Raw genomic sequence first — 53,059 nt, 5'->3', positions numbered from 1 at the left:
ATAGGTAAAATACCTTTTTTTTTCTTGTGGGCTGGCCTTTTCTTTTGGCTTTGAAGATTTTAAGGAAATACATGTGGGTTTTTTCTGATTACTAAAGCAATCCATACTCGTAAAAATTTCAAACATTCCGCAATATTTAATTTATGAAGTAAAAGTCTTGCACAAGCCTACCTGCCAGAGGTAACAGCTGTTACTAGGGGAATACCTTTTCTCACAGTGGGAAAGCCTGCTCTTACCAAACAAAGGACTTGAAATGCCTCACAACCAGACCTCAGAAGGCTCAGATCCCCTGGAGAGTAAATGATGAAAGATTAATCAGTGGAGGAAAGGTGTACAGAAATAACTGTGGGTGAAAATATCAAATGCTGAAGGAGCTGACTATTCCCAATCATTTTCTGCTCAGGAGTTCTTTTGCCTGAAGCTATCTAGGCGGCTTCACTAAGTGGGTGCCTAGTGTTTACTTCAGCGGAAGAAAGGAGCTCTAGAAATTCACCTTCCTTCTTGGTTAAGTGTTCGTGTGTTGCAGTTTTAATTGAAAACAAAGTGTCCTGAGGCTAAAAAGGTTTTCTGTTCCAGGCAGGCCTCCTGACATGATAGGTAGCAACAGAAAATAATTCAGGATGTTTGTGCCCAATTCAATTGTATGTATCAGATCTGGGTAATAATCCCTGTTTGCCTCCCCAGGAAGATGATGAGGCAATTGAGTGATTTCTTCTTGGTTTCCTGCTTTTGAAATCATAGAAAAAATCTAGACTCGAGATCTTTTACAAGAAAGAATTGTCCTTTCTAGACAATTCTTGGAGAATCTCTTTAGAAAGAAAGTCTTTCTTGGAACCGATTCTGGAGTTTACCAATTTTTACCATCAGAAATTCTCAACTCTTTCAATTGCACATAACATAAACCCAATTCAAGCAGCCTTAGGTGAAAAAGGGGAAGTTATTGTTTCATTCCTCTAAAGCCCGGCCGAGGTGGAGCTGGCTTCAGGGATACAAACTCCATCAGGAACTATAAGTGATTTTGAGAAATTCTCCTTCAGTATCTGCTTGATGCTTGCGTGGAGGAGGTGCACTCTCAGAAGCTGTGGAGTGACCAGGTGTGGCCATGTGCATGTCAAAACACTGAAAGTTAATCTTCAAAGACAGAGGCTATCAAAACAGCTGTGCAGAGAAATAGAGCAAGAGATGGTAAGAGGACTGCCAGGATCACAGTTCCTGATGGTTTTCCAGATCCTGGCTTTTTTTCCCTTTGTATCCTGGCTACCTTGGGGCTTTGCTGAAATACCTTCTCTTTGCAGTAGTTTGAAGTGAATTCCTGTTACTTGCAACCCAAAGAATCACGACTGCTATGGACTGAACGTTTGTGTCCCTCAGATTCATATGTAGAAGCCCCTAACCCCGAATGTGGTAGTATCTGGAGATGGGCCTTTGAGAGGTGGTTAGGTTTAAATGAAGTGATGAGAGTAGAGGCCCGGTGATGGGATTAGTGCTCTTCTAAGAGGAGGAAGAGACACCAGAACTCTCTTTCTCTGCCATGTGAGGACACAGCAAGTAGGTGGCTGTCTGCAAGCTAGGAAGAGAGGTCTCACCAAAAACGGAATCAGCAGGCACCTTGATCTTGGACTTAGCCTCCAAAACTGTGAGAAATAAATGTCTGTGGTTTAAGCCACCCAGTCTATGGTGTTTTGTTACAGCGTCTGGAGCTGACTAGGACAATGACTAAGACAACTACTAAATAAAATTAGTGATAGCTTTTGCTGTATGCTTTCTGCAAGCTATGGAGAAAACATCTCTCCTATACTGAAACTTCCTCTCAAACGTCACCAATTTCTAATTGCCAAACCCAATGACTTTTACTCAGTTTTCCTTCTTCTTTGCCATGTTGACCATCCTTGCCTTCTTGAATCTCTTCTCCCTTGGCTTCCATGAATCCCCCTCTGTGGATTCTCCTTTTAGTTCTCTGATGGTTCTTTCTCAGCATCCTTCACTGTTTTCTTGTCTCCACTTGCCCTATACAGGGGATCTCTAAGATTCTCTCCTTGGCCATCTTCCCATCTTGCTCTACCATCTTTGCTGCATAACTTTATCTACTCCCATAATTTTCTCTCTCACTCATAGGCTGATGACTTCCTCATTTATTATTCATAGCCTTAAAGTTAGCTGAGCTTTAGGTCCTATTTTTTACTCTCCTGGTGAATATCCCCACCTAGATAATCTGCAAACACTGTAAACATGTCCCAAACTGACTTTCTCCTATCCCTAACCTGTCTCAAGTTACTTTTCTAGCCACCAGTACCTCCCACACAGAACCGCTCTTGCAAGCCACAGTCTTGTAGTCTCAAGCCCTGTCTTGTAGCCTTCCTTTCCCAATACCTCGTCTCCTCTCCCTAGACTCCCTGTCTCAGTACCCCCTTCTTCCGACCTCAGCCTTGCTCCCATTCTTTCTTTCTTGTCTAAATCCTGCCTTGTCCCAATATTCACCCTCCCCCTTTCAGCCTTGCTGAGTACCTCTTTCCCAGGACATATCATGCATGTTTACACTTCCAGCATTTGCTTATGGTTTCCTTCTCCCTCTTTCCCCTTGTATTTTGTTATGCCGTTTCCTCATCTTTGTCCTAACTACATCCTATTCATCTTTCAAATTCCAACTCAAATGCTGTTTCCTCCATGAAGCCTCCTGACGCACCCTGTCAGGATCAAGCATTCACCTCTTTGGGCTCCCGCAAAACCACCAGAGCAAGCACTCTATCTGACTTGAGTTATTGCTAGTTGTGTATTTTGCTTTCTCTCCTGGTAGAGGGTGATTTTCCTTGAGGGAAGGACCTTTCATAACAGCACACTGCACAGTTCAGATGCTCAATAGTATTTGTCAAATTGAATCATAGAAGAAACTATCTGGAAAAACTGCAGAGGTCTTTGACAAGAGGCAATGTAGCTTAAGAAAGACATTAATACCTTGGGGGAAGGCTTTCTGACAGAAATTCTTTACTGTTAAAAAATGGCATGAGAGACGGGCAATAGCGGACAGGGCAGATGCCCTCTTTACTCTTCTCGGTAGGTGATTGAATTTGGTCTTTATCCTACGAACTGCGTGGGCCTTACCTTTAAAATGTCTGTTTTGAATAAGCTAAGATTTCTTGAAATTCATATCCTGAGGGATTTTATTCTTTAAGTAAGCAGAAGGGAGAACTCTGAGCCGATGTGTTTATGGTTCTGATATGCAGTGGGCCCCAAATGTATGAGTAGCTGGCTTACAGAGAAATCTCAACCTATCAGGGCATAAGAAGTGGTGGAGCATATTGTTTAGGAGCTCGGCTCTGGAGCAGGACTGCTGGGGTCTGTATGGGGCAAATTAACTTCTCTGTGCCTCAGTTCCCTCTAGGGTCCAGTGGATATTGTAATGGACCTACCTCACAAGGTTATTATGAGGATTAGACAGGTTAATATATGTAAAGTTCCGGAACAGGCTAAGGGCACAATAAGCACTCAGTAATTATTAGATGTTACTATTTTTGATTACCACTTTCTATGACGATGTGGCAAACCCCCCTCTTGTGTACTTTAATGACACCCTGGACAGATTCTCTGACTTGACTCCTAAAACTCAGTTCAGTCTGGTTTAAAACGTCAATCTCATGTTTGGCTCATAGCTCTCTGCCTCCCCCAATACAAGCAAAACTTATGGTAGGAGGAGATGGGTTGACTTTTTCAATCCTCCTCCCACCCTGGTGCCCTGGAGGGCAGGTGGACGCTGGTTCCTGCCCTGGGACACCTCATCCCCTTCCTTGTTCTTGGAAAGGGGTCAGGGGAGAGGGAGGAGGCAGTCAGAGGTCTTCTTGTATAGCTAGTTGCCTCTTGTTAGGGAGGTGTCCCCAAATCTACTGGTTTGGTTCTGCTACTGCTGTGGCCTCTGATGAAGTGGTAGTCGCCACCCATTGGTGCACAGTCTCTTGACACAAACGGTTCGGTTTTAGCCCAGATAGCTCTTTAGCATTAGATTATTGAAGCACACTTGATGCTGGAGAGGAGACTGGAGATGATACTCGATTTTGTTGTGGTGGTTGTTGTTATTGTTCTGACAAGTAGGGACAGTTTACAAGCAGAACACTCATTTCCCACAATGCTGCTGAATAACCTCCCAATGTGGCTGAACCAGATCAGAGACCCGAAGGCCAGATGCTGCTCACAGTGTTTCTGGACTTCAAATACTTTAAAGACAGCAACAACCCCGAATAATATTTACTGAATATCTACCAAAGCTAGGTACTTAGTATACATTATCTGTTCTATGTGATAAGATTATTAGCTCCATTTTACAGATGAGGAAAGTGAAGTAAGAAGAATTACATCGACTGCCATTATTTCTGCAGGTTCTTTTTCTTATACACTAATTTCCACACTGACCCAAAAAATCTAGTTAAGATTTCAGAGAGGTAATATTGACAAAGTCATATTTTGGACATTTAGAATATCACTGTGATTGCTAATGTTAATTTTTTTCTGATGCAAATATTTATCTTTACTTGGTATCAATTCACCACAGGTATAAGGGCCATAAAATGTCTTATTTTTTACCATTCTTACAGTCTTTTAACTACAGAGAACTAAAGAAAAGGATGACTTTATTGTTGGTAAGTCCAACAGGCACTTTTTCTGTCCTTTTAAAATGTTTCTTCGCAGGGCTGGCCCCGTGGCCGAGTGGTTAAGTTCTCGCACTCTGCTGCAGGCAGCCCAGTGTTTCGTTGATTCGAATCCTGGGCGCGGACATGGCACTGCTCATCAAACCATGCTGAGGCAGCGTCCCACATGCCACAACTAGAAGGACCCACAACAAAGAATATACAACTATGTACTGGGGGGGGCTTTGGGGAGAAAAAGGAAAAAAATAAAATCTGGAAAAAGAAAATGTGCCTTCGCTACGCATGTGTGGTCTCTCTTCACCTTAACTGAGCAAACTTTGTCATTACTAATTTGCATGTTCCACTGAACAATGTGTTTGAGGGGGACTCTTCCAAAAGCTATTGAGGAAAACGTGTTTTGGTTACTCTTAGATTTGCTAATGTCTTTTGATTTGCTTTGATCTCAGATACCGGTGGTGAAACTAGCACTGTGTGGGTGGTGCAGTCACACCAGGTACAGAAACCTGGGGCCAACAGCACAACTAGAAGTTGGCAATGGACATGATAATCCCAATTCGTTTTTGTTTTTGTTTTTGGCAAGAAGATAATTCACTGAAAATTAAAAATCCTCTTTTGAAACCATCAAACAAATCACTCCTCTAAAGCTCTAGCACTTAATCACTTGTCTCTCATCTATTCAATTAAAAATAAGCTTATTTAGGGGCCAGCCCCGTGGCCAAGTGGTTAAGTTCACGCAATCTGCTTTGGCAGCCCGGGGTTTCGCCAGTTCGGACCCTGGGTGTGGACATGGCACCACTCGTTAGGCCACACTGAGGCGGCATCCCACATGCCACAACTAGAAGGACCCACAACTAAAAATACACGACTATGGACCTGGGCGCTTTGGGGAGAAAAAGGAAAAATAAAATCTTGGAAAAAAAAAAGTTTATATAAAAAGCTATGTGCTGGGGCCGGCTGGTGGCCTAGTGGTTAAGTTCCCGTGCTCAGCTTCAGTGGCCTGGGGTTCGCTGCTTCGGATCCTGGGCTGGACATGCGCACTGCTTATCAAGCCATCCTGTGGCAGGCGTCCCACATATAAAGTAGAGGAAGATGGGCAGAGATGTTAGCTCAGGGCCAGGCTTCCTCAAAAATAAAAGAGGAGGATTGGTGACAGATGTTAGCTCAGGGCTAATCTTCCTCAAAAAAAAGAAAAAAAAAAGCTACATACCAGGCACTTTCAAGGTGCTAGAACACTGTAGTAACCAAGACAGACAAGGTATTTGCTTTCACTTGCTTAGGTCTTAGCTAGACAGACAGATAATAATCAAATAAATAATATAATTTCAGATGATGTGATGTGAGGAAAATAAGACTGTCACGAAACGGAGTGATGGAAGGAGGGTAATATTAAATAGGATTCTCAGGAAGGACTGACATTTGACTGAGACCTGAATGAGGAAGAGGCAGCCACTCAAAGATTTGGGAAAAGAGCCTCTCAAATCACAGGGCTGGCAGGTGCAAGGGCCTGAGGAGTTATGTGGTGACTTTTAATGTTTTGGGTACTGAGAATGCAGCCCTCTCTCCATTCCCCAACCCTCACTGATGAGAACCCAGCAGTAAATACAGTGAAAGATTGCAAGATTTTGCTTAACTTGTGCAAGGTAAAAGAGCTGGTATGGAAATAAGCAAAAGTCAAGAAGAAAACAAAAGTGAACTGGAGCCTAAAATTATACCAGGCTTACTGAGAACTTCTTCTATCATGAAGGTGAATTCTAGGAAGGTCAGTTTAGTTTTGTCGATTCAACAAAGTTATTAAGCAGCAAGGAATCTGCCCTAAGTCACTCTTCTCTGCTTAGGGCATCACTTTATTTATAACTAAATGTTTCCTGAAGTAAAATGGGAAACAACCACTTTGCTGTCTATATTTACGGTTCTCGACAGAGATGCTCCAGTAGGCCTTCTTATGTTTGTGGCAAACTGCTTTTAACCATGCATCAAAGCAACAAAAATAGTTTTCATGTGATGATGTCTTTGGAAGTCTGGCACAAAATGTGATTTCACTTCGTGAGTGTGGTGTGACAGCTGTAAATTGCCACATTCCAGTTTAATGCTTCAATGTTGTATTTTCAGTGTGACTGAGTCGCTGGCTTTTTCTGGCTTTCACTGCCTTTTGCACAGAGAAGCTGGCACTCAGACAAATCCCCTGAGACATCCTCACAAAGGGATGCTGACAGATCTGTCTCTCAGGGGTTCTGGCTGGGCAGCGTTCCATCCAGACGGGCTGGGCATGAGCATGAGTGTCTGTGTCTGTCCGTCTATGGGAATGTCTTCTCACTCTGTCTTGCCAGCAGCCAAGAGGAATAGAGAGCCCCTGGGGTGGAAGTTCTGCCCTGGGGCCAGCATGCTCTGGTGGGAAGGCACTGGACCGGGTTAATAGGGCAGGAGTCTTATCAAGGAAGCCAGAAGTAGTGTTGCAGGCTGGAGAATTAAATTTTCCTCCACAGTATATGGGTGGGTCATTGAGTAAGTGCTTAATAAATAATTAGTGGAGAGTGTTCAGGCACGCTCCTCAACACTTGTGAGGTGTAGACAAATGCCTAACTCAAGAAATTCACCCTATCTTGTCTGGGGAAATAGCCTATAGCTGCCAACCCTTTATTTAGCTACCCAACCTCAACCCCAACACTGCTTACAACTCATTCAATGAATATTCAACCAGTTTTTATCAAGTACTTCTTTTGTGCCAGGCATTGTCGTCTGCTTAAGATATACAGAAATAAACAAGACAGATTGTTCTAGAATTAATTGTACACACAAAAGTGTTATAATGGTTATCCTGAGGGAATAGAATTAGATGGTGATATGGACAAAGACTCAATTTTTACTTTTTGAACTTTGCCATTTGAACTTTTTGTAACAATTTTTTGGCAATAATTTTTTTTGTAACTCAACAAAAATCTTCTGAGCAATTGTTTGTACCAGGCAATCCTCTGAGCTTTGAGAAGACAGCAGTGAATGAAGCAGAAAAAGCTTCCATTCCAAATTGGCAACACAAAACAAGAAAATCCATACAAACATGCCATATAATATAATGATGATGTGTGCTGAGGAAAAAATAATTTTTAAAAAGAAAAGTGTTCATTTAAAAGAGTTATTACATTCTGATTTGTTCAGATAATCTCGACTCTTTAGAGACCAGGATTCTTTGCCAGCCTAGGCAAATAGCAGCATTGAGAGCAAGGGGCTAAAGGGCCAAGCTTCGAAGCCTTGAACCATTTGGACTCTTGTCCAGCACTCTCTCCACCCAGAACTAACGAAAAGGCAGTCTGAGTCGCCTGTGTTCTTTTGGCACAAGAGTGATGTCAGTTCAGATAGTTGACCTGGCTGGGTGCTCTTGACCAGGCCACCTTTGACCTTTCCCCACCCAGTTTTGGGGACAGAACTGACTGCTGTGCCAGTATTTGAAGGTACCGATCCTGCCTACTCCACCTCCACAGGCTATTTCTTTCCAGCGTCACCTGCTGGTTTCCAGGGATCTGATCCCACTGGCTTCCGGCCTGCCTTGTCTGACAGCTGCCTGAACACTAGGACTTAAAAAATTAGTTCTAAATGCATGACTCCAGCCACCACATTCCCATCTATTTTTAGGACAATATCCTCCTTCTTTGGCTCCTTGAAAAATTACTTTTCTTTTTCTGTTTCTAAACTGTTTCCATTCCCAATGCAGACCGAGGTCTCCTCACCTGGGAATGCAAAGCTGGGGAGTTTCAGTTCCTGCTCACAGCCAAGGAGAAGGCGCTGTTTTTACTAAATTCCTCTAGTCAAAGAAGAGAGAAGACTTGACATGATATTAACTTAAACAAACACAGCAAAAATTGTATGCACACTAACATTGCAAACATTTAAAAGTCTTTTTTTGCTTTTATTCCAATCATAAAGGTAACACAAGCTTATTGCAAAAGCTTTAGAAAATACAGTACAAATAATTTACACTTTACTATTTTCATTTGGATCTGTTCTCATGCTTACAAGTTTGTTGTTGTTATTAGTTAAATATATTAACTATATTTCATGCATACAGGACAAAATTCAAAAAGTAAAATCTCTCAGTTCCCCTGCCATCCAGTTCCTTTCCACTTTCCAAGCAAATTGTTCACAGTATTATTTTATAATCTTTTTTATTTCTATAAAATGTGTAGTAATGTCCTACTTTCTTTTCTGACTTTAGTGATTTGATTTTACTCGCTTTATATCTTAGTCAATCCAGTTAAAGATTTGTCAATTTTGTTGATTTTTTTAAAAAACAGCTTTGGGGCCAGCCTGGTGGCGCAGCAAAGTTCACACATTCCGCTTCTCGGTGGCCCAGGGTTCGCCAGTTCGGATCCCAGGTGCGGACATGGCACTGCTTGGCAAGCCTTGTTGTGGTAGGCGTCCCAGGTATAAAGTAGAGGAAGATGGGCACGGATGTAGCTCAGGGCCAGTCTTCCTCAGCAAAAAGAGGAGGACTGGCAGCAGTTAGCTCAGGGCTAATCTTCCTCAAAAAAAAACAAAACCCAGTTTTTGCATTTGTTGATTTTCTCTATTGTTTTTCTCTTCTCTCTTGTATTGTCTCTGCTCTCTTCTTTATTATTCTCTCCCTACTGCTGGCTATGGGTTTACTTCGCTCTTCTTTTTCTAGTTCTTTAAGATGTAAAGTTAGGTTATTGATTTTCTTTGCTACTCTCTCTATGTATAGGTATTATTATTTTTAAAAATTATCATACAGTATTCTTGACTTCGTGCAGTACTGTTCTATGAACATTAGCAAATACACAGATTCACATAACCAACATCACAAGCAGGACACAGAACAACTGCTTATTCTGTTAATCACTGAGAGATAAGTAGTGAAATCTTCAACTATAATTGTGATTTTTTTTTTAAGATTGGCACCTGAGCTGATAACTCTTGCCAATCTTCCTTTTTTCTTCTTCTTTTTCTCCCCAAAGCCCCTAAGTATATAGTTGTATATTCTACTTGTGAGTGCCTCTGTTTGTGTGTAATTGTGATTTGTATATTTATTTCTTTCAGAATTGTTGCCAGCAGTACAAATAATTTTTCTCTTGAATCATTTGAGACTGAGTTGTTGATACGCTATGTGAAGTTACTTTTTCCTTTTGTAACTAATGAATATTTTTATGATAGATATTTTGAAACTATGTAAATATTCTCTTTTCATCAAATTTTTAATTTATTCATTGATTTTTTAATCAAATAAATTCATGATTTCATATTTTATCCAATGGGTAATAGTCTGTTAATATTATTATTTTGCAGCTCAAATGATACTCAATCTGGCCTTTGGAGCCTCTTCAATCTGGCTCTTGGGTCCTTTTTGATATGTCCCTGACATTCTTTGAGTACTTCCTTATTTCTTGCACAAGATGTTCCAGACTTATCTTGTATTTTTCCATGCCCCAACCCTGTAATCAGCCATTTCTCCAAGAAGTGGAGAATATTATTTAGAACCATGATCTTAACACTAAGTATATTCATTGTTTTTGGGGTATCACTGCCCCCAGGTCCTTTTAGTGGACACATTCATTTACATTTATATTCATTCCTACATCTATCTATCTCTTTCTCTATCTATCATCTACAATCTATCTATTGAAAACCACGATTTCACACTGATGCCTCTGATTTCAATTCAACATCACAGGTTTCCCTCTACTTTTCTCCCTTTCTATGTTTCTAACTTTAATGATGGTAAGAACATCTGGGCTTCCATTATCCCTAATATTTTTACTTATTTTTATCAATCTACCAGTTTGTAACCAATCCCTTATTGCTGCACCCTTCTGTCTCCTGTGCAGATGCCCACCTTATCCCACTTGAACTCCAGCACCTTGCACCAGCTTGTCCTACATGGATGCACTTTTCACCCAGTTCTGAATCTGACTCCCTGTACCAGTCTAGTGCCATCATTGCCCGCTGTGTGGACATGCTCCTCTTCCTCCTTTGGCTTTGAAAACCTGCTTTGAACTGCCCATCCTCAAGGATACCCTTGTCACTTGGTGCGCAGAAAAGAGCTAATACAGCAGGCCTGAGACTGCTCTCCTTAAAAGGGCATGCTTGCAAGGTTGGTCCTTGGCTGGCATCTGATAGCTTGGATTTCAGGAGGATTCCCCCCATTCTCATCCTGGTAAGAGTGGCTTACAGTGCCCAAACTGTTTGTATAAATAATATAAGTTATGCCGAACAACTGTTTTCCTTGTGGGAATCTGGAATTTTGGTACATGCTAGACATAGTGTGCCTCTATGACAAACTTCCAATAAAAACCTTGGGCACTGAGTCTTTAATGCACTTCCATGGTAGACAACGTTTCATCTATGTTGTCACAATTTGTTGCTGGAGGAATTAATCATGTTCTGTGTGATTCCACTGGGAGAGAAGTCATAGAAGCTTGTGCCTGGTTTCCTTTGGACTTCGCCCATGTGCGTTTTCCTTTGATGATGTTGGTTTGTGTTATTTTGCTGTATTAAATCATAGCCACGAGTTTGACTACGTGCTGAGTCCTGCTAGTTAATCATTGAATGTGGGGGTGGTCTTGGGGATGTCTGACACATCTGACTTGGGCTGTGAAACCCCACACTGGGTTGCTTCTCTTTAAGGACACTCCCCTCACTCTGCTTGAGTTTTAAACCCCTATGCTGAACCAGTCTCCTCATTCAGTCTGGGCTCTGACATCCTGCACCAGGCCACCCCACTTCAGAAATGCTGTCCCCACATCACTTGTTTCCAGTTTTTAGCTATTGTGACTAAAGTTGCTACGAATATTTCTGCATAAGTCTTTTTGTAGACATGTATTTTCAACCCTGTGGGTAGATACTAAGAGTGGCACTGTGGCTCATAAGGTAGGTGTTTGTTTTGTTTTATAAGAAACTGCCAAACCTTTTTCCAAAGTGGTGGTATCATTTAACACTCCTACCAATAATGTATGATTACCAATTATCCTCTAAAAACTATATAATGAGAAAAACGTATTTTATAGTTACCCATGTTTACTATTTTTGGCACTCTTCATTCCTCTGTAGATCTGCATTTCCTTCTGCCATTATTTTCCTTCAATCGTTCTTGTATTCCAAGTCTGCTGATGACAAATCTCTCAGCTTTTGTTTATCTGAAATATCTTTATTTCACCTTTATATTTGAAGATATATGAATTTAAAATTCTCAGTTCAAGTTTTGTTTTTCTTTTCTTTTCTTTTTGAGGAAGATTAGCCCTGAGCTAACATCTGCTGCCAATCCTCCTCTTTTTTTTGCTGAGGAAGACTGGCCCTGAGCTAACATCCATGCCCATCTTCCTCTACTTTATATGTGGGATGCTTACTACAGTATGGCTTGCCAAACGGTGCCATGTCCGCACCCTGGATCTGGACCGGTGAACTCCGAGCTACCGAAGCAGAACAGGTGCACTTAACCGCTGTGCCACCAGGCTGGCCCCTGTGTTTATTTTCTTTAGGCACTTCAAAGCAGTTGTTCCATTTTCTTCTTATTTGCATTATTTTTTTATGAGAAGTCCACATTCATTCTCATTGTTTTTCCCCTGAAGGAAATTTGTCTTTTCCCCCAACCCTCCTTTGGTTGTTCAAAAGATTTTTTGTTTATCTTTGTCTGTCAGTATCATTATGATATGCCTAAGTGTGTTTTTCTGTATGTTTATGCTGCTGGGGTTCAATTAACTTTTTGATCTTTGGGCCTATTATTTTTAACTAATCTGTTAAAAAAATTGGCCATTCTTTCTTTTTTTTTTCTTCTTCTACCCAAAGCTCCTGGGTACATAGTTGTATGTTCTAGTTGTGAGCACCTCTGGTTGTGCTATGTGGGACGCCACTTCAACATGACCTGAAGAGCGGAGCCATGTCTGCACCCAGGATCTGAACCAGCGAAACCCTGGGCCACCAAAGCGGAGCGCGCGAACTTAACCACTCGGCCACGGGACCAGCCCCCATTATTTCTTAAAGTACTTCAAATACTCTAATTTTTATCTTCTTTTTTTCTGAAATTCTAATTGGGACATATGCTAGACTTTGTCTTTTTCTCTCTGTGCTACAGTTTGAAGCGATTCTTTGTCTTGTCTTCAAGTTCACTGGTCTTTCCTCAGGCAGTGTCTAATCTGATTAGGCAGTGTCTAATCTAATGTTAAGCCCATCTAGTGAATTTTTCATTTCAGATACTGTATTTCTTAGTTCCAGAATTTCTATTGTTTTGTTTTATGGGTTATATTTCTCTATTGATATTTCTCATTTGTCCCCTTGTTAAGTTTATGGTTTCCTTTAAGTCCTTGAACATATTCATAATAGCTTTTTTTTAAAAGATTGGCACCCGAGCTAACAACTGTTGCCAATCTTCTTCTATTTTTTTCCCCACCCTTCTTCTTCTCCCCCAAGGCCCCCAATGCATAGTTGTATATTCTAGTTGTGAGTGCCTCTGGTTGTGCTATGTGGGATGCCACCTCAGTGTGGCCTGATGAGAGGTGCCATGTCCACACCCAGGATTTGAACTCATGAAACCCTGGGTCACTGAAGCAGAGTGTGCAAACTTAACCACTCGGCCACCAGGCCACCCCCCCTAATAGCTTTCTAAAAGAAGTCATTTCCTGATCATTATTGATTGACTTTTCTTCTGATTGTGGCTCACGTTTTCCTGTGTCTTTGAATGTCTAGTAACTTTAGATTGCATGCTGAACATTGTGGATTCTGTGCTATAGAACTTCTTGATTTTCTCTTCTAAAACATTGAGCTTTGTTCTATGTTGAGCATTGTTCTGGTAGGCAGTTAACTGTGCATCAATTAATCCTTTGAGTCTTGTTTTTAATCTTTATTAGTATGTGTCTAAAGCAGCCTTTTCTCTAGGGTTAGATTAGCCCTAATGTTAACTTTTTGCCTTTCTGGGGTCTTTTCTAAATGGCCAACATGGTCAACAAGTTTTCTCCACTCTGGTTGATTGGAACTTTAATGTCTTCCAGCTCCATGTAAGCTCTGGAATCTCCATCCAGCTCACAGCTTTCCAGTACTTATTTACCCAGCATTTGTTCTGTGCTTCACCTCTTGTAGTCTTACCCTGGCTTGTGTAGATTTTTAACCAAAGACCCAAGGAGACTCCTATCAGCTATCTAGAACTTCTTCTTTGTTCCTCTCTGGTATCCTGTCCTGCAAATTCCAGCCATAGTGGTAGCCTTGAACTCCAGTCCTTTTCCCTTGTCTCAGTAACACCACTGTGCTCTTTTTGGGCTACCTTTCCTTGTGCTGTGATCCAGAAAGTGTACCTAGGCAAACAACCATGGTGATCATGAAATTCATCTTATTTATTTCCCTTTTCTCAAGGATCATAGTCCTTGACTGACTATTGTTCAATATCCAGAAATCAAATCAGATTTTTTGTCCAGTTTTCTAGTTGTTTGCAGTGGGAAGCCTGGTTTGGTACAAATTATTTTGTCATGGCTAGATGTGGAAATCTCAAATTGGCTTTTGGGTTTTGCATTATATTTTAAGAGGCTTTTCCAGTGGTTTCTCTTGGGGAGAGTGAATAGTGACTTGGAGGAAGTATGGGGTCTTCTGGGTATTGGTAATGTTCTATTTCTTGATTTGCTATGCTTGCCCAAAGGCTAGGCCTCCAGGGCCTGTGAGTCAAGATTAAAAGCAGAAAAGGACTCTGTTTGCCCTAGAGGTTAGGAGAGGGGAGAAAGAGGGAGGAGCTGACAATACGAGGGAAAAAGAGAAATGAAATGTCTATAGGAATTTATTAAATATGTCTCTGTCTCTCTTCAAACAATTCAGTAAACTCTACATTGTTCGTTACTGTATTGTGGAGTGAATTTTCTTTAGGGTATGTGCTCAAATGCTAAATTCTATTTTAAGGGTAAAATCAGAGGCTTTCCTATAGGTAATACCAAGAACAGTCTTTTTGCTCAAGATAATAAAAAACATCTTTTCTATTTTACCTTCCCATACTTTCATACTTTTGCTTATTAAATTTAAAGCTTTAATATCATCTGATAATTAATTTTCAAGATAATAAAAAACATCTTTTCTATTTTACCTTCCCATACTTTCATACTTTTGCTTATTAAATTTAAAGCTTTAATATCATCTGATAATTAATTTTGTATATAGTATATGATAGGTATCTGACTTTTAAAAAATTGGTTAGACAACTATCCCAGTACCATTTATTGAATACTCTCTCTTTTTTTCTGATTTAAAATGCTTCCTTTATCATATACTTCTCCCTATGTTACATGAGTCTATTTGATCTTATTTACCTCCTTTTTTCTTGCCCCAGTACATCCTTGTTTTAATTATTGTAGTTTTATAATATTTTTTCTATCTGCTGGTGCAGATCTGTCCTCAGTCTTCTTTTTTCAAAAAGTTTCAGTATTTTCACCATCAGACTTTGTTTTAATCTCTGCTGAGCAACAGACTTGTATATTTAACTATCTAGTGATCATATGCATTTGGAGAGCTTTCATGTATCTTAAAGGCATTCATTGGACAAAAACATGTTGAGAAAGGCACTATGCTGCATCACCAAAGAGTCTTTATAGTCTGGTGAAAGAGAATAAGTAAAATATACTTAGATAATTACTAAAATAGAGGCAAAATGGGGAGGAAGTGCCTATCACTCTTAGGTACCCTTAGGGCCCTTGGGAAGACCCTTCAAAGACAAGCAGTAATTGATCATAGGGAAACACTGGGGAGAACACATTTAAGGCAGAGAGAGAAGTATTGCAAGGGCACAGTAGTACAAATGCGTATGGTATGTTCGGGGTACTTTGGTACAGTGTACAGAGTACAATGGCTTCTTTTATTCATTGATTTGTTTATTCATCATTGGATTCAGAGTCAGGTGGACAATTTGAGCCTGTGTTCAACTACGAAGGGCTTCAAGATTGTCTCTCAGAGACCACTCTAGTGGTAATATGGGAAATTGCTTAGAGGTGTGTGAGAAGAGAGATCATGAGATCTGAGGGAAGAGAGTAAGGAGATGGAGATCTGATTAGACTCATGTTTGTATGTGGGTGTGAAAGAGAAGAAGGAATTCATTCATTCATTCAATAAATTGAATTTAATGAATGTTAAATGAGTCTTAGGTTTCTGACTTGAGCAAAAGGAGAGCTGATGGTGCCATCTCCCAAGATGGTGAATACAGGGAGTAGATGACGTGTAGGAGGTAAGATACTGAGTTCAGATTAGGATGTCCTGAGATTGAGGTGCGTGTAGTACACCCTGGTGTAAATGTCTAATAGGCTTTCTGTGTATCATCCTGATGTTTGAAATAAACATTTATTTGTCATCTATGTATGTATAAGTAGTTGTTGAAGTCATGGCCAAGAATGTCTGGATAAGTTTGTAGACTGGGGAAATACCAGAATTTAAGGGGTGGGGAAAAGAAGAGTTTCCTTCAAAAGAGTTTACTAAGTGGTAGTCGTCATGGAAACCATGAAAGAGGGAGCAGTTAACGTATTAAGCCACACAGAGAGGTAGCAAATGACTAAAACTGACCACTGAATCCAATGGAAAGAAACTCATTGGTAGGGGCCGGCCCCGTGGCCGAGCGGTTAACTTCGCGCACTGTGCTTGGATGGTCCAGGGTTTTGCCAGTTCGGGTCCTGGGCGCAGACTTGGCACCACTCGTCAGGCCACATTGAGGCATCCCACATGCCACAACTAGAAGAACCTGCAACTAAGATACGCAACTATGTACTGGGGAGATTTGGGGAGACAAAGCAGGAAAAAAAAGAAGAAAAGAAGATTGGCAAGTTGTTAGCTCAGGTGCCAATCTTAAAAAAAAAAAAAAAGAAGAAGCTCATTGGTGACCATAATGAGAGCAGTTTCAGTTGAGAAAAGGTGGTAGAAGTCGGGAAGTGAGGAAGTACAGATAGAGAGAATCCAAAAGGAAATTCAGCATCTTTCCCTCCTCTTCCTGACTCCTCTGGAAGGATTCCTGACTTCAATCTGATGACTCTTCCTATAATCTATTAGGCACAAATATTCCTGTCAGCCTCCTAAACCAGAAACTCTCTAAACACCTAGCCCCTTCCCTCTTACTTAGTATCTTTGTCTAATTAGGGCATTAGACCCCTGGATTTTACTTCCTTAATATTTCTGATATTGCTGAAGGATAAATCCCAAATATCCTGATTATTTATGCATGGTGGTATTAGAGATGATTTTTATGTTTTTTCTGTCTGATACTTTGCTTTTTCAATATTTTCTTTGGATGGCTATGTATTTACTCATGTAATTAAAGTAATAAAAGTTTAAAATAGTTTTTCTCATACATCATCTTACATTGAATGTCATCTCTTTGTTTCCAGTCCATAACACTGGATCAAGCCAGGATTATTACAGTAACCTCTTAGCTTCTCGTTCTGCTGCTCATGTGGCACTCCTCCAATTTTGGGCAGAATAAGCTTTGTAAATACAAATCTTAATATGTCCCTCTCCAGTTGAAAGTTCTTCAATAGCGTCAGATATCTTTGAGGATTAAGTTCAGACTTCTAATACTTTGTGATAAGGCCCTTGTCTTACCTCTCTCATTTCTTTCCATTCTCTTACTCTTTGCTTGCAAATTTTTCAAAGATAAACAGTAGCTTCTAGCCTTTGTGAAAGCTGTTTTCTCCCCCTTTCCTTTGTTAATTCCCACTCATCCTTTAAATCAGTTTAAGAATCATTCTTTCTAGGAGACCTTCATGGCAGCCCCATTCTAATTTAGATAACCTCTCTTCTGCTCTTGCAATCTATGCACCTCTCAATCAGTATTAGCACACTGTATTAATGAGGTTCTTCGTCTTTTCCTAATTTGTTGGCTATTTAAATTTTTCTTCTGTTAATTGACTATTGATATCCTTTGTCTATTTCTCTGTTGAGCTGTGCTTTTCTTGTTGATTTGGAGTAATTCTTATTTATGTGGCAAATATTTTTTCTCAGTCTGTTCCTAGATTTTAGAGTTTATTTTTTGGTGTTGTTGTTGTATTTAATTTTTTATTTTTTTATGTAGTAAAATATATCAAATGTTTTAAAATAGTTTTGTGTCTTGCTCAAGAAGACCTTCTCTATAGTAAAGATATAAATTTACTTGCTTATGATTTCTTCTAATATTTTTGTTTTGTTTTTTATAGTTATCTCTTGGAATTTGTTTTTGAATAACCATTGTCCACATTATTAGTCCCTTCATAAATATAATTTTCTATGGTTAAAAATTTATTCAACAGGGGCCAGCCTGGTGGTGCAGCGGTTAAGTTCGCATGTCCCACTTTGGCGGCCCTGGGTTCGCCGGTTCAGATCCTGGGTGCGGACACGGCACCGCTTGGCAAGCCATGCTGTGGTGGGCGTCCCACATATAAAGTAGAAGAAGATGGGTATGGATGTTAGCTCAGGGCCAGTCTTCCTCAGCAAAAAGAGGAGGGCCGGCAGCAGATGTTAGCTCAAGGCTAATCTTCCTCAAAGAAAAAAAAAATTAAAAAAAATTTGTTCAACAAATTTATTGAATGCCCACTTACGTGTTGGCACTCTGTTGGCTCCTGGGGAATACAATGGTGAACAAAAAGACAAAGCTCCCAATTAAAAAGGATATATGCACCCCGATGTTCATCACAGTATTATTCACAATAGCCAGATCATGGAAGCAACCCAAGTGCTCATCAATGGATTAATGGATAAAGAAGATGTGTTGAGGCCAGCCCAGTGGTATAGTGGTTAAGTTGGCATGCTCTGCTTCAGTAGCCTGGGGTTTGCAGGTTTGGATCCTGGATGTTGGCTTACATACTATTCAGCAAGCCATGCTGGGGTAGTGGCATCCCACATACAAAAAATAGAGGAAGATTGGTACAGATGTTAGCTTAGGGCCAGTCTTCCTCACCAAAAAACCCAACAACAACAACAAAAGAATATGTGGTATATATACACATGGAATACTACTCAGCCATGAAAAAGACAAAATTGTGCCATTTGTGACAATATGGATGGTCCTCAAGAGCATTACGCTGAGCAAAATAAGTCAGACAGAGAAAGACAAATACTGCATGATTTCACTCATGTGTGGAAAATAAACAACACATAGGTCAGGAGAATAGATTAGTGGTTACCAGAGGGGCAGTGGGTGGGGCAAGGGTAAAAAGGGTACATATGTATTGCAATGGATGAAAACTGGACTGTTGGCGGTGAACACAATGCAGTCTATACAGAAAGTGAAATATAGTAATGTACAACTGAAATTTACGCAATGTTGTAAGCCAATATGACTGCAATAAAATAATTTTTTTAAAAAAGACAAGGCTCAGAGCTGGCCCGGTCGCGCAGCAGTTAAGTTCGCACATTCCGCTTTGGTAGTCTCAGGGTTCCCTGGTTCAGATCCCGGGTGCGGACCTAGGCACTGCTTGGCAAGCCATGCTGTGGCAGGCATCCCACATATAAAGTAGAGGAAGATGGGCAGAGATGTTAGCTCAGGGCCAGTCTTCCTAAGCAAAACGAGGAGGACTGGTGGCACATGTTAGCTCAGGGCTAATCTTCCTCAAAATAAATAAAAAGACAAGGCTCTATCTAATAGAGCTTACATTCTAGAGGTGTAGAGGTGGAAGCAGACAATAAACCAGTAAAAAAATAATTATTGTTTTTAATAATGACCATGAAGGAAATAAAATGGGGAGCTACCTCTTAGAGGGGTCATTGATGGTCTTAATATAAGTAGGCAGAAGATGTGTACTTAAACAGTTCCATTGAATGGATCTTCCATAATTTTCTTAAACATTTTTATTCGGTGTTGGGTTTTTAGACTGCTTCCACATTTACTATTATACTAAGAAATAATACTGTTGGGAATAACTTCCTCTGTATGTTTATTTCCATGAAATAGTTTCCTAGAAATGTAATTACAGTCATGTGCCACATCACAACGTTTAGGTCCACAACGGACCACATATACAAGTGTGGTCCCATAAGATTAAATGGAGCTGAAAAATTCCTATTGCCTAGTGACGTTGTAGTTATAATGTGGTAGTGCAACATATTACTCACATGTTTGTAGTGATGCTGGTGTAAACAAACCCACTGTGCTGACAGTTGTATAAAAGTATAGCACATAGAATTATGTACAGTACATAATACTTGATAATGATAATAAATGACTATGTTACTGGCTTATGCACTTACTATACTATACTTTCTATCATTATTTTAGAGTATACGGTTTCTACTTATTAAAAAAAAAAAGTTTACCATAGAACAGTATAAAGGGGCCAGTCCCATGGCCAAATGGTTAAGTTTGCATGCTCCGCTTTGGAGGCCCAGGGTTTCCCTGGTTCGGATCCTGGGCGCGGACATGGCACCACTCATTAGGCCATGCCGAGGTGGCATCCCACATGCCACAACTAGAAGGACCCACAACTAAACATACAACTATGTACTGGGGGGATTTGGGGAGAAAAAGGAGAAAAAAAAAGAAGATTGGCAACCGTTGTTAGCTCAGGTGCCAATCTAAAAAATAATAATAATCAAAAACCAAAACCAAACAAAAAAACAGTATACAGTGTTACGCCAGCAGCAGCTTCATACATCTCATGGTCACTGAGTCTCTTGATTGCATCACTTTCTCTGTGTTTGATTTAATCTCATGTTGTTTTGTTCATTATAGCCCCTAAGCATACAAAATCCACTGCTAATGTTGCCAGTAAGGGACCACATTGAGTGATTGACCTGGAAATGAAATTAAAAGTGATTAAGCACTATGAAGGAGTGATGGAGGAAAATCAGTGATGGTTATTCTTCATCAGTCAGGCATGTCTCATTCCACCACAGCCTCAGTCTTAAAGAACAAGAACAAAGCGACAGAAGCTGTTAAAGGATCTGCTTCATTTAAGGCAATGAGATTAACAAAAATTTGAGAAGGGCCTATATCAGACATGGAGAAACTTCTTTTTTTTTAAAGATTGGTGCCTGGGCTAACATCTATCGCCAATTTTCTTTTTCTTCTTCTTCTCCCCAAACACCCCCGTACATAGTTGTATATTCTAGTTGTATGTCCTTCAGGTTGTGCCATGTGGGATGCCGCCTCAGCGTGGCTTGATGAGCAGTGCCATGTCTGTGCCCAGGATCTGAACTGACGAAACCCTGGACCGCCGAAGCAGAGCACACGAACTTAACTACTTGGCCACGGGGCCGGCCCCCATGGAGGAACTTCTAATGACCTGGGTTGAAGACCAGATAGAACCATATCCCTCTCAGTACCATGATGGTCATGGCCAGAGCAAAAAGTTTGCAATGTTGAAAGAAAAGGTTGAAGTCCACTACGATGTTGAATTTACTGCTAGCTCTGGGTGGTTTAAATGATTCAAGAATCGTCATTCACTATATAACATGAAAGTGAGTGGTGAGTCTGTGAGTGCTGATGTGAAGGGAGCTGAAGAATTTTTGGAAACACCAGATAAGCTGATTGTGGAGGAAAATTACTTGCCAGAGCAAATATTCAATATGGATGAAACCTCCCTGTTCTGGAAATGGATGCCTGAAAGACCTTATCCTTAAGGAGGCCAAGTCAATGCCAGGTTTCAAGGCTTCTAAGGACAGGATAAGAGTCTTGCTTGGAGGCAATGTTGCAGCCTGAAAATTGAAACCCTTTGTGATCTGGCACAGTGAGAATCCCAGGGCCTTCAAGCATATCAATAAGCACACACTACCAGTGTACTACATGTACAATAAGAAGTCATGGATGACCCAGCTCCTCTTCCAAGATGCCCTCCTGAATTGCTATGCCAGCAAAATGGAGAAGTACTTCTTGGAAAATAACATACCTTTCAAGATTTTGCTTATTGTTGATAGTGCTCCTGGACCACCTCCTTTTATTGGTGAGCTTCATCTCAACATCAAAGTGGTGTTTCTGCCTCCTAACACCACCTCTTTGATCAAACCAATGGCTCAAGAAGTTATAGCAGTTTTTATGGGCCGGCCCAGTGGTGCAGCCGTTAAGTTTGCACATTCTGCTTTGGTGGCCCGGGGTTCGCTGGTTCAGATCCCAGGTGTGGACCTATGCACTGTGTGTCAAGCCCTGCTGTGGTAGGCATCCCACATATAAAGTAGAGGAAGATGGGCATGGATCTTAGCTCAGGGCCAGTCTTCCTCAGCAAAAAGAGGAAGATTTGCAGCAGACATTAGCTCAGGGCTAATCTTCCTCCAAAAAAAAAAAAAAGTTATAGCAGCTTTTAAGGCCTGCTATCTGAGGAGGACCTTTGCCCAGGCTACTGCCGCAACTGAGGAAGAAAGTAAGAAGACACCGATAAAATTCTTGAAGGATTACAACATCTATGACTGCATCAAGAACTTTGCTTGGGCATGGGGTGAATCACCAAGAAGTAAATGAATGGCATCTGCAGAAGATACTCAAGAGATTCGTCCATGACTCCAAAGGATTTGCCAAAGATGAGGTTGCAAAACTCAACAAGGCTGTGGTTGAGATGGCAAACAACTTAACTTGGGTGTGGACGAGGATGACACTGAGGAGCTCCTAGAGGTGGTTCCTGAGGAATTGATTAATGAGGAGTTGTTGGAACTGGAACAGGAACACATAGCTGAAGAGGCAAGAGAAAAGGAAACTGCAGAAGAAAAAAAGAACACCCCCCCTCAAGAAAAATATACAGCGAAGGGTTTAGCAGAAGCTTTTGCACATCTCAACAATCTCCTTAAAAAGTTTGAAAACATGGACACCCAACACCAAAAGGTTTTCATTAACAGAGAGGAATGTTCATGGCGCACTAACTGCTTACAAGCAAATCTATGATGAAAAAAAGAAACAAACCACCACCGACATACGTCTGAAAAGAGTGGCACTTCCTCAAGAAGAGCCTTAGGCAGGTCCTTCAGGAGGTATTCCAGAAGGCATTGTTATCACAGGAGATGGCAGCTCCATGCCTGGTATTGCCCCGAAGACCTTCCAGTGGGACAAGGAGCAATAGGCTGTACCACATAGCCTAGGGATGTAGTAGCCTCTACCATCTAGGTTTGTGTAAGTACACTCCATGATGTTCCACAACGACGAAATCTCCTAACGACACATTTCTCAGATTTTATTCCTGTCGTTAAGCCCGCATGATAGGAACAATCAGTATTCTTATACACACCGCCAAGCTGCTTTCAAGAGGGCATTCCAGTACACTCACCAATGAGTAAGCCAAATACAGCTGAGAGGTAGGAGGGGAAGAAATCGCTGCTCAACAAGGCACTTGGGTTTAGCAAGAGGAAAAGCTACATGAGCCGAGCTGGGTTTACTAGCGAGAGGCGCACGGTTTTGCTAAGCGAAAGCATTCGCTTGGGAACAAGAAAATCCCAATTCTAAACCTATTTCTACCACCCTGTGACCTTCACAGGTTATAGCTCCTCCCTGAGCCTTAGTTTCCTGAAACTCGGTAGGTTCGGCTCAGGCTTTATGTTTTCCAACATCTTCAGTCCAAGTATTATCTAACCCCTCCAGACTGGAGACAGCAGCCTGTGGAACTGGTGGACAGAAGAGCCGGGCTGATTCAGCATTTGCTCCGAAACGCCAACTAATCATTTACGGGAACTTCCGGCAGCACACACAAAGGGTTTGAAGTCGCTGGGACGGCACTTCCGGATAATTAAAGCTGCGTATTAGATGTCTGCGTCTTCGAGCCACGCCGCGTGACTCCGGTGCCGCGACTGCGCATGCTTCCCGCTGTCGCGCGGAGGGGCGGGGCCACGAATGGGGCGTGCCGGGGCCCTGACTTGTCTCGCGGTTACTGGGCGGGCGCGAGCGCGCGAGGCTCGGGGGCGGGGCGGGGCGGGGCAGGGCGGAGCGTAGTCCGAGTGGGCGATCTAGGTTTCAGCCTAGCGTCGCTGTGCTTGCGGGGCTGAGGTCGTCTTAGGCGAGGCAGTCGCCCCGGAAGTAGCTCTGGCTGTGGCCAGTGGGTGTTTTAAGGACCCTGCGGCCGAGTTGTTGTTGTCAAGGGGTTGCGGCATCACCCCGCTCCCTCCACCTTCCCTGCTGCAGCCATGGCGAAAGGCAGAGTTGCCGAACGATCGCAGACGGGGGCACTCCATACGACCCCTGCGGGGGAGAAGGCAGCCGGGACTCGGGGTCCCACGGCACCGGGCAGGGGAGACCACCTGAAGGGTGAGTAGACCCGGGAACCAGAGCTGGGGTTGGCCCTGAGGCGGGAGTGTGCCGGAAGGGACTCCGGACGGGAAAGGACCCTAGCCCATCCCAGGGACTTGCCAGGGGAACGGGGGCCTGCTGGCACCCAAGGGCGGGAGCAGAGCGAGTGGGAGACCTGCATTTGGGCCGCTGCCCATCACAAGGCCGGACACTTAGCAGGTGCGTCGTAAATTCTTTTTTAGTTGAATTCAGTCGAAAGAAGGAATAACACTGGCTTGTTGACGCCTAGGGAGATGGTAAGGTTGATAATACTGAGGCTAGGGAGAGCTGGAGGGAACTTTAGCATTCCTTGCTTTATTTTTACAGATGAGGAAACTGAAGCCCAGAGTGGATATATAACTTGCAGAGTCACAAAGCCAGATTAGTAAAGTAGTAGTTGAGAGCAAGCGCTTAACTACGTCCGGGTACCACTTCTAGGTGCCAGGAACACTTGGGTTTGAGTCCCTGCTCTACCACTTACTTATGACTTTGGATTTGTTATCTTTCAAAAGCTAAGTGTCTAAACTGTACCGTGGGGATGATGATAATAATAATAGTATCTACTTAGATTGGTGCGTGGATTAAACAAAATAATTCATGTAAAGGATTTAGTGTTATGCTTGGTTTATATGAAATGAGGGATAAATAATCGTCAGCAATTACTGTTATAGTTAAGATCTCTTATTCTCAAGCTTTTTTTTCCCATTACACCATCCTGACACTTTTCAGGGCTTTAGCTATTTTAAGGAAAAAAGCATACTTAGAAACTAAATACTTTGATTCCATCTTGGCATGGAGTTTTTCATTGCTTCTTAGTAGTTAAAATGAATAAGCTCTTTAAATGCTTTTAAAGCCCATAAAACTTGAAGAAATCCTAGCAAATAGCCATTAAGTTGTCTACAGCTTACACTGATGTGTTCCACCACCAGTGATGGGTAGGAAGAGGGTCTTTTAAGAGGGGCTAGCAACATTGTAACTATAGTCAACAATAAAGTATTGTACACTTAAAAAATATATGTATGGAGATAAAATGTTTAACATTCAGCAGAAATATTTTTTGAATCAAATTTAAGGTATATTAAATTTTAAAAAGAATGTCCAGCAGAGCTTGGTATTTTATTTTCAAATAATTTAAAATGTCTGCAGTCTAATTTGGCTCTGTAAGCTTAATATATTTGGGTATTTTTCCACCTTGTAGACAGTAGAGCCAAATAACTTCAAAAACCCAGAAATGAGTTGTTATCAAAGTATAAATCCACTCTATAGGAACATCGTTTTGAAGATGCTGCTACTGAGAGCGACAGTAATCCAAGGGTTTCCTGAAAAAGTGTTTTCCTAATAGGGCACTCCTAAAGATTGTCATTTGGTTTGCAATGGCAGTCAGTTGTTTTATTACCTTTTTTTTTTTTTTTTACCTAAAGCTGTTCAGAAAATAAAACCTTGAAACTTCCAAAGTGCTTTTACAATTGTTTATTTTGTTATTAGAACAACACATTCAACACAATTATTATTTTTTATTTATTGTATTGAGGTCACATTGGTTTGTAACATTATGTAAATTTCAAGTGCACTTGACTTCAAGTGTATTTTGACTTCTGTATGGACTGCATCATGTTCACCATCAAAAGTCTAGTTGCCATCTGTCACCATACATACATGCTTGTTTATCCCTTTCACCCTCTCCCCACCCCCTTTCTCTATGGTAACCACCAATCTGTTTTCTGTATCTATGTGTTTGTTTATTTTCTACATATGAGTGAAGTCATACGGTAATGTCTTTCTTCATATGGCTTATTTTGCCTAGCATAATACCCTCAAGGTCCATCCATGTTATCGCCAGTTGCACAATTTTGTGTGTTTTTATGGCTGAGTAGTATTCCATAGTATGTACATATACCACATCTTCTTTATCCATTCATCTGTTGATGGGCACTTAGGTTGCTTCCAAGTCGTGGCTATTGTGAATAATGCTGGGGTGAACATAGGAGTGCATATATCTTTTTGAATTAATGTTCTCATGTTCTTTGGATAAATATTCAGGAGTGGAGTGGCTGGATCATATGGTATTTCGATTTTTAATTTTTTGAGAAATCTGCGTACTAGTTTCCATGGTGGCTGTGCCAATTTGCATTCCCACCAGCAGTGTATGAGGATTCCTTTTTCTCCACATCCTCTCCAATGCTTATTTCTTGTCTTTTTAATAATAGCCGTTCTGATGAATGTGAGGTGGTATCTCATTGTAGTTTTGACTTGCATTTCTCTAGTGATTTGTGATGTTGAACATCCTTTCATGTGCCTATTGGCCATCTGTATATCTTCTTTGGAAAAATGCCTGTTTGTATCCTCTACCCTTTTTTTTTTTTAAAGGATTGGCCCTGAGCTAACATCTGTTGCCGGTCTTTTTTGTCTTCTTCTCCCCAATGCCCCCTAGTACATATTCTAGTTGTGTATTCTAGTTGTGGGTCCTTCTAGTTGTGCTATGTGGGATGCTGCCTCAGCATGGCTTGATGAGCCGTGCTAAGTCTGCACCCAGGGTCTGAACCAGTGAAATCCTGGACTGCCAAAGTGGAGTGCATGAACTCAACCACTTGGCCACGGGGCGGGCCCCCTCTGCCCATTTTTGATTGGGTTGTTTGTTTTTTTGTTGTTGAGTTGTATGAGTTCTTTAAATATTTTGGATATTAACCACTTATCAGATATGTGATTTGCAAATATTATCTCCCAGTTGGTGAGTTGTCTTCATTTTCTTCATAGTTTCCTTTGCTGTGCAGAAGTTTTTTAGTTTGATGTAGTCCCATTTGTTTATTTTTTTTCTTTTGCTTCCCTTGCCTGAGGAGATATGATATTCAAAAAGGTACTGCTAAGACCAATGTCAAAGAGAGTACTGCCTATATTTTCTTCTAGGAGTTTTATGGTTCCATGTCTTACATTCAACTCTTTAACCCATTTTGAGCTAATCTTAACAATTATTTTTACGATGCTGTCAAATGACTTCTCTGGACTACAAATCTCTAGGAAGACAGAGGGAGGAGATGCGAAGACATGCCTTCATGGAGAAGTCGGATCTAGATTAGTAGAGAGAAGGGAAGGGGATTCTGGGCAGGGGTAACATTACACTTGAAGGTTAGTGTGAAGCTTTGTGTATGTCAATAAAGAGATTAGCTTGTCAGGAGTAGAAGATTTCTGTTGGCTGTGGAAGATAAGGTTGGCCATGGTCAAAATGGTGTCAGTATAGTGGGTTTTAAATGCTAGGCAAAGGAAGTTTTTTGATCCATCCTGTTTCTTAATAATTCCCAGTTTTTTCTTTTTCTTCTCTGCCTCTCTCTTTCTATTTGTCTGTCTCTCTTTAATTAGTGTTAGGAATTCTCTCTGTGGGCAGAAGATTTTGTTGACCCATTACATGACCCATACTTGCTGCTGGTACTCCGTGGTGATTAGCAGCTATTTAGCAACTGATTTACCGGGTGATGAAAAACAGTTTTTGTTCCTTGCAGGTGGTTTCTTGGCATTCAAAAAAGGGAACGTTTTGGAAAAGAGAGAAAAACTTTAGTAACTCTTGATTGAGAAATACGTAACAATAGAACATTCCTATAAATTCCACGACATTTTAAGTGAATTTGTAGTTTTATTAACTGACACATCCACGTAGCTTTGATAAGTAGTTGTAATTGTGGGTATGTTTGAAATATTTTACACTCTATATGCAGTCTGATACATTTATGGGTTCCTTGCATGACTTTGGTCTCTAGTCTAACATCTGAGCCTTATAGACTGAGGACCACTATGGAGACTTGAGCAAGGCAGTAACACTGCAAGTCTAATTCTTGTGTGATGAGGAAGGGTGAGAGGCAAGAGCTGGAACCACTTAAGAGGGTCTTGACCTAATCTGTGTGCGAGGGTTCATTGGCCGGGGTATTTTCTTTTCTTTTGTGTTGTTTGCCGTGGCTGGTCTGTTTGCTAGCAAGTCATAGAAGTTCCCCATTTTGATTTAAGAGAACTTCTAGGACCGTGTTTTTCAATATATAGATCCTTACCCTTGTGAGTGGTGTGAAATCAATTTGATGGGTGAGGATGAGCTGTTTGAAAAAATGGAACAGAAAATAGAGTGCTTTGCATATAGGAGGGGGTAAGTATTGTTTCTTTGAATTTTATTTTTCAGTTATATAGATTTTGTGTGTACCAGATCATGATATAAAATACATTGCTTATTGTGGAATGCAGCCAAAACTGTTTGAGAAATGCTGTCCTAAAGTTGGTTTTACTGAGTTTAGAAGGCAGTATCGTTTGAATTTGGATAATAAATCCTTCTCAGATGCCTGTTCTAGATCCTGCCTTGCTATTTGGTTTATCAAATACTCTGAGCATCTGCTATGAGCAAGGTACCGGCTTAGAGGACGAAGGCAGCTCCGATTACTGATAACTGGGAACTAAGACAAAAATTGGCTGCTGGATATCAGCCAGAGTATTAGTGTGATATGTTGATGCCAGTCTTAACCCAAATGTTATGTATCAGGATTCTTTTGCCTATAATCAATAGATAACACAATTGAAACCCTTGCTGAAAGGAAGTTTATTGGATCATATAACTAAAAAGTTGGGAGATTAAGTGGGATTCACTGGCTCCATTCTGGAACCAGTGGCTCAATGATATCATCAAGATTGGATTTCTTTCATATCTTGGTTTGCTTACTTGATGTCAGCTTTCCCTTAAGCTTGATTCCTCTTGAAAGTCCAGGTGAGCTAAATCCTTCCTTGATAATTTTGAGAATCTTCTCCCTAGCATTACCAATAAAAGTCTAGATATTCACTCTTGATTAGACTGCCTCAGATCAAATGCTTATCCCTGAACCTATCACTGTTAGCAGAAGGTAATGATAACCTGACTGGCTCAGCCTGATTCATGTTTCACACCTAAAAAAGGGAGTAGGAATGAAGTTAAGTCAGTTTTCCCAAAGACATGGATGGATCTCTATGATGGGTCACTCATGATTTTTCTCTATTTGTGCTCAACCATCTTGGTGTAGGAAAGAAGAAAGGGAACTTGTAGTCTGATTTTGGTTTAGATTAGATAGAAAGAGAGGATAAAGATTCCAATCAAAGTACTGCTTCAGGTGATAGAACGTGAAGTTGCTGGGCATGGAAGGAAGAGAAGTGAAGAGCCAACAAAAGGGAGAAAATGGAGGAGTAAGCTCATGAGAGAATAAAGGTGATCAATGAATGGCATATTGGAATTTAAAATGTCCAGGGTAGAGCGATCTCAGGTGATATGAGAACTTAGTGTACCCCTGGAAGTGGGTGGCTAAAGTGAATAGAAATGAATTTTGATGCTGGATGGAGCATCTAAATGGATGATGAATCTTTTAGGATTATGAAGAAGTTTACTATGAGCTTGGTCTCAGCCTTCGGTGAATGGGGCAAGTGCCTGAAGGTGGTTAGATGGTAGTGAGTGAGGTGTGTAGTTTGAGTGGTAGCCGAGTTGCAGGGCATAACCTTAGAGAATGAGCTTATACAAAATTGGTAGTGGTGTTTCCTTCTGCTACCTACAAACATACTTTCTGTGTGTTTGAGTTTAAGAGTTAATTCTTTGTATTTTATAGTTATGTTAGCTGTTTAAATTTATACTTGATGATACTACCATTTTAGATTATTAATTTTAAAAATTTTGAAATAAAATTTACTTCCAACAGTATTACAGTAGATTCTTGTGACCTTACAAAACGTATTAGAGGCCCTGTAAATTTATGTCCTCAGGAGAGACGGGTCTTTTGCTTCCTGCATGGTAGGATCAAGTAGGTCTAGAAAACACTGAGTGTTGAGAACTAGTGGACTACATGACCAGTAAAAGTCATTCCTGAGATCGTGTAGATGTAAGAAGATTTTGATTTCCAAAAGGTTTTTATATGAAAATAGTAAGAGAAATACGGAGCTACTACAGGGGCATTAAAGTTAAGTTACGGTTCTTCAGGATGGATATATGCATATTAGAAGTTAAAGAAAAGGTACTTGTTAAGGGGGAAGAATTGGGTGAATGGAGAAGAGATAATTCTGAAAGCAAGATCGGGAAGGAAGTGTGTTGGTGTTTAATGCAAAGATAAGGGGAAAGGGACAAGGGAAGATAATTTCGTGAACAGATCTTGAGGTAGAGATTGGGGAGCTCACTAAAGTGTGGAGGCAGTGTCATTGGTTGAGAATAAAAGACGGTAGAATTAGGGGCCAGCCCCGTGGCTGAGTGGTTAAGTTAGCACGCTCTGCTTTGGCGGCCCAGGGTTTCACCAGTTTGAATCCTGGGCACGGACACGGCACTGCTTGTCAAGCCATGCTGAGGCCGCATCCCACATTCCACAAGTAGAAGGACCCATAACTAAAAATACAAACTATGTACCAGGGGGCTTTGGGATAAAAAGGAAAAATAAAATCTTAAAAAAAAAAAAAGAAGGTAGAATTAAAGGCTTGAAGAGACTTGAAATAGCCCTTTTGGAGAGTACTGTAAGAGGATTATTGTTTGCCAGTAATAACCTTAATTGAAGATAGAAAAGTATGTGAACTTGTAGGCCAAGGGAACATGATGATCTGACTTTCTCTAACAGTACCTTTGGTCTGGGAGGAGGTTGGAAAGCAGCTGATGGCATAATTCGGATTGGAATTTAGTATCCTGGAAGATCTGGAGGTTAGTGGAATGTATAAAGTACTGTTGTGGGTAGCTCTACATGCTAAATAACACGTGTCTGATGCAACCAGAAGGATGCACTTTTTTTTTTTTTTAAAGATCGGCACCTGAGCTAACATCTGTTGCCAGTCTTCTTTTTTTTTGTTTTTCCTTCTCCCCAAAGCCCCTCAGTACATGGTTGTATATTCTAGCTGCAGCTCCTTCTGGTTGTGCTATGTGGGACACCACCTCATCATGGCTTGATGAATGGTGCCATGTCTGCGCCCAGGATCCGAACTAGCGAAACCATGGGCCGCCGAAGTGGAGCACATGAACTTAACCACTCGGCTACAGGGCCGGCCCCAGGATGCACATTATAAATATATATGCTGCACATTTAGATGTAGAATTAGCACTAAAACAATATTTTTAACTTCTGTCTCTGTTTGGAACTCTAAATGAATTATGTTCTAGTCTCTGGATTTATGAGAGTTATACTCAAGAAGAATTGTTGAATCATAATAGCCAACACTCTATATGTTTATGTGAAAGAAGGGAGAGCTTCAAAATTGAATGTCGCTTAGTTTTATTGCATTCTTATCGTTGTTTTCTTGTGTTACTGTTCAACACAATGCTTGGAAAAGTTTACCTAATTTTAGAGAGTGAAGAGCTTAGGTAGCAAGTTAAACCCAGAGGTTAATTTTGTTCAGATGTTAATATATTTCATCATCCAACTGTAAGACAAGTAGCAATCAGAGAGATGTGAATTCAAAGAACAGTCAGAGCTGTGTTCTGTAGTCTAGTCGAAGATTGTCTGACACCTTTCTCCCCTCTGACCTCTTACTTAGGACGGGTGAATTAATAATGGGAAAAAAATATATAGTTTAATCTTGGAGCTAGCATGCTAAATGTCTTATTTAATTTTTGATTTAAGAAGACTGTATTACCTGTTGAAGTCTTTAAAAATGTATTTAGCTACAGTACAAGTTAGCAGGCTGTACACTGTTCTCGTCTTTTAGTCTTCAACTGAATTTCTACCTGCTCTGTCAATCTTGCCTGCATCACTCCAGCCCAGTAATCTTGCTTTCTTATAAACTCAAAGCGCCTTTGTACTCTTGCTTGGGAGTCTAGCTAATGAAGGTATCAGTTTCTTAGGAGCAGAGATTGAGCAAAACATTTTGTACCTGATAGATGCTCAGCAGGTAGTCCTAACCAGCTCCACATTTGATTGCAGACCTTGCGTGGTTGAAGTCCTAAAGACAAGTTCCAAGAAAGGGGGGGAAATCAGCCCTTTATTCTTAGCAGTAGTTCTTGTGTCCACAAGTATCTATAGGATGAAAAACAAAAAACCAATGGTTTTGAAGAGTTTAAAAGATACCCATAATATTAAATTATTTGTATTAGTCCTTTTGTACTCTGGATCTGATTCTGGCAGGGAAGTAAGTGAAAAGTGAGGGCTGGGCAAGTTAATTCCAGGTAGATTTAAAAGAAGCATACGTGTGGCCGGCCCCGTGGCCGAGTGGTTAAGTTCTCGCGCTCCGCCTTCGGCAGCCCAGGGTTTCCCCGGTTCGGATCCTGGGTGTGGATGTGGCAACACTCATCAGGCCACGTTGAGGTGGCATCCCACATGCCACAACTAGGAGGACCCACAACTAAAAATATACAACTACGTACTGGGGGGGTTGGGGGAGAAAAAGCATGGGGGACAAAAAAGAAGATTGGCAACAGCTGTTAGCTCAGGTGCAAAGCTTTAAAAAAAAAGTAGCATACCTTTAAGAAGAAATAGGCCTCTGGAAAAATTATACTATTTATGTGTTAACGTGTCTTTACTTTGATCAGCCTGTACCAAACTATGCCAAAAAAACCCCTCAATATTTGTATACTACCCTTATTCCTTTTTCAGTAGAGTACTTCTTTATTTAATACAGTAGGAAAATAGCCATTTGGGCCTTTGAGCACAGTTTGTGTTTAAATAGGTTCTCTATTTGCAAACGAAAACTGCGTTTTTGGTTGAATTGCTTTAAGTGCACACTGATATTTTTATAACTTTTTGCTAATTGCTTCTTTGTTTCTCTTTTCAGGGTGAGTATATATGGTTAATTAAGTCCTCAAGATATGCATTGAATTAGATATCACAATCAGGGCACAGATATGGGCAGTTAAGCGCTTGTTATCATAAGATTCTGCAGAGACATTTTCATATTTGACCCACCTCAGATGTTTAAAGTCTCTGTTTAGTTCTGCGTGCTACTAAAAGGCGTACATACAAATGCATCAGTGAATTAATGAACTAGAGTATTAAGTGGTAGGCATGCCTGGTTTATTACTCCATTGAAAGCATCTTTTGTATTATTTTATGCTCCCATTTCTTCCTGCAGTAAATTTAAAAGTATGATATGAGCAAATAAGTTTCCATTTGTGACTTGGTTTTTGAAGTAAAGTCCTTTTTGAGATTAAGATGAAATATAACAAAGTTAAAATGATAGGGGCTAGTTGGGAGGTGAGGCTGATTAGTGATATGTTTAGATTACAGAAAATTAGAAAAGATAAATGTTTTTACATTTAGTGTTCACATACTAGAACTTGATAAACCTTAATATTATCTTTCAGAAAGCCTGCTTTAACGAACAAGTAAGGATAATTTATACTTAGTATATCAAAGCACTAACCTCAGCAATTTCTTTCAGCAAAAATTATGAGTTGACTGTAAATGGATATTAACATGGAGATATACTTCACACTATTGGGTTGCTTAGGATTTTTTTTAGTAGCTAGTGCAACCTCCTTTGGGCCTCTGTTTACTTAACCTATAAAATAGGTAGAGTAGGGGGCTGGCCTGGTGGCATAGTTAAGTTCACATGCTCCACTTTGGCGACCTGGGGTTCGTGGGTTCAGATCCTGGGAGCAGACCTACGCACTGCTCATCAAGCCATGCTGGAGCATCATCCCACATACAAAATAGTGGAAGATGGGCACAGGTGTTAGTTCAGGGCCACTCTTCCTCAAATGAAAAGAGGAGTTTTATATAGATAGAGAAAATTAAAAGTCAGTGATAGCATTTAGAGCAATGCCTATTTTTCCCCTTTGGCTTATCAGCAAATCAGTGCTACAAATTTTGGTGTTCTGTTTTTCATGCTTCTGAAATGGATATGTCCCCCAAAAGTAATATGCCCGGTTAATAAATGTCAAATACAGTAGTTCTTAAAATTTTATGTTACAGTGTTTTGGGTAAAAGCATGAACAGTTTTTTGGTAGGAAAACCTTTAAGGGAATTGTTTGCTGGCTTGGAATACTATCTTCCTTTGTGTTTATCTTAATTATAGCTTTTTTCTTTCTTTCTTTCAGAAAAAGCCTGTGCAGAAGCTGGGTCAGCAAGAATGTCACTTCTTATATTGGTGTCCATTTTCTTATCTGCAGCTTTTGTTATGTTTTTGGTATATCAAAATTTTCCTCAGCTTAGTGAGTAAGTATACTGAAAGAAACTGAAAATGTCTAGACATTTATAGAGATGAAAGCAGATTAAAAGTTAAACTAATTTTCAGCAACAGAACTGTCACGGTGATTGTGTATCAACTCTCATGGCTTGTGGCAAGTCCATATTGATGCTGCTATTTAAATGCTTCTTTCCAAGTATGCCTCCTGATTTTCTGAGCAGGGTTTTCCTAGCATTGCTTCTCCTATTAAGGCCTCATCTTTCTAATGGCTTTCACAAGTTTTTTTTTAAATATAACCACATTTAGAAATACAATTTTTATATCATGGTCCTGCCTGTGTACGTGTATCCTCCCCCTCCACTTGCATACATGTATGCATATAAAACTAAGTTAAAGTTTCATGAAATGGGTGGTAGTCTTTGATATTTTCTCAACTATTCTATTTATTTTATTTTATTTTTATTTATTTTATTTTTTTAATTAAGATTATAATAGTTTACAGCCTTGTGAAATTTCAGTTGTACATTATTGTTAGTCATGTTGTGGGTACACTACTTCACCCTTTGTGGCCTCCCCCCACCTCCGCCTTTCCTCTGGTAACCACCGATCAGTTCTCCTTGTCTGTATGTTAACTTCCACCTATGAGTGGAGTCATATAGAGTTCATCTTTCTCTGTCTGGCTTATTTCGCTTAACATAATACCCTCTCATTTTATTTTTTAATGCTGGGAGTGACCAAATAAATTTATTTTGCAGTCCATAATAGATATTAACCTGCCGTTTGAAAAACACTGATGCTCTTCTCTGCTTTCCCCCCTTTTCCATCCATTTTCTCCCTTCCCACTTTTCCTTGCAATCAATTTTTGTCTGCTTCTATCTATCCATTTCCTTCCCTACCACATCGCTGTCTCCTAGCTCTTTTTCTCTTCCCTGTTTTGTGGAAATGATATGGGCTGAATAGGTACTTTTCACAGTGAGAGGGACCTTATAAAAGACTTGTATAGCTAGTACACGTCCATAGTTCCTTAATCAAAACCTTGGGGGTGAAATGTGTTTCAGGATTTAGAATTTTTCCATTTTAGAAAGATAACATGGAATAAATATGGTATATTATGGAGTACCTCCAGCAGGATCTGGGGCAGCATCCCATAATCAAATATATTGACATTTTTGCAGAGAAATCTGCATCGTTAAAGATTATAAATAACATTATATAATTGTGGGTTAGTTTTTGCTGACAAATTATAAAGAACTTTTGGTTTTGAGAGTTTTTTTAATTTTAGGCAAGAGATTATGGACCTGAAACATACTTTAAGAGGGCAAAATATCCCAGGGTTATTTAACCACAATAATACCATTCTTGTGTAATCATAGATTGCATAAGGGACTACTAAAATGTGGTTAGACTTTCAACCAGGGCCAGCCTGACGTGCTAATGGATAACTGTGAAATGTGATTTCAAGATATCTGGAAGTTCCTTTTCGTCCATTAACAATTCCTTATCCTTGAAAGTTTATGGTTAAACTTTTTATTTTAATACTTTCGTTTCTTACATTAATGTAAATACCTTTAGGACGATAGCATGCTATATTGTTATGTTAATATTAGTATGGTTGAATTTTAGATCCTTTCTGGTTTTGATCAAGGAGTAAGAAGTAAGAGCTGACTGAAAGCAGGAAAGAATATAGAGTGTAGGTTAAGGTTGTCTTTGCTCCCAGTCTGCTCCAAGAATGATAAGATCACTTGTATATAATAATGTGCTATTATAAATCTTTTATATTCTGCTTATTTCTTTCTGTGTGTGTGTGCATGCATTCATGCACATTCCTATCAAGAATTTTTTTAGTTTTTAAATTTATAAATGGAAAAGCTCATTTTAGTTTACTTGCTGTTTTTATAGCACATAAGCAGCATTTTATCATTGTTGTGCAAGGTCAGTCAAATTTTGTCCTATAAACAAATGGGCGCAATATACATTAAACACAAAGGTGATTATTTGAGGTTTTTATAAGCAAGAAGTCATTCAGTTCCAAACAAAGCACCAAATATAAAGTAAAATTAATAGAAAGAAAAAACTGTTTAAGTTTTTATCTGAGCTTTTCCAGAAAAGATGGGAACTGTAAATTCATTAAAATTCATTAAAATTTTTACTTAATTTCAGTTGTAACTGATTATTGACTTTAGCTTATCATGAGGATTACCCAAAATGATGTTAAATATGTTTTAAATATGTTAATGTCACTGGTTCATTTCTTAATTCAAAATTTACGCTAGTGTTGGAACAAATGCTTTTAACCTTTAGAGTCATCCTGAACTTTCATATCTAGATTACACGTCTCATGAAATTATATTAAAGCATTAAAAAACAAGTAATTTGCAGACTTTTCAACTTAAAGATTGTGAATTTATGCTTAACTTACAGATCAAGGCGTCAAATCATTTTGGATAAAACTTCATGTTTTGAACTTGACTTTGATATTAATTATCTTGGCAAATTTCTGCTTTAAAATTTTTTACTTTAATTTTATTTCTTTAGAGAAGAAAGAGTGAATATGAAGGTTCCCAGAGATATGGATGATGCCAAGGCTCTAGGAAAAGTTTTATCCAAATATAAGGACACCTTTTATGTACAAGTACTTGTAGCTTATTTTGCTACATATATTTTGTATCCTTTTAACTGAAAATGTTTTCTAGTTTTGTTCAAGAAAAAGGTTTTAAAAGATCTGCTGTTCAGTATACATTAATTATTTTTCTTTTTAAAAATTGTTAATGCAGTGTAACAATATTAAATAAAATATTGAAAAATTAGAATGAAAAAAATTCTCACTTTAATCTTATATCTTCAACTCAATTGTTATTTCTGAATGTTTATTACCAATCGTTTTGTATTCTGCTTATTTCACTTATAAACATTTTTCTGTATTATTGAGGATAATTATTTTATTTATCTTATTTAATTTTTATCTTATTGTTTGAATTTAAATAATTATTTTGAATTAATAGTGATCATACAATAAGTTTTAAAAAGTTTCCTTTTGCTTTGAAGATATAATTTGTACTTAATTTATTGCTTTTCTACATGTTGTGTTACGTATGAATCTTTTTGTTCATGATTTTTTCTTCCTTGTAATTGTCTTCTTTGTAAAAAATCCTGAGGATAATTAGTCAAAGGAATTTTTTTATAGTTCTTAGTATGTATTTCTTTGTTTTATATAAATATATGTTATATTTTAACTAGTCAGGAAAATAACTTTATTCTTTCTATCTATTTTCAAACTGCTTGTGCTACTGGTGATTAATCTTCCAATTTGTGGACTTTAATTTCTGGCTTTTGTATCTTTTATTCTAATCCAACCTATTTTTCAAATCTTTGTTAATGAAAGACATTGTCTCTTGATGTTGTGAAGGTAATCATCCTTTTTAAACCAGCTCTTATTTTGAAAAGGCAAATGAGTTACTTTGTTAATTCTCTCAAACTATTTCCACTCTGGCTTCCTGTTTTATCTCCTGAATTTCTTCTGGTGTGTTGGATTTTTCAAGTGAAACTTTTTCTAGTAAAATTGAATAGCATTTTTTAACTTGGATTTATATTGGATTAGATATTGTATATTTAACATATATATGTGTTCTTCCAGTTACCTCTTTATGCGAATGTTTTGAGTATGTACTTAGACACACTGGACCAATTACTCTTAGCATAAGCAACTTCATGACAAGTACCTTTACAAAAGCTTTTGCTGCTCATACAAACATTACTCCTTGACCCACCTGGTGAGGATACATTTTTATTTAGGTAATGTGCTCTACGTAAGCACTTTGTCATTATCCTCTCTATTTATCATTAGAAACATTGAAATTTGGGGAAAATTTAGAGAATAATTATTATGCTCCTATCTTTGATGGGTCATTTGGGGCAGCTATTCGTGAAATAATTTAATTGTTTGTAAAGTGTTTTGAGAACTCTGTAACTGCTGCCTTTTCTTACTAATTCCATTTTGTCACCCATCTGTGAAAACCATAGTGTTAGGCTTATAGGTTATTTTGCCTTTATAAACTTCAACAGTGAGTTAAAATATTTTCCCCAAATAAGGAACAAATTTGGTTCATCCCTTTCATTTGGCTTCTATAACGTTTTTGTAAACATTTTGTGAACAAGGCATATGGTTTCTATTTACTTTGCAAAGTCCTCTTTTTTGCCCCATTTTGCACCCCCAACTTTGGGAGGGAAACATGGCTGAGGGATAAAGGGGATGCCCACCCATAGGGCTTAGCCAGTTAGCATAAATGAATCTTGACCATCTGTGGGGTAAGAAATGCTGTAGCCTAGTTGTCTTAATGTCCATATGCAGATTAGTAGAAAAGAATAAACTGCCCTATAGAAAGTGAATTGAAAGTATAGGAATGGGTTTATTATTACAAAGTACATTTGGTTTAAAATTTTTAATTTTAAATAAATTATTGGTTAATATTATTGTCAATTCAGCAGGTTTTGTTGCATATTGTTAGTTTGCTTAATAGGTAATTGTAGTGATTGCACATTTCAGATTTTTTTATAACATAATTTGTTAAATACATTTTTTAAATAATTTTCTCTTTACACTTTTGAATCTCAGTGAACAAAAGAGAAAGACTTTATCTTAGAGCATATATCTCTATGCTGTACTTATATACATGTATATGTATATATACGTGTACATGTATATAATACAGTGCTGATCAACAGAAATATAATGTGAACCACTTGTAATTTTTAAATTTTCTTTGGCTCATTAGAAAAAGTGAAAAGAAACACCTAAAATTAATTTTAATAAAACAGTTTACTTGAACGAGTATATCAAAAATATTATCATTTCAACATGCAATCAACATAAAAATTATTAATGAGATATTTTACATTCTTTTTTTCATGCTAAGTTTTTGAAAAGTATGTTTTTTACACCCATAGCACATCTCAATTCAGTCTGGGTGCATTTCCTTGTCTCCATAGCCGCCTGTGGCTAGTGGCCACTGTTCCAAAGTGTGGGACTAGTACCTTCATTGGTAATGCCTAACTTCAAACTCCTATATATAAATTACTTTTTACATTACAGTTACTTATTTTAACCCTAGCATTCATTCATTTAACCAGTTTTTTTAAAGTACTAATTATATGCTAAGTACGAATCTAGTGTTGTGAGCATTCAAAAGCAGAACTGTTTCTGTCTGAAATAATGGGGAATTATGGGTAGAGATACAGCACGGTCATTTTGGACAGAGCAATCCCAGAGCAGAGCTTACAAAGCACAGGGCATAGTTAGAAAGTGATCAGTAGTCAAGTTTAGTTGGAGTGTAAGGCATGAGAAGGGAAAGATTGAGAAGTAAGTTTAGGAAGGTAGGCTAGACACTGCATGCAGATTATAGAAGACTGAGTACCAGGCTAAGGAATTTAGAATATTCATTTGATATTGGGTAGTCACTGAGGACTTTTAAGCTGTGGATGATGTTAAAAGTGTCACCATCATCTCGTTTGTTTCCCTGAGGCTAAAAATCTTAGAGTAACTTAAAATTTTCTTTTATTATGGAAAATTTAAAACATACACAAAAGTAGAGAAAATCATATAATGAACTCCTTCGTACCCATCACCCAGCTTCAAAAATTATGAATATTATGCCAAGCTTGTTCTTGGAAGTTATCTTTGACTTTGTATTTTTGGCCTTTTAGAGAAAAAAAGACTAGGTAGAGGACCATGTTTAGAGTAGGGAAAGGAAGATAACGTTTACTTTGATTTAGGATATGCTCAGTTTTAAATATTCAGATAGAGGTATCTATACCCAAATGTCAATCAATAGGGGACTGGTTGAATAAACCATGGTAAATCTAAACATGGAAGTACTATATAGCTGTTAAAAAGAATGAGAAGTATCTCTCTATGCAGTTAACACATTACCTCCAGGATATATTGTTAATTGAAAGGAGCAGGTGCAAAATAGTCTAAGGATGCTATGTTTTATCTAAGAAGAGGAGAATATGAGTACACAGGTAAACATACAGGTATTTTGTTATATTTTTTAAAAGAAAGGATATCTTTAAAAAACCGATACAAATGTTTACCTATGGGGAGAGAGATGAAACAAGGGTGGAAGTGAAACTTCTCTAAATATACTTCAATGTGTACATTTGACTTTAGAACCAAGTAAATATTTCACAAAATTATAAAACCGATTAAATCAAACTGAAGAAACAGGAATTTTAAAAATCTAAAGCAACCTCACACCTATTAGTATGGTTTCTATCAAAGAAACAGAAAATAAGTGTTGACAAGGATCTGGAGAAATTAAAACCTGTGAGCCCTGTTGATGGTAATGTAAAATGGCGCAGCCGTTGTGGAAAACAGTATGATGTTTCCTCAAAAAATTAAAAGTAGAATTATCGTATGATTTAGCAGTCCCACTTCAGGGTACATACCCAAAAGAATCGAAAGGAGGGTCTTAAAGAGATATTTGCACACGCATGTTCATAGCGGCATTATTCGCAATAGTCAGTAGGTGGAAGCGACCCAGGTGCCCTTTAACAGATGAATGGATAAACAAAAGTAGTACATACGTATGATGGAGTGTTACTTAGCCTTAAAAAGGAACGAACTTCTGACACATGCTACAACATGGGCGAACCTTGAGGACATTATGCTAAGCAAGATTAGCCGGTCACAAAAAGATACGCTGTGTGATTCCACTTTCATGAAGTACATAGAATAGTCCAATTCATAGAGAATGAACGTAGAAGGATGGTTGTCAGGGGCTGAGGGAGGAGCGAAGGGGGAGTGTTGTTGAATGAGTGTAGAGGTTCAGTTTTGCAAGATGAAAGGACTTCTGGAGGTTGTTGCATAACTGTGAAAGAACTTAATGCTACTGAACTGTACAGTTAAAAATGGCTAAAAGGGTAAATTTTATGTTATATTTTACCAAAATTTTTGAAAATTAAAAAAAATCTAAAGCAAAATTAAACAATGAATTTAACAGTATATTGAGTTTGTCAGGATTTGACTATCTAGAGGAATTATTTCAAATTGTCTCCTTGAAAATAGTAATTTGACTATGCATCCCTCCTGGGATAAATCTTAAGGACAAAAAAGATTTGAAAGAAATCTTAAACTATTTTCAGTTATTATATTGCTATGAAGTTTTTAAATGTGTAAAAAATGTTTTAGAATAATACCAATGTATATATTTTATATAGTATATATTTAATAGTATGTAAAGCAAATAGTTAATTATGTTTATAACATTAAGAACCAAGATTTTTAAGTGTAAGGGAAAAGAAATGCAAATCTAAACAGAGCTGGAAAGTTAAGCTCAAATTCCATTCCCAAGCAGAGAGAAGAATGGCTTTGTTAACACTTACTACAAGCTAACAGACAGAGGAACGAATTAAATCACTCAAAGGGATACAATAGGCACAATTCAAAAAGTGGTGAATTTTACCAATGACTTGGTTTCTTCAACAAATAAATTGCAAGGAAAAAAAGGAACCTGTACTTCAGTGATATAATGAGCAAATACCACGTGTGGACCTTATTTTGATCCTGATTTGTATAAACCAGCTATCTAAGAAAAAAATTATGAGGCATTTGGGAAATGTGAACACAGACTAAATAGATATTTATGATAGTAAGGAATTATAGTTAATTAATGTCTTGATGTGTGACAATGGTATTATGTTAAAAAGAAAAGGAATCCTTATCTTTTTAAAGGTATTAAAGTAGTTGCACATGAAATGATATGTGTGGGATTCGCTTCAAAATAATCCAGTGTAGGGGGTATAGATGAAACAAGATTGGTTGTATGTTAATTGTTGAAGCTGTGTATGGGTATCTAGGGCATCATGATAGCAGTTTCTCTCCTTTCATAGGTGTTTAGAACCTTATTTGAAAAGTTTCAAAGAGCCCTGAAATAATCAAAATTTATTTTTAATTAATTTTTTTTTAATGGAGGCACCCAGTAGACAGATGGAAATTTTGAGACTGGTATTTGATTGGAAAAGTTGAATCAGAGATAGAGAATTCAGAGTTATCAGTATATATGGCCATTTACTTGAAGCCGTATATACTTCTGTATACATGGAAATTGCTGAATTTATCAAAGGAGAGGTAGAGGAGCGTGTGGCTAACAGCGCCTTAGAGAAACCCCAGAGTTGAGGGTGAGGAGAAGAAAAAAACTAGAGAAAGAATGATGTGTAATGTAGAAGAAAAGTACAGTTCACTGGAGCTGAGTTTCACACCAGAGGATGTCTAATCCTGTGCAGCTGTCACTAAAAAATGACTGCTGAGAACAAGTCAGAACTCTTGGCTAGGAAGAAGTTTCAGTGGAGTGATGGGTGGGTAAGTCAGGTTGCATATCTTGGTCAAGGAAAGCCTCGGTTTTCTTTAGTTTATAGGCATCTGAATGGGTTTGTCCAGGAGGGATCCTGTGAAAGAGCAAGAAGTTGAGGATGAAAGAATCCAAGAGGAAGAAAGAGGAGATTGACAGGAAAACATGAGCAAAGTGGGAACTAGAGAAAAACAGAGAGGGAGAACGGGTGAAGATAGAGATTTTAAAGTAGAAAGGAGAGATGTTGAGGGAATTCACTCAGTTGGACTGACTCGTAAGTAAATCATGTTGGGGCAAAAAGGGGTCCAGGCCAAAACTGGGAACTAGAGGAAAGTAGAAAAAAGCATAATTGTGTTTTAATAAGATTTGTGATTTTTACTATATTTTGCAACCCCTGTCCTTTTTTTAATGAGTAGTGAATTGAGGTAAATGTGCATACGTTAGGAATAAGTAATTATTATAGCCTCTATTTACCTAGATTTCCACAGAAACCATGTTTCCTGAAAACATCTGGGGTTAAATCCTATGCATTAGAGAAGTATATTGTTTAAAAGACGACTGAAGACCTTTTTCGTTCTCTTTTTTCTTTCTCTTTTCTTCTCCGCTTCCCCCCCGAAACTGCCCAGTTCCTATCTATCCTGGTACATGTTTTCCTTTAGTAACACTCTTATTAGCATTGTATTTATGATAATGTTAGTAAATGGTCAACTTAAAAGTGGTACAACTGAAGGGTCATGTCTTTTAAACTTTTGGATATAATTTTACTATATTTTTAAATACTGGAATATGGATATAATCTTATTAACTTGATAACTTCTGTATTGATGCTTTTTTCTGAAATGTTGGATTTGTCTTTTAAAAATTCCGTTTAATTATGTTTTAATCCTTAACTTAGAAGTTAACAGCTTGCAAACATTTGCTATTCCAGGCTCTATATTTCTCAGTATACTCTCAGGGTTTCTTTATCCCTTTCCACTAGCCTTATTTCTTGTTTGTTTGGTAAGTATATAAAGCGAAATTGGGAGACTAGGAAAAAAGTGGCTTTAGGTAGATGATGAGGATGATGATGGCATCCTAGCCCCAGTAGTCTATGTAAGCGTAAGCTCATTGGTTTTAAGTGGCATTTAATGTTGAAGTATATCTGAGTCCCTCCATAAGGAGATATGATAGTTTTTTCCCTAGAACAAGGGTATCGGAGACTTAATTGCATTTATAGGCTCTGTTTTAGCCTTTCCTTCCTATTGTATTTTGCAATTCAAGTAGTCCAAGAGTGTTGGTGGGCACGAGAGGAGTTAAGTCCTGCGGCTGGGGGTGGTGTTTTCAAGCACAGCAATTGAAAGAAAAAAAAATTGGCTCTTGAAGTTTTATTCTTAGGCTAAAGGCTAACACTAACTGTTTGGATATAGTTGGTAGGTTCAGTGACAAGTGCCAGTTTGTTTTAGCTGGTCTGATTTTAGTTATAATTTGGTCTGACCGAGGACTAGATCAGATGGGTTCTTGTTCTCTGCACAAGAGTTGTCGTGCAGAGTAATCCCCATACAGCGAAAGCAGTAAACTAGTTGAGCTTTGCCTTAGGTGAATATATCCATGTGAATGAGATGAAAAAAATACAAAATGCTTATGGCTTCTTGATATTTTCTAGTGTTCTGGACTCGGTGCCTCATTCTGCTATATGCTCTCCTATTTAGTTGGGAGGCCAGTTGTATACAAATACCTAACAGAGAAAGCAGTAAAATGGTCACAGCAGGTAAACATGTGTTTTTCAATTATTTAATGTAATTCTTTGGCTAATTGGGAGGTCAGTGTGTAGTCCCTATGTAAATTAACTCAGACTCAGGGCTTTAATAAAAATGATCTTTTGACCAAAATAAAATCAAGTGGTAGGCAAATAATGAATTTTAATCATTCCAAATATGAAGTTTTTGTACCTGTAATGGTCATTTTAATTCTTCATTCCTAGTAAGTTCAGTCAGAGCAGAGAAGTCAAAGTGTTGATGTAAAGGCATCCACGTATTTAGACACGTCAGCTATTTTGCGTTGATGCCGTGTGCTGTCAGTGGGTCACTGAAACGCTTGTATCGGCCAGCTCCTTTACTGCATTTCATCAGTGGGAACAACTGTTGTCTTCAGTCAGGATCTCCGCAAAGACTGGCAATGAGAAACATAAGCACTTACACAGAGAGGTCTAACAGTATTGCTAAGAAAATCATACTTTTATTAAAAATCAGAAGAAACAGACTTAAATCCCGGAGGAATTTTAGAAATCATCCTTCTTTACCCCTTTGTTTTACAGATTAGGAAATTAAGAGAAACTAAGCATTTTGCCCAAAATCACAATAATTCTTTGTAAAGCAACATGTAGGGAGTATAAACTGTAGTCAGTGCTTTTATTTGATTGGCTAAATATTTCCATATACTTGTTTAATGTCATTTGTCAATAATGAATGTGTTCACTCATATGATGTATATTGTAATAACATAAAATAAAGATTATCTGAATTTTTTTTAATTGAAGGCTAGATTTATTGATGTGCTGTACTAGTTCTTTACATTGTAGGAAATCAAAGACATTGAAAAGTTGGTCACTTGATGTGTATCTTATATCTAGTTATAAGTTTAATTTTGCCAGTTTAGGTTTAAAATGTGGTTGAGCCATATTACCTAGGCTGATTCAGAACCATCTGTAGTGGTGTGACATTTAGCTATGAGCACAATTTTAAAAACTCTCATCTCATGTTATTTAGCTCTGGTAATGAGTAATTTGATAAGTAGTTCATGGTCATTTTCGAGCTCTGTTTTGATCATTTGTGTTGGATAAACTCTAAACTATTGGGGATGAGAATTTGAAATAAGATATTTTATATTAAGCAACTCATTTTCAAGATCAGCCTTATCTTGATCCTGATTTGTTTCTTTCTTATGACAGGTTGAACGTCATAGGGAACATCTCATTAACTACATTATATTTTTGAGAATAACACCGTTTCTGCCTAATTGGTTTATTAATATTACATCTCCTGTGATAAACGTGCCGTTGAAAGTCTTTTTTATTGGCACTTTTCTAGGTAAGGCCACTGGTTCACACTGTGTTAGACCTCCTTGTGTACATCTCTAACAGTGTCCAGCTGGGCTGGATTTCATGCTCTTTGCAGACATGCCAGCACCATATATAACTTTGGGGCATAGAGTCTGGCTTATGTAAGTAGATGCTGGGAAATGTTTGCTCACTTGTATCGATTTAAATATTTTTGTGTTACTTCTTTTAAAGAAGAGCACATTCTACTGGATCTTTTTTTAATCATACAGGATTAAGCAGGACTTTTAAGCTCCGTTCTCTCACTCAGTGGAGAGAAAAAAAAATTAAGGTGCCTTTTTTGAGTAATTTTCTCCCTTGTCTTCTAATCACATACTGAAATATTGAACTTTAATTTTCAGTGAAGAATTGATCCTGGTTTTTTTTTTTTATTGACCTCAATTATTTTTAATGAGCATTACCAAGAGTATGGGGAAGGCAAGGATCAACAAAAGGTTCTTGCTTTCAAGGAGCTGCCACTTAATTTTGAAATTAATCAGTGGACATAAAGATTCACTTACATATTTTGTGAAGTCAGGTGGTTCTTTACTAAGAGGACTCTACTTTTCTTTCAAATTTAAGTTGAATTGTTTTGTCGTTAGTGCCATTGAGTTGATTCCAGCTCCTAGTGACCCTGTGTACAGCAGGGCTGAACTCTGCCCTGTCTTTTTGCACCATCCTCTCACCGTCTTTGCAGAAGTGGGTGGCCAGGTCCTTCTTCCTAGTCTGTCTAGTCTAGAAGCTCTGCTGAAACCTCTCCACCATAGGTGACCGTGTTGGTATTTGAAATACTTGGTAGCATAGCTTTCGGCATCACAGCAACACACAGCTGCCACAGTATGACAGATGGGTGATGAGGTTCCCTGTCTGGGAAACGAACCTAGGCTGCAGAAGTGAGAGCGCCGAATCTTGACCACTAGGCCATCAGGGCTGGCTGTTGAAGTGTTTAAAGACCAACAAAATGAGCATGTTCCTCATGTATTGAGTGTCTGTTAAATTAAAGCCTAAGTTAATACTTAGGAGAATGGACCTTTTGGAAAGAATAATAAAAATCAATTTTTGATTGCTCCTTTTTAAAAACTTCATTGACAAACTTAAAAATCTTAGCAGGGGTAATTGTGGAATTTATAAAATGATGTTACGTTCATGGAATCAGAAGAGAATTTTTGTCCCTATCTCCTTATTTTACAAGTTGAAATACCTAAAGATTTAGTTAACTTCAGCTTTGGCTAAAGTAACTTTTCCAGTTTGTTTTGCTTTTTAACAGAATGTGATTGTTCTGCCTATGCTCTTGTATAAACTGCTCTTTTTACTCGTGTTTTGAGTATCTTTCTATTTCTGATATCTCCTACCACTTCATTTTTATTTTAAGTATATCCTATTAAAGATGAATGACAGTTCACTTAATCTTATTTTTGAACATTGAGATTGTTTCCAGATTTTTAGTATTACGATGCTTTGATGAACATTCTCAAGACTAAATTTTTGCTCATATACATTAGTGTTTCCTAAAATTGAAATTGCTAGATCAGAGCACGTTCTTATTTTTAAGGTTGCTGACAAATTTTGTAAAATTATTTTCTGGAAGCTTTTCTTGGGTTTTTTAATTGATTATCATTAAGAGGTGATTATGAAAGTTTGAATTCTTTATATTTCAACTTGAGGGGCTTTAAATTAAAATTTTTCAAAATGGAGATTGTTATATTCTTGCAAGAAATCTTATGTACACTGAAAACTTTAATTTTAAAAAATAATTGATTGTTTTTGCTCTGGTTTTTTTTCCTTTTATTTTAGGTGTCGCACCTCCCTCTTTTGTAGCAATTAAGGCGGGAACAACACTGTACCAGCTCACAACAGCAGGGGAGGCTGTTTCCTGGAACTCAGTATTTGTTCTCATGATTTTGGCTCTGCTTTCTATTCTGCCAGCCATCTTCCAGAAAAAACTAAAGCAGAAATTTGAGTGAAAAATCATCTGGGTTTTAGATTTCCTATCATCATCATCATCTCAGGACTGGCAGGTTTATGTGTTAAAATCACCTCTGTAATTGAAACAAGGAATTTGTAAAATAAAGTTTACTATCATACAGTTAAAATAATATATTTAAGTGGGAAGGGAGAGAAGAAAGCAAAAATGGAAGTAGATGTACTATGAAGAGTGCTGTCAGTAGTTATGATAGACATCTCTTAAATTACTATTCTAAGGGTAGCTATCCATAATTAGTAGCAGTATAGTAGGAAGTTCTTGACCCAGCTGATTCATTCAATTTAATATCTTTCATGAACTGGCTATACATACTTACCCTTGACTTGATCATTTAATATTTTTCTCTCTTATCCTTTACTAATAGCTAAAATAGAAAAAGCAAATACAAAATACAAAAGCAAAGATTCTAGATATTTAAAAATAGTGTTGCTGTTCTGGCTAATGTTAGCCTCCTTTCAGAGCATAAACTTGAAAACTAAAGCTCTAAAGAGATTTACATTTCTTTTCCCTTTTTACCTTTGAGGTAAGGGATTTGTTTAGAAGTTCATCTCAGTGGACGACTGAATTTGGAAAGGATATCAAGTTATATCTACTTTGTGAATTCTATTTTTGTTTTTTTCTGTCCTAGATTATCATGGATTAGTCTGAAATTTAAAATTCTGACCAGTCTATTTTCATTTTTTCTTCTAGCTTTCACAATGCTTCCACTGTGCGTATACAAAATGGCGATTACATGATAAATGTATCATACTGGTGTTGATAATTTATATTCAGATAATATTTTGTTACATAGTTTCCTTTTATCTCAAAAGGGGATCAAAAAAGCAAACATTCAAAGTATGCAGTTTTTAGATGTTAGAGTGATTATATGACTTTATATTTTGAAACAGAAGCAGTGGCAGGGTAACACTTAAGTGGTTAAATGTAGTTTATTTGTTCCAATGACTGTAAAATGTACCTCATTTATTTATTAATCTGGTCATTAAAGTATGTATTATGTAATTATCCTTTTTATGCATGATACGCTTATAAGAATGCCTTGTTTCGTTTCTATTGATGGCCTTTTGGTTTGGGGCTGGTTTTGATTAATGCAGTTTCCCAATTTAGTGTTTTTACTTTTTATAACTCAAAGTAAAGTTAACTTCTCACATGATAACTGCTATATTTAAACAGTCCTGGAAAAACTAATCAGCTTTTTGCTTCTTGCTTAATGGTAATCCCCTTGATTCCTTGATTCCAGGACACAGCTGATCTAAAGTAAAGTACTCTGTCGGTTTTACCTTCACCAAGACTGTCAAGTTGAAAAGTACTTTACCTGTGGGAGAAATCCTGTTGTGAGAAGTGTGATCATCCTCAAAGCCTGTTTCTACTACATAATGTGGACTGATTATTTTTTCTATCACAGTATTAACAAATGGATTTATTGTAAATACAAAGAAAATATATTAATTAATATACTATTCTTATGTCACTTTGCCTTTTGTGTGAAATTATTTATTGTTATTTCTAGCAAGGTTTTCTTCTTTTCTTATTGACCAGAGGCTGAGTGATAAAGCTTTTGTTATTTTTACAGTTGAACTTACAACATAGCCTTTTTGGACACAGTTCACTAAATATTGCTATATAAAATGTAATTGAGTAAATTTTTATCAAACTTTTAAAAATCAAAGTAAGAGTGTGGACTCAGAAGAAGCCTCACTGTTACTCCAGTGTGTATATATTGTACTTACTCTGTTCTCAGAGTATTTTCCCTGTCTTTATCATTGATTCTTTCCCTTTCCTGATTATTTTTTCTGTTAGAAAACTGTAACTGCCACTTAAGGTGGGATATCTTTTCTTCTCCCAAGAGAATAGCCAGTCTTTCCAGATTCATCATCATTGACTGTCAAGAAAGAACCCTTCAGGCTGTACCCTAAATGCAGTTGGCGGCCTGTATTGACGGGGATCCGCAGACTTGGCCTGATGCCAGATCTGGAGTCAAGCTTCAGCCACATCTTGGAAAGAAGTACATAGTAATAACTACAAGAGGGTACAGATGTGTAGTGGGGAGGTGAGCAAGCCACCTAGGGAGTTGACACACTGACTGAGACATTCCCCTCTTAGTTAAAGGCCTCTCTCAGGAGCGCCATTACTTTGAGTGTAATATTTCTAAGACACTTAATAAATGCAAACTGAGAGGTAATAATAAATTGTACTGAAAAAACTTAAATGTACTATTTGGGATTTATTTCACCCTTCACTTTTTTTTTTAATTTATTTTTCCTTCTTCTCCCCAAATCCCCCTGGTACATGGTTGTATATTTTTTAGTTGTGGGTCGTCCTAGTTATGGCGTGTGGGATGCTGCCTCAGCTTGGCCTCATGAGCGGTGCCGTATCTGTGCCCAGGATCCAAACCGGTGAAACCCTAGGCCTCTGAAGTGGGAGCGCTCGAACTTAACCACTCGGCCACGGGCCCAGCCCCTTAGGATTTATTTCATGGAAGTATTTGTATTAAAAAACCTTTCCTTGAATAAAAATATATTCTGTTAAAATTCTGATGCACATTTTCCACCTGTAAGAACAATTTAACAACCTTTAATTTTTGTAGTTGGCTTTTGAGAACCTTAGAGCAACTTTTAAAATTGTAGAGGTAAGTAAATAAAGGTAAACATCTAAGTTTCTAGTACATATATTGGTTTCTCTATAAAGGAATCTTTTAAAAGTTCTCTTTGGCTTTTTGAAAATATATAGACTAAATTAAAAAGGCTGAAGCTTTTCTGGTGTGTAAATGATCGTTCCCTGATTGTAGTTTAGATGTTTAGAAGGTGGATTTTATTGCAGTTTCAATACTCTATTCTGATTATTCTTTTTATTTTTTTTTTTTAAAGATTGGCAGCTGAGCTAACAACTGTTGCCAGTCGTCGTCTTCTTTATTCTCCCCAAAGCCCCCCAGTACACAGTTGTATATTCTAGTTGTGAGTGCCTCTGGTTGTGGCATGCGGGACGCTGCCTTAGCGTGGCCTGACAAGTGGTGCCGTGTCCATGCCCGGGATCCAAACCCGCAAAACCTGGGGCCACCGCAGTGGAGCACGTGACCTTAACCAGCCAGCCATCGGGCTGATCCCCACTTCTTTTCTTCTTTATCTGGGAAAAACTTGCTAAGCTGGGTGACTTAGGGGGATATTGTTTAAGATCTAGGGTTCATTTTCTCATCTGGACCAAATCAGCTCTAAACTCCACCTTCCTTACACCTGAGACATGATAGGATTCTCTGAAATTAATGAAAAAGTTTTTTTTCTTTAAGATTTTATTTTTCCTTTTTCTCCCCGAAGCCCCCCGGTACATAGTTGTATATTTTTAGCTGTGGGTCCTTCTAGTTGTGGCATGTGGGATGCCACCTCAGCGTGGCCTGATGAGTGGTGCCATGTCCGTGCCCAGGATCGGAACCAGCGAAACCCTGGGCCACTGAAGCAGAGCGCGGGAACTTGGCCGCGGGGCCGGCCCCTGTATAACTTGTTTTATAGCCTACAGTGTGCTTTCACATGCATTGTCTCATTTAAATGAATTAACCGTTTTATTTGCAATGAAATACTTGAGAAAATAAAGGCTATTTCCATTTGGTTATTTGCTAGTAATAGTAGGGTAAAATGGAAATCATCTAGGGGGCTAAACGGACTCTCTTGAAGCGTTCTTTCATCCTAAAATACTTGGTATGAAAAATAAACCATAATATCAAGTCTTCTGATGACCACTGTGTTAGCAGAGACTGCACTTTGAGAATAGAAGGTGGGGAAACTCACTGAACTCCTAAATTATATTTTGGAGTCTGTCTGGGCTCCTTAATCTAAGGATTAGTATCATCTAGCATCTGGAACTGTGCCAAGTAGCACTCTTGTGCTGACTGGACTGCTAGATAAAGAATGCTGGGGAGGGGCTGGCCTGTGGCCCAGTGGTTAAGTTTGCACGCTCTGCTTCTGCGGCCCAGGGTTTCACAGGTTTGGATCCTGGGCTGGGACATGGCAGCACTCGTCACGCCATGTTGAGGCGGCGTCCCACATGCCACAACTAGAAGGACCTACAACTAAAATATACAACTACTGGGGGGTTTGGGGAGAAAAAGCAGAAAAAGAAATGCTGGGAAGAGAAATTGACCCAGTATTAGCCACGAAAGTTCTGGAGTACCACCTCAAAGTCTAAGGCTAGTTTTCAAAACTACTCTGATATCAACATCATAATATGGAAGATGAGGGAGAGAATACACTGTTCAATTTTGTTTATTTTAGACGGAAAATTAGTCATATTTTAGCATTGTCTCAACCTTCTAGAGTGAGTCTATAAGAATTTTCATCATGAAATCGTAGTCTGGAAGATGATGTTTTGCCCAGCACCAACTGACACTTCTTAAGAAAATGGATTATTTCTTGAAAGCTGACAGGCCCAAGCAGACTTGAGTGTGTTGATTCAAGATCCCTACTTATTTCCAAGGTTCCTTGGTGACTAGATCAGCACTCTGGGGCTTGCTTTTTTTCTTTTTTTTTTTTTTATGATTTCTTTTTTATTATTATCTTTTAATTTTTTTAATTATTTTTTTTTTAAAGATTGGCACCTGAGCTAACAACTGTTGCCAATCTTTTTTTTTTTCTGCTTTACCTCCCCAACCCTCCCCCCCCCCCCCCCGCCCCGTACGTAGTTGTATATCTTAGTTGCAGGTCCTACTAGTTGTGTGGGGCTTGATTTTTAATTGATACTAGAACACCAATCGAGGTTTGTGGTGGTGAGTTTTATATGTCAATTTGACTGGGCCACAAGATGCCCAGAAAGCTGGCTAAAAATCATTTCTGGATGTGTCCGTGAGGGTATTTCCAGGAGAGATTAGCGTTTGAATTGGTGGTCTGAGTAAGTCAGTCAGCCTTTTCCAGTGTGGGCGGGCATCATCCAATTCACTGAAGGCCTGAATAGAACAAAAAGAAGTTGAATTTGCTCTCTGCCTGACTGCTGAGCTGGGACATTGATCTGCCTGTGGCACTTCTGGTTCTCAAGCCTTCAGACCTGGACTAGAGTCTACGTCATTGGCTCTCAGGCATTTGAACAATACCACCAGCTTTCTTGAATCTCTGGCTTGCAGATGGCAGATCCTGAGACTTCTCAGCCTCCGTAATTGCATGAGCCAATACCTTGTAATAAGTCTCTCAGTTCTGTTTCTCTGGAGAACTCTAATACAAGGTCATAGGGTACTGTTAACTAGACAACATGTCAAAATGTTATAGAATTATAGGCTTTGGAAGTGATGAAGGAAAGTGATTGATACAAAAAAGTTAGAATTTATTGTCAGGAATGACACGTGGTCTCAAAGATGCAAATGCCCATGTAGCTGTAGTGGTATGTGTGACTCTGCAATAAGGTATTTGGTAATGTGGATAATTGTCGGAATTTAAATGTATGGCTTCTGGCTACACAAAAATAGGAAAAATAATCTCTACCTATATGTAAGGCTTGGGAGCTTTTGCATCAAGTCGTGTGATAAGAGTGCTATGGGTTGCATTCTGGAACATCAGGCCTAGCTGGATTCAAACACTACAGGAACAATTTTTCGTGAAGTCTAAGTGTAGAAACTGACTCCACCAAAGACCTGAGAGGCACTTGAGTCTTTGTTAGGTATGTAATTTGGGTGGAGAAGCAGCAGCATGGTTGTCTTCTGATAACAGTTCTGACTAGCTTTGTTGGGAAGAAAGGCGTCAGTTCAGACTTCAGGAGCTAGGGTTGACTTCAGAGGGCCAATGAGAAAGGTTCTGGGAG

The 53,059-nt window shown here is 38.6% G+C and overlaps 1 protein-coding gene across 1 annotated transcript; it reads left to right on the top strand.

The window, feature by feature from the left end:
- The first annotated feature begins 22,840 nt into the window (after window positions 1-22,840).
- Window positions 22,841-48,755, top strand: TMEM41B (transmembrane protein 41B). The gene is made up of 7 exons (XM_008513868.2): window positions 22,841-23,781; window positions 33,794-33,911; window positions 36,418-36,546; window positions 43,133-43,226; window positions 43,870-43,974; window positions 45,154-45,292; window positions 47,095-48,755. The coding sequence occupies exons 1-7, from the start codon at window positions 23,661-23,663 to the stop codon at window positions 47,262-47,264; spliced, it is 876 nt and encodes a 291-aa protein (XP_008512090.1). The 5' UTR covers window positions 22,841-23,660; the 3' UTR covers window positions 47,265-48,755.
- The last annotated feature ends 4,304 nt before the right edge of the window (window positions 48,756-53,059 follow it).

This window comes from Equus przewalskii, chromosome 6 (assembly GCF_037783145.1).
Source record: "Equus przewalskii isolate Varuska chromosome 6, EquPr2, whole genome shotgun sequence".
NCBI classification, from domain to species: Eukaryota; Metazoa; Chordata; class Mammalia; order Perissodactyla; family Equidae; genus Equus; species Equus przewalskii.
This window is presented reverse-complemented; position numbering and strand designations above follow the sequence as displayed.

Coding starts and splice junctions, on each gene's coding strand:
- TMEM41B (XM_008513868.2), top strand. CDS start 23,661: ATGGCGAAAGGCAGAGTTGCCGAACGATCGCAGACGGGGGCACTCCAT. Junction 23,782..33,793: donor CAGGGGAGACCACCTGAAGG/GTGAGTAGACCC, acceptor TCTTTCTTTCAG/AAAAAGCCTGTGCAGAAGCT. Junction 43,227..43,869: donor CCTTATTTCTTGTTTGTTTG/GTAAGTATATAA, acceptor GATATTTTCTAG/TGTTCTGGACTCGGTGCCTC.